Here is a 55,203-nt window from a genome sequence, read left to right as displayed (position 1 = left end):
CATTTTTTTTCATCAACTACTTACTAGTTATTGTATTTAAAAAAATATAATAGTTATTGTTTTTAATTTAAAACATCCTACATGTATAGATGTGAAAAAGAAAGTTGTACCTCAATGTGCTCAATTCCTCAAATTAAAAACATTCAACAATTTAATTTGTCTTCTCCATTATAATTGAATGACTGTTATTTACCTCGCGTACAAACCAGGATAATTCTCCGCTGTGATATTTTCTTAGGAATAGCAAAAATTACTTTATCCCTGCAACAGAAATGTGTCAGAACTATGGAAATTGTTTTAAAGATGTCGATTTTACTCACTCGTGTCTGAAAAACTATCAAAATTGATGTAGATTTCACATAATTTATTGTATAAAGAGGGGGCCCCAGAGAGTAGGTATATACATAATATCATTCTTTTATTTTGTTTGTACAAGTATTTAACATACTCTAATTCATATAGAATTTCTAATGTTCAACTAAAATTTCAGCGTCAATCGTAGAATTAAAAGCCTGATACAGAGCTCACAGTTCGCCTAGGTTTGAGTCATATTTTGTTCACATGAGTTTATACATTCAGCTTAAGATTTTTAACTTGGTATTTCCTATTCAGTATTTAAAATGGGAAAAAAAAGAATGGCCTAAGATTTTCAATTCTTTTATTCACTCAAGACCAGTTCACTGGTATTTGAGGTTCAAAATCAGTTTATACAAATGTACACAATCACAGTCAAGGATCACATGTTCAGTAGGAGGAATAATGACGAAAAAAAGTTAAGTTTACAATAAAATAAGTTGTTAAAGATGGTTTCTGGAAAAACAGACTTTGAAAATTTTCTTTAAAAATATTGACAAATTTTTTTTTTGTTTAATCTTTAGTTTTTAAGATCTGTGTACAAACATAGAATTGTGAGCAAATCTCTGTATCTTGCTTATAATTCGAAGCTTAACACTTAAATATGGTTAGTAAATAGAAATTGTAAACAAATAAACACAAGAAACATGCACTATAACAAATAAAGAACACAATTTATTTTTTCGAAATGAATCATATATATACATGTATATATACCTACATATTTCCGTCAGCGGTATCAAACTCTATTTAAAATGAATAAACTCGAGAAAATGCCGAGCATCTTAACAAAACCTATTGCATTAATCTACCATTACGCAAAAGATAATGCCGAATTACCGATAGAATGAATTGTATTTCAGTATTTTTTTGATACATCATATTTTGCTTAATTTGCGCACGTAAACAGTTAGCTGTTTGATTTACCGAAGTCTCTGTCTGATTTGATACGTAAAAATCACGGAATACAGACGATAGTTCCCAGGTTACAAAGCATAAATAATGAAAACGAAACGAAAATCAGAACAAGCTAACACCAACGTCATTGTGAAAACTGTCAACGCATTGAAATATTTAGCCTCAATTTACTTCACAAAATCGGCACCAATATATTTTGCATGTTTCAAAAGATTCCCTTCATACGCGAACTGTTGCACAACATTCAAATTCATCATAGTCAGATCGACCCTTTTTCGTATAATGTCATGGCTGCTTTAAACAAAGAACCTCGTTTTAGAAGTATGGAATACGAGTCTTGGTAAAATGGGTATGCAAACCCGGGCCGTGGCAAAATAAAAGCCGGGGCAGATCGGCAATAGTCAATTCCAAATACGCATTATTTTGCAGCAATATTTACAGCGAATACAAATATACTGGTCCATCAAATATCCTGAAATTTTAATTAGATTGGCAGATCAATAACTGCCAATCTTTTGTTTTGCCCAGGCCAAGTCTTGCCTACCCATTTTACCGGATGCCGAACCCGAAGCTATTAAACTGATTGAAACACGCCTTTCCTTTAGTATTATTTTAAAAAATCGTAATAACTCAGATTTGAAACAGAATTATCCCTTAATTTTTGCAATTTACATTTTCCTTCCCATAAGGATAATTTATGCTAAACTACGTTGAATTGGACTCAGTAGTTCTTGAGAAGATTTTTAAAAATGACCCCCCCCCTTTCCTACTGTTTCAAGGTTTTCTCCGCTTTAAATACAGATCAAACTTTTATTTCTGGAATTCATAATTGCCCTCCCATAAGGATGCTTTGTGCCAAATTTGGTTGAAATCGGATAAGCGGTTTTAGAAAAGAAGTTCAAAATGTAAAAAGTTTACAGACGGACAGACAGACTGACTGACAGACAGACGGACAGACGGACAGACGGACGACGGACAAAATGTTATCAGAAAAACTCACTTGAGGTTTCAGTTCAGGTGAGCTAAAAAGTCAAATGTATCTTTTTCGACACAGTTCGGATCGCTAAGTTACTGAAGTGAAGATCCCTTAATCAGCGGTCTACGTATTTTTCTAATCACTATTTCTAATACAAGAGAAAAAACAACAACCAATTACATGTTTCCATGTTGCGTCCAACATATTCACTTTTCCGATCAAATGCATGTATCTGGATCGCAATAAGCGGCAGATATTGACTTATTTCTAGATCCAGATCCTGCCATGGTCACCTTCCGCATATCAGATTACATTTGCATCTAATCACATTGCTACCGAATTCATCAGAGCAAGTAGTTAATTCCACAGAGCTTAAACTGTGAGTACTAAACATTTCGATATACATGCTCAAATCCGGCTGGTAATAGTAAACTTCTTACATTAAATCAAACATTCTAAGTTTTATTTGGGGGAAATGGTCATATGCAGTCATAATACATGCTAATGAACTATCATACAGTCAGTTCAAGCATATCTTTTACAACATACACCATAGCATTGCATAGCATTGGAATCTCATAGCATAAAATTGGAATCTCATAGATTCTCATTCGTTATAGTATACCATAGCACAGCATACAACATGATTTTAACTCGGTTTTAATTTTTTTATTTGAAACAATAAATGTTCATATTGCAGATCAGTAGTTAAATTTGGCTTCTTATAATTTTACATCAAAATATGTGGAACTCTTCTGTGTATGGAGGCGTTTTTGTTAAAATATCATAGCAAACCATAGCATAGCATAGAATACTACATCATTAAGCCCTTTATTTCCATTTCACATATATCTCCCATTAGAATGCATTGAAATCTCATAGCATATCATCAAAATTGCATGCCATAGCATTGCATGAAATTATAAAAGATATGCATGAAATGACTATATTAATGAAGTGCAGAACCAGGATCTCACCTAATTTTATCATATTTGACATAATATCAAGCTCCTCATATGAATTTGTTGTTCAAGGTAAAATTTAACGGAAGGAACCTACATGTTTCTGGGGTTTTTTCATGATGCTAAACAACAATAGACTCGTTACAGAGACTAATTAAGGCATACAATTTAAGTAAACTTTCTTTTAATGACAAACGGTAAGAGATTTTACCCTTTGTGTTTTAATTAACTAAAAAAAATACCAGTACACAGACCTGAAATTGTTAATCTGCTTTCTTTTTATTACATTATTTTTTTTTAATTCTATACAAAAACTTGTTTTAATAACCATTGACCTTTGAATTTTCCCATGAGAACAGTTGGAGTAATGAATTTAGAAAAAAAAGTACCACATTTGAATTTGTTATCATCGAAACTGCGACGATTTATTAAGGCAAAGTGAAAAATAAGCTTACGTGTATAACATTTAAAATGTATGTGTGTATGATTACCACTTGTAATAACGTTTCGCCGTTTAATCTGCTCAATTCTTTTCAAATCACTAAAGATTTCCTGTAATAAACATAAAATGTTAGATACCGTGATTATTTATTTTAATGACTTTAAATGTGTATATTAAAGGGGGTAATTTGGTTGATGTAAGGGCATGGAACAAATGATTAAAAACAATAAGAATAAAATACAAGCTAGGAAAAACTTTTGGTCGTTGACCTAATAAATATGTTAAAAGGACAAACTAAATTAAAAAATATACACATTTTTGAAATCATTATTTTCATAATGTTGTTTCCTTCTTTATAACATCATAGCAAAGCAAATCATTACAAAATTGTTTGGAAAACCATATTGGGACAGAGTTGTTGTCAGAAAAACATAAATTAATGTCGATAAAGAACATTGTCCACTCTGGTTTCATCGATAAAAAAACAAAGGCAATGTCGATAATGGTATGAAAAAATGTTGGAATAAACGTACATATGCAAACTCGTTTGATATGTTCTACTTGAACATACAAAAACCAACAAGAAGTTATACTCATGTTTTCTGTACACAACTTTTAGTTCTCCCTCTAAAAACGCCTCCATGTGGAAATGGTACAGTGGTAGGTGCATGTTCAATCCACATACATGTACTAGTTTTGTACTTGACAATCGGTAAATTGTCTAAACTGAGATTAGAAAAAAATTCAGTTTTTTTTGGATGGTTATGCCTACATATGTATTTAAAACGAATCATATGATTAAGGTTAACAAAGCACAAAGAGAGTAATTCAGTTAAAACCTTTAATAAAATAAATTTATAAAAACAAAGAAACTGGATAAACAAAATAAAAAAACATAGCATACTTTTAGATTACATTAGTATGGTCGTAAAATAACTTGTTTACTGGTTTATAATGAAACGGATGTGTGCTATTGACTTGGATTGTAATAAATTATTCAATAATTGTTTATTTGAAATAAGAACGATATTTTACCTCCTGGATTCTATTGTTATATTTTTTTTTGATTTTTCAAATGTTTACCATTTGTAAATCATTTATCTTTAAATGTATTTATATGAACCTATATTTCTTTAAATGACTTTAGATTAATCAATAATATTTGAATATAATATCATCTAATAGTACATCTACGTAATTATACATATTCAATAATCATATAGCCAACATTTCAAATATTCATCATGCATAGTTTATTCAGATAATAAATTCATTGATAAAGAATTGAACAATATAATATTATAATAGATATCTAAATTATAGCTACATGTACAATGATACAGCACTTTTTTCTCTGACTCATAAAATATTTGTAAGGGCCATTATTTAAAACAAAATACGAAATGAAATATTACACAATAGACAAAGTCATCATCATTATCATCATCATCATCATCATCATCATCATTATCCTCTTCCTCCTCATCATATAATTTTCCTTCTGCGACCAAACAAGTACTATTGATTAAAGTAAACATTCTCTGACGTGGCTTGCAGATGATCGTAAACAGTCTGGTAGATTAAACCATATTCATCCTATAAAAACATAAAAACAAAACAATCATTTTGTCTAGACACTTAAAACATAATCAGGAGATCAGAAAAGAAAGGACAAGCTCTTGTTTCATTATCATTCGCAAAACACCATTTTTGTAGGTTTTCTTGATATCCAGAAAATTAAATGGTAATCAAGGTGGATGACCTGACACCAATGTGTGGCGAGGATACCATTATCAACATATCTTAAGTCTCCTCAAATTATTACTTTTTCCAAAAGCACAAACAATTATTTGATTGAAATTTTTTTTAATTTTTTTTTTACAAAATCACAGCTTTAATGACAATCTCGTGTATTTCAGTTGACACACAGAACCGACTAGAGCCATCCTAACAGAAAACAGATCCAAACAAAATCAGGGTCTGCTTTCTGATCTCAAGCAAGCCCAAGATTGACACGAAACAGACCGAAAGCTGTTTAAGACAACAGTATACTTCTGTATCGCTACTGAAAAAAGAATAAATATCTTTACATGTTCAATTTGAATGTTCACGGGACAGCCCTGTGATATATACATGTATGAATCTATCACTTCTTTTAAGACCTTTTTGGCATCACAGAGATTTGACCAGTACTGATGTATTTATACATGCATTTTTTCTCACTTCTGTTTCAGAAATTTTCAATACCACCCAAAGCAGCCTCTTTCTAGATAAGAAAACAAACCAACAACAATTTTATCTCTATTTATTTGACATTTAGAATTCACGATAATATTGATTTAATTAAAAACGGAAAATTATGAAATCCTAGCTTTCACAATATACTAAGCACCCACAAGTACTTTGAAGGATATAACTGGAAAATAAACGTCATCGCATTGTTTATTGGTGATATTGTAATTTCTTTTAAAAAAATAATGCATATATTTTTTTAAATGTATGAACGTAGCTTTTACGTACCTGTGTGAAACATATATTTCAGTTTTCTGAAATATTACTATTTTTCTGTCTTTATATGAAGCTTTTTTTTTTTAAGGAAATTAATTTCTTAAAAAATGGCCACGCCCATCTAGTCCTCTTAACTTTTTATTATTTCATGATTGTTTGATATAATACCTGTGTAGAACAGAACTCTGGTCTCCTTGTCTGTAATTGTCGGACTGTTGTAAACACGTCAATGTTGTCGTCCATAGTAATTTGTTGTACGGAGTTAAACACAGCACAGAAGACACCGCACAATGATGCACCATCCCTGTTTCGATTGTTAAAATGAATTAAAATGAACACTTTTAAACAATATTTATATTTTCAGCTGTCATTGTTTGTGATAACGAATCAATTTTGAACCCTAAAACCAGATAACTTCATAAACACGAGTGACACAAAATGGGCGTATCTTACAGCATAACCGAGACACTGTATTGGCTGCGCCGCGTAGTAATACATTGTATGTACTTCGTGAAAAAATATTGGTTATGAAAATGTTGTTTTAAAGTATAGAAATTGGAAATAAAAAAAATATAAGTAATAAAGAATTATTCTTTGAATACTATGAGGTGATAATTTCGGTCGAGCGTGGTTAAAATTATCATAAAGCCTTTCGGGCTTTATTGGATTTGACCACGCCCCGATCGAATTTATCACCTCAGTCATTATACTCAAAGAATCATTCTTTGATTATAAAAGTGTCTGACATGACGTATAGCTAATTAAATACAAGAATTTTAAGTATTAGTTCTTTGATTTCAAACTGAAAATGTGTCCTGATGGGCTGATTAAGCTCATTAATTTATTTATTTTTCTTAAAACGTCTTAAAGTTCCTGCACACGACAATGTGGATGTACCATGTATTAACGTTTGTTACCGTTAAGCGACTAGACACATTAATACCACCTAAATGCACAATTTTAAATAACTTTGTTTGAGCTTTTTACAGTGATGAAACAGTTTATATATTAGGCATTTTTCATTTTGTAGGTAAACATAAAGCTTCATCCATCCGAAGATAAAAATATTCTTCATAACATTCGAGTTTGCTTAAAATTATTCTTATAACATGTAACAATTATCGTTACACCGAAATTTATACATTTATATCACCATGTGCTTATGAAATGGAGACGTTACTGAACCAATCTTAATATAAATCATTCAATCAATCAACCAATCGCAACTTATAACTACCTATGATAAAGTAAAATACTAACTTGCTGACAACAGTTATTGGGCTATCATTGGGACAACTCAGTGCGAACGAGATTAGGCTCCGAAGGAATGACGTGTCATGAACGTTCTGGGTTTTCAGCTCTGCTTTGGGTTCAGCTACCGTCACTTTGTGTAGTTTTTCCTAATACATTCAAAGATTATAATTGAATAGTCATCAATCTTTACATTTGAAATGACTTTTCCTCCATACTACGGAAAATCTTCTAACTTCTTTCAGATGTTTCTAGATAATAAGACTAAAACAAATAATATCACAGCCAAATACATTACTTCAAATTGAATTGTTATCTCACCCCGTCCTTATGAATGGAAATAACTGATAGCTTGACGTTATTGTCTTTGCTGGAGCTATGGACCACTTTGAACGGAGAAACAATCTTCTCAGATGAAGGCAAAGGCAACCAAGATTTAATCTAAATTTTGAACGATTGGAGTACATGACAATAACTTGGAAACATATCTTTGATTTAAAAAGTTCAGCATTTTTATTCAATGTTTTAAAATATTTAAAACATGAAATTTAAAGAGAAATCTGCTATGAGAAAAACTTAAAGTTGTTTATTACTATTCACTCAAAAAGCTAGTCCAAGAACGGATTATATAAATTACACTGTAAATGTTGAAAAAATACTAGTTGTGATATAATATCCTGATTTTTTTAAAGGAATATTTAAACAATAATTAAGTCAAATTATTTGAAAAACATATTTTGGAATATCTAAGACACTCACTTGGTCAATATTATGGAGAGGATCCATACAAATAACAGTGCTACTTTCGTGGTCAATGAGCAGGCGCAGAAAATCAACAGCGTCCTCTGGGGTCGGATAGTGTGTAACAATAAATCCATTATTCGTGCTGTGTGACTGAAAAAAAAATCATGTCATACTTAGTTTATGATTATATAACTTTATTTTGAAACATTAGAAAAAAATAGTGATATATTTATTTGTATTTTGAAATTTTAATCCTAATATTGTAGTCATACATGAGAAATATAGGACGTAGAAAAGATATGTTATATTTAGATAAAGTGTGTCAATTTGTATCAATAAAAACTACATTTAAATCAATGCTTATACATGTACATCTATTGCAATATTTTTGTTTTCATTGTATTGCCTGATTCTTTTCATACTTACATGTATGTAACATAAGTAAATTCAGAGTGTTTAGGTATGGCCTAATTTGTTGTTTTTTATTATTATTACTATTTTTATTCACGCTTATTTTGAATGCAAACACTGTTCAACTTACATCTGTGTTTTTTAACATGTGTTATCTTGTAGATAGTGTAAAGTTATATGTTCTTTTATGTGTAGTTATCTGAACAGAATTATATAAATACAAGAGTTTATAAGAGATCGAATTCATATAATATTAACATGTACTTTATTGAGATGATAAAGACTTGTTAGGTTCCATTGAAATGTATTGTATGAAATCTTTATTTCAATGTACATTCCTACTGCGTTCGTTTGATCAAGTTCAAATTATATCATGAAGGCGTTCATGTAAATTTTACTGAAGCAACAATAGCGTTGATAAAGCCTCCCCTTGTTGGCACGTTTGATGTCAGGTAGAGTCCATATTTGTCAACTGTTGAATGTGAAAAAAAATTAGAAACATTTATTATATTGATATTACAAACTAGTAATAAAAGTAAATAAATCATTGTTTAACTACATATGTAACTTTTTAATAAACAATGAGACATTAAATATTGTTTAAAATTCATTAATTGATGTTGATAATTTCATAAAGTATAATGAGAAAATGATTTGATTTATTACATATTGTCGGTTTTATTTTTGTTTCTCTTCAGTGTTATGTATCATCTGTGATTAACATGTAATGAAATCTGAAAACATGAGATAAATACATTCAAATAAATGAGTATACTAACGAGGTAAAATAACATCTTTTCTCTGCTTTGGCATGTTTTGTTTAGCGAGTTTGTAATCATCGTTAGTAAACACTGGGCAAACCTTCCTTAAAAGCTTTAAAAGAAAAGATTAAATAAGAGATAACACACACAAAAATAAACTAGATTTTCCACAAAATGTTCACGCAAACAAAATATTCTTAAAAAAATAAACATTCTTAAACAATAAAATATCAAAAATATAATTTGTTAATATTGGCAGCTAATTCTTGCCCATGAGTAAACACATTATTCCATGTATACTTTTTCTTTCAATGTATATATAATTTTCAAACGTTTATAACAGTTTTTTTTATTTCCAACATGAAATTAATTAATGTGATATATTTAGATTTCCAATCTACATGAAAAAGACATCTGAAAATATTATATGTAAAACCTACACGATATTTATAAAATTTAAATTATAGAAATATAACATGTTTAAATTAAAAAAAAAATATTTTTAATCTCAATAAATGTTAACACTCGTATTAAAATATACAAGCTCAATCGTGTCTTAAAAGTTTTAATCTGAAATTCCTAACCTCATATTCCTTTCTTAGTCCAGAATAATTAGCAGGAGCATCCTTAAGCATTTGTGAAATTCTTTGACAAAACTTGACAGTGCCTTGAGGATCCGGCACAGCCTTGAAAGCTTCTTGTAAAGCCAGGAAAACCGTCATGTATTGTTCCTAAATACACAAAAAAAGAAATCGATAAACCTGTTTTGCATCTCATCGAATAGCTTCGTAATACTCTTTTTTAGTTACAAAAACATGTTTAGCTTAAATCTTTGTGTTTATTTGAGAGATATGCTAATGATATGCCACCTATTTGTGATTCATACGAATTTTGCTTTATGTGTATGCATTTCACTGTTTTAAAATAAATGAACTATTACCCAAAACATCACAAAAAAAGATTTATCAATCAGATGATCAATCGATTCGTAAGTCAGTCCATCAGTCATTTTTTTTTTAATTTACTTACATAAGTTTGTATCATATTCATTCTGTTGGCCCTCATTGTCTTCACATACTCTGTGACGTTAACTCTGCCAGATTTTCTTCCGGCATGATAGAGAGAATCTAAAGCGATATATGTACCAGTTCGCCCAATTCCTGCACTGTAATGTCAAACCAATTGAAAATCAAGATTGTATAGAAATTCGATTTGATTTTCCCACTGATGTAAAATGCCAAACCCTACTTTTGCGATACATAAGATATAATCAGTACTGAAGTAAAAAAAAATAAATGGTTGACCTATCATGAAACTCTACGTTTCTTGAAAACAACCGTAATTATAAAAGATAATACAATACTTTACTTACTAGTCAACATGAATATAATGGCATTAATTTAATCAATTTTTGACATCCCTTTTGATGCCGTTTTTTTTTGCACAGCCGTTTGTACGTGGAATAGTATTGTGAATATAAAAGTACTAAGATTATGAAATTATCGTCTTTAGAAGATGTTCTGTGTAATTCATTCAATTAATATTCACTCACCTGCAATGAACTAAAGTAGGTGCAACGTCCTGATTGGAGTTTTCATGGGTCACGTGACTGTGAAATATGACCAAGCACAGTGGATCCGGGGTCCCGTGATCAGGCCACGTGGTATAATGAAACTGTGTTACCACGTATGAATTCATCTTTTAAAAAAAGTTATATCTTTATATCAATATTTTAAATATTTTTATTAGCTGGAATATAACATCAAAACACATTGTTTTAAATACCAGAAAATGCATGTTTTTTAATATATTTTATTCAAATAATTTATAAATAAGTAAAACATTTGTATTTCATAGCACCCTCTGCGTTTTGCAATTAATTCATTTTGAACATTAAAAGCACAGATTTTTCGCTCAAACTGGATAGCTAGACAGAATAGAAACTCAACAAACTCTCAAAATAACTAGCTCCATGTACTCTAATGCAAAACAATTCAAAATTAAACGAAAACCGAATAAAACTTACCGATTTTTGAGAAACTTGGAATTTTCGCAAAGTATAAAACGCATACTGCTTTTCCTCCATCGACTTGACAGAAATCGTGCCATATATTTCTTTATTACCAAGGTCTGGCCAGTACTGATGACATTTTATCTAAATAACGTGCAATCAATTTTTAACATTTCAGTTGAATTATTGCTGAAATGAATTTAATCAAACAATCTTACGTATTAGTGTACATGTAATATCAATATAGATATATTAAGTTTGCTCGATATTCTGATAAAGTAGATGCTTTTGTATTCATTTAAAAAAGATAAGGTAGATTCTTCTCGATAATGTAAAGAGTAATGAATGTTTTAGCTATTTTTTTTTAATTCAAATGTAATGGACTAAATTAAGTTCAAAGAAAAAATCATTATTTGAGTTTTAAAAAAGGCATATGTTTCTATTTCTATAAATTTAATATAGCACCTTTCTTCCCTCCCTTAGATTTGTTAACATGATTATCTGTTTGACTTGATCTTGGCAAACCATCTCCCAGAAATCACCCAAAGTACTCTCCTTAGGGCCTGTAATCGAAATCATATTGCTCTGTTATATCGAGAGGAAATTATTCATTAAGGCATTATTTTTCCTAAAGAGTTTAGAGGTTTTACAAAATTCCGAAAAATGTTATATGTTCCTTTATATAAATACAGTAAAACATCCTTATAGAAATTATCATACTCTTCAATTCCTCTATGGAAAATCAAGAGAGTTAGAATAATCACTTAATCAATGTCCATTACAGACATTGTCATTGGTTCTCTGTACTAAGTTTGACTTTACAGTGTGTGATACATGTACATGTATGTATATCATCTTGTTTGCATTTCGTTTAAAAAGATGACTGTGTTAGAAAGGTGCTTAACAAAAAACTCATGTTAGTCTTAAATATAAGATACTTTTTTATTGTTTATTGGTAATGTTGTTTTTATTGTTTATTGGTAATGTTGTTGAAAAATAAAAGTGCGGTAGAGAAATACAATCAATACAATCAAGTAATGATATTACCTTGTGATGCTATGTACTCATTTTTCCGTTCTTGACCCTACAATAAATTCATGCCATCAATTTTTTTTTAATTCAATACTTTTTTTTCAAAATTATTTCCTTATACACGTTACATAATTTATTGATACATCCTTGCAATTGATGTCCAAAAAGAATGTAGAAGACTTACATCAATGTAATTAGCATTTATATAATCCCTATCTGACCCTGCATTCTTTCTCAGGATCACTCTTGAATGGTCATCTGTTAAGAATAAAACCAAACAGTTACGTTGATGGTTGGATGGTCAAAGTATAAAAGCTGTTTACCTATTCAATTTAAATCAATCGATTGACAAAACTACGTTATTAATGAACTAGGAGATTGCAAAAATTGAATCAAATTTGATCACAGGTACATTCTAACTAAGTATTATCAATAGATTTCCAAGATAACTTTTTTCATTATCAAACATTGTTTTAATTTTGTGTTAATTAAACTGAAAATAAATTGTATATACTAATACTCACAGGGGAATGTTGTTTTAAATCTGTTCTTGGGAATGTTAACTTGAAGTCTTCCGGTGTCACAGGGATATCTTTCACCGTATGGTAGAGACTAGAAAGAAAAGCAACTGTTATGTCAGGTAAAGAACGATCACAAAACTAAATTATCTTCAATGGTATCTGTTCTGCTACGTAGAACAATTTTTTTTCTAAATGTAACCCGGAAGTAAAAGGTTTTTTATAATATCAAATATAACTCATGACAAATTAAAGATACCCTCTTTATTTGCGCTTTGCAGTCAAGGAAACACAATTAAATAACCCACAATCATTAATTTGTAAGAAAGAGTACTACCTGTACTTAAATACTCCGAGTTATTTAGATGATGATTTTTTGAAGATTTTGACAATTAGTGTTCAAGCCAGTTTTGATGACCTGTGTTTTTGCGATATCATCTCAACTCAATTACAGTATATATTTATATAACATTTAAAGATAAGTCACTATTTCAGAAATCGGAAAAAACCAAATCTGCATTGTATTTTGGTAAACAATCATTAAAACATTTGTACTTTTAAGAAAAAGTTATTACAAATGCATAATGAGTGTATATTATTATAATTGAATATGTTTGGGAATTATTATAATTGAATATGTTTGGGATGAAAGTTTCAATATAATGTACACATTAATGTAGAGGTACCATTAAACTGAATCCCTAACACTTGGATAATGCTATTGCGGACAGATGTAAGAACTAATAAAGTATTTGGTGACATTTTCCGTTGTATTTTACCCTTTTTGTAATGCGTAATATAGTATTTTCCACATTTTGAACAGATTGATAACAGATAAAGAGATAAGCAGACTTACAGCATACTCTCTCTTAAACCCGTCGTAATCATCCTTTCTCTTTTTCATGATGGCAGAACCAATATCTTTTATCAAGATGTCGGGACAGAATTGTTCATTGGCATACATATTTCCATAAGGATTCTCCTCATGGATTTTCTCATCGATGTCAACATCCGGAGGCAAGTCAATGTAGGCTTTTTTTATTCACACGCACACAAAATATAACAATTACGTTAATGCGATCGTTAAAATGCTATTTTAAGTTTTGAAAATTAAAGGTATATAATTATTTGGATTACAGGAAGAGCTTGGCTTGCTTTGCTTAATTTTGTTACCTTTGACTAACGCTTCTATTGGGATGAAAATCGTATCTTAAAAATACATACTTGTTTTTGGTTGATGTTGAGAATGCTGATTCGTTTGTTGTCCTCTCCTATGTAAAATTAGAAACTCGATAATTTATACAGATTGTTTAAAGCGTGTATGCAATAATACATGAAAATGTAATAACACTACGGATAGAAAAGAAATAAACGTTGTCGAGTAAACTTTTACAATGCTATTCAATCATTGGTCTAATGAATTACATGTATACTAATCGTTGGTGCTATCATTCAAAAGATGTCTTCAAATAAAATAAAACGAATTACTATGATAAATGTAGATAGGCGTATCACAAAATGTAATGGCTGCAATGGAATGAAATGACTATTGAAAATTTGTGAAAGACTTTGAGTGACAATACGAAGTGTCAAAATCACATCAATCATACTTAAAGGAGTAATGTTTTCCGTAGTTTTACTTTGCTAAAATCAATCTTTGATTAAAAACTTTATATACACATATCTCGAAAAAAAAAGAGCTCTCCCAAATAGAATCAATTTAAAAAGTACACCTACTTTCTACACACAACGACAACAACAGCTACTATAACAACAAACAAAACTCCAATGGATCCTCCTATGGCGACAGGCGTAATGCTGTTTCCGTTTTCTCCATTGTCCTGTGCCGATCCCTTTAACGTTGGAAAAAATACCTTTCTTTAATGTTCAATACTTAAAGAAAATCAACGGACTATGTGCGATATGGTAACATATCTGTCCCTCTACCTAGTATTTTAATAGTATTGTTTAAAAAACAAATTTTCATAAAACGTTATTCAGGGGATGTCTATTACTTTAATCTTGACATTAGTCATCATTGTCCAAAAGCTGTTTATCTATTAGGTCACATACATGGGCTTATTACCGCAATTTTGCTAAAAATGAATATATTGTAATTTTGTCATTTTTCATTCTTTTTATTTTGCTTCTGGAAGTATAGAGCGCAGGTCTGCTCAAGTACGATTTTAACACATGTTTTTGTTCATAGAATTTTGCAAATCATACTTTAAAATGGTGCTTGAACAATTATGCTCTTGATAATTCCCAGTCAAAAAACCATTAAAAACACCCCGTAATTTGCTCCAAATATCTATCTTCATGACGACATTTCTACATTATGACAATTGGTAATAACCTTTTATACACCAACTTTCAAAATCATTTCAACTATCTTAAACGTAATTCATAAAAATCATATAGTCCGTTAATAATCAATTTCATTACATGTAGCACGTTCAGTACAAATTTCAACATGATGTTTTACGATTATTATTGATACATTCAAAAAAATGGTAAAACTGATTCACCATTTCATTGTTGATCTTTTCATTCATGTTTTGGTAAATACTCAACAAAAAAGAGTAAGTATTACATTACAGTTGTATTATTATATGTATGTTATGCAGTTTGAAGACCAATTTGTTCTTGTTTTTTACTGATCATGTCATGCAGATGGTCCATTGATTTTAACATTTTTAAATAAATATGCGAAGGAAACACACCAAACGTTATAACTTCGGTAGGCAACCTTAAATACTCAAACAAATTGAATGGTATATGAATTAAGATTTCCAGTTTAAAAGTCATTAAAAAACTAAAATCACTAACTTCAAGAATATTACCTTAAGACACTCTCCACTCTTCGCATCACATGTTTGGTTGAAGCAAGAAATACTGCAATTCAAGTTGCAATCCGGTCCATAGTACGAATGTGCGCATGCTACAAGTAAATAAATAACAAATGTTTTTAAATGTGTGCATGCGTTCGGGTAAAACATGTTAAAACACACATATTTTTTATTTTAAATTTTCGTAATTTTTTTTTCTTCATCGAATTACTGCGGTTGAAAATTCAGATATTAAATGTAAACAATACCATTTTGCTTAAATTAAATAATTAATGATTAGATTCTAAGAACTTTGGCTGATTGTTATATACATTATCTAAACCACAAAAAAATGTGTTTACTTTTGTTACAGTAGATTCCTTCATAGCCTGAGGCACATCCCGAGGGACACCGTCCATTTTTCTTGTTACAAGGAACGCCTTTATTACATTGACCACACGAATAGCTGCAATTTCTTCCGTAACTTAAGTCATCACATTCTACAATAAACAAAAGTGAAATTCCGTTCTGAAGGTATACTTTTTATTAAATCGGTAAAACAAAGCGTAGTGTAGTTTAGTTGCAAAAAATGGATTCAATAATGAAGATGAGAGTTTTTTTTAACTGTTTTACTTTTTAAAAAACTACGTTTGACAGACAGTATTGAACTGTGTAGAAAAAAATTGACGCTTTTTATATGATCGATTTATTTTATAATCAACATTTCAAAGGACATTTTACAACTAACTATATCTTTTTCTCCCCTGAACTTCTTTATAACTTCGGAAAAGAAATATTCTTTAATTTCCTACATTAATTGCAATTTCTATGAACTAACAATTGTAAACGGAACTTGAAAAAATGCTCGTTCTGTACTAAACGCATCCAGGATTTAAATTAGTTTTACAAGTTATCTCACTATTGGAAATGAAGCTCATTTTGTCCGCCATAAGTTTACGGTTACTTTAACTATTTTGTACAGTCTAAACACATACATGTACTATATACATAAAGATAAAGTGTAATAAATTCATGAATAAATAAATAAAATTTAAAATAGATAAATTGAGATGTATGAATTTACACCTGCTTTATATCATATCCTGTATCAATGTAGTATGATATTCACAAGTTAGCTCACTTATGGAAGTGAAGCTCATTTTGTCAGCTATAAGTTTACGGTTACATTAACTATTTTGTACAGTCTAAACACATACATGTAATATATACATAAAGATAAAGTGTAATAGATTCATGAATAGATAAATAAAATTTAAAATAGATAAATTGACATATATGAATTTACACCTGCTTTATATCATATCCTGTATCAATGAAGTATTATATTTTGGTTTATTTATTTAGTGAATATGCATCATATAGTCCGGCCAAAACACTATCCATATCTAAAACAGTAACCTAAACACCCGAGGTCATAAAGGTATATACTTCAATTGCAAATATACTTCGTGGATATCAAAATATACAAATATACATATACGGAGGTTGTACCAAAATAGCAAAGTTAGTCGAGGACATAGGAAGATGACACTTGTGCCACAAAGGGTTCAAGTAATTTGCATTAAATAAATGTTTTGAAATCAAATATGATATTGTGTTAGTAAAATAAAAGCATATTCGGTCATAAATTAGACGTCCACCAATCGTAAAGCGCAATGCCATAAACGTAAAATTAAAATCAACATAAAGAAATGAAAAAAAGAGAAGAAGCGAGTTTGAGTACTTTTAGAATAAAAAAAACAAAGCAAACAAATCATTTTATAATTTGATTATTCTATTATTTACCAAAGAAATAATTGAACTTAAACGAAATTATAAAGGTTTTTAGTGCATTTGAATAGAAGATGACGTGAAATTGTAGAGTTTGACACGGTGCGCCGTTTTTTTTTTATTTTTTAAGACCTTCAAACAAATCGGTTTTAAAGTAGATTATATGAAAATATTGCCAATAAATGAATATTTCAAAATGAGTTGTTTAGCAACATCAAAAATATTTTGACGAGTGTGGTAAAATCAAGTGAATATCGAGACCCCGGCAGATAAAAATTGACGACAAAATGATGAACAGCATTGAGAAGAGAGACGTTAAAAAACAACTAATACACGGGATTTATAGAGTATGCAAACATTTGTTCTTAAAAGAAACTTTGAAGAAAAAAATAGGATGCACGGTGACTGGCATTAATTGTATGCGATGGAGGAAAATAGCCCCCTTTAAATACATTTTTGGAAATTAAATGGGAATGTTGTAATGGTATTGTTATAGGTTTAATAAAGCAATGACGTAAAGGCTGGCTTTTTTCGACGTCCCACAGTGCGCTGCCTAGCAAATCCCGATGATGTAAATAATTATTATTTTGTTTCTAAAAATTATAAAAAGCACGCTTTTGAATTCGGGATATTGTTTTATTGTTTTGGTCAATGACCAAAATACAATTGTCTGACAAAATTACCAAAAACAGGATTGCAGTATTGCTAGTGCTTACGCAATTTAATGACAACACTCGTAAAGAAGATAACATTGATTATCATTATGGCTACAACATCTGTCTATTTCACCGAAATCAATGCTTCAGTGATTGTTAACAAACAAATAATTGTATTACAAATACCTTCATTACACAGAGGAGGTTTCGATCCCTCTGCACAACCACCAACACACACACCGGTCTTTCTGTCACATGTTTTTGACACGGAACAATTCCCACTGCAGCTCTGCGAACAATTTCTTCCATAGAACATTGGAGGACATTCTTTAATGAAATATAATTAAAAAACATTCAAACAAATATTCATTTAAAGGATTGATTTTGAAGGAAAAGTACTTTTCATTTATTTTAATTAAATATTATCCTTATTTTGGAAAGTACTAAATGTAGTTAGTTCTATAAAAATGAATTTTTTTTGACATCATTCTTTAAATTTTATTATATAAAGATACATATTAATCTGGATTTCAAGCGAAACTATAACCGGAAGCTGATAGGTTTTTCTTCCTACTGAGCATTAAGCGTGAACATTATTCAATAAATAAATGAATTGTTAAGACACAACAGTGTGTATTGTGTTGTTTAATCTACCTATTTTACACCAAGATCCATAATAGCCAGCCTCACACCCACTGGGACAGGTTCCGTTGACATGGTCACACCCTTTTTCATTCAGACAATGTCCGCACCTCTCTGAACATCCAGCTCCATACGTGTTGTTTTGACATTCTGAAAAGCAAGCGTGTTCCATTTGATGTTTTCTGATGTGTTGCTCAGGTATGCCAGTTTGTTTACTTATCTGCTTTTACAATCAAATATATCTAAACCACCTCATACCAACTAAAATCATTCTTCTGTATTAGAAATCTCATAGCATTTGATTTCTCGATGGGCAACAAATTCTATTATAAATATGAATTTACATGGTTATGTATTGTTTTGGGATCAACAACATACTAATTTTCATCACAATATCTCTATTTTTTAATTTTTTTAAACAATGATTTTGTTTCCCTGATTTTTTTTTCCAAACAGGAATAACCTCTGCCATATGGATAACTTAAAAAAAGTGGTTGAGAGGTAACTCAAGTGTTACTAGAGGCATAGCTCTAACATACGTTCAGCATTTCAGACATTTTAGTTATTATAATGAATCGCATTGTTTCACACCGTGTCAACACTGATGTTAGTAATAATTAATGGTTGCCTATTTTGTTTATTATGCTCAAATACATTCATTTATCTATGTTTATCAAAATCGTCAAATTCATTATCTTTAAATCACGCAGGTACAGTACCGATCAGACCCAACATATTACCAGAATAAACCCCAACTAAACCCCGGGTTTACTTTCTGGGTTTACTTTGGGTTTGCTTTTTGAAAATGTGGGTCCACTCGGAGTTCACTTTGGGTTTACTCGATAATTGCTTTAGGAGTCAACTATACGTTTTGAGCAGACCTGTATTTTATCTTATCATCCTACTGCCTGTTATTCCTGCCCCTTGTATATTCCGAATACACATGTAGCGTCTGCTTTCAGGGTATTCTTCTGATCGGGGTTTACTCTGTGTTCACTCTGGATTTACTTGGGGTTTACTCTGGTTCCACTCTAGTAAACCCAGAGTAGATCCAGAAAGTAAACCCAGGGTTAAGTTGGGGTTTATTTCCTGTTAGGTTGGGTCTGATCGGTACTGTATCAAACGACGTCACTTTAAAAAAAAAGATCACTTTACAATTAAAGGGGACAGATCTTAATTTGGTAAAATTTTAATTTTCTATTTTTTTTTCCAATTTTGTTATTTATGATGCTGGAGTAAGGAATTTAAAATTATCAACTTAAATTTAAAGGTCAACCTTGAAATAATAAGCAATATATATGACGCACTAATTTTGGTTGACTATTAGAATTGCTTTACTGAAACATTGGGTACAGTATAAACGAAACAAAAATAACCCATAAAATTTGACTTTGTAGGTCCTCCACACACCTGGTAAAGTTCTGTCTACAAGCCCATTCTTCTAAATTACATGAAGATGTGGATTTGTAGCGTTGTCGACTTGAAAATGACCAAACAATTCTCACTTTTGGGGGAAAAAATCAACTTTTTAAATTGTACCCATGTTCATGCAAAAAAAAAAATCATTGAGTATTCGAATTTAGGACCTGCGAGTTGGTAGACTGAAGGAACACCCACTGCGCCACAGAGATAGACAACAACGAATGGTGGTATAAACTGTATAACAATGCGCGAAAAATCGCCTTTTTGTGACTTACTGTCATAAAAAAGAAGAGGTTATGGATTGTCGAGGATCCTTAACTATCTGATTGCTAAACAGATCGACCAAGGATCAACATTTGAGCTCAATTTACAATTAAGTTTATATTCTTATCGTTTTCAGTAGTCTATAAGTGTTTTATCATGTTATGAATGACATTTAAGTTTATTTTTGAAATTGATAAAAGAAACTTTCAATCTGATTTAAAAAAAAGAGTCTTATAGGGCCACATTGCTCACCTGAGCAACAATTACTTTATATTGGCATTCAAAGAATATGTTCCATATGGCCCAACGGTAAAATAACAAACAAATACCGTAAAATGTCCAAATTTTACACTTATTTTTGCAAACACATAATCTTTGACATTGTACCTTTATGAAATACCATTTTTACCGAAATCAAGATCCCATGCAAGATGTTTAACTATTTTTGGTAGGAGTTCACCGTTAACACCCTGTTCTCTTTATTTTAGCCCCCCCCCCCCACTACAAAAAATCAAATAATATGAGAGCATATAGGTACATCTTCTCCCTAAGCTACTTACTTGTTATTGTATATATATATTTTTTAATTCCTATATGTGAAAGAAGAAAATTGTACCTCAATGCGCTCAATTCTCGCATCAAAAACATTCAAAAATTGAATTGGTCTTCTCCATTATAAATGATTGTCGTTTACCTGGCGAGTATTCATTTCGTACGTCGTTTCATAGCCTTACTCACTTGACTGGTGAATAAACTATAAAATGAACAATGTTGTCACATGATATTTCTAATCAAGGTATTGACAGGCATATCGCTCTATTGTACTGAAGCCCGTCCATTTTTGTCATCTTCATTAGAAAAGAACAAATGGCTACAAACAAAGATGCTTTTCCGCTGCAATATTTTTTAAGAACAACGATAATGCTTTTATCCTAATAATATTAATAATTTGTCGGAACTATGGCAACTGTTTAAAAAGCTTTGTTTTTATATATTTGTGTTAAAAAAATAATCTAAATTGGTGTAGATTATATATATATATATATAATTCATATAAGAAGGGGCACCAGAAAGTAGTTACTGCATACATGTATCATCTTTTTAGCAAGACATTTCTAATGAATAACCAACATTTTAGCGTTAATCGTAGAATTATAAGGAAGATACAGACCTTGGTTTGAGTTATGTCATGAATTTATTACATTCAACTTAAGATTCTTAAAATTAGTATTTCCTATTCAGCATTTAAAATATAAACGAATTAAAGCATGACCTCAGCTCTTCGTACAAATATAGCATTGTGCACAAAGCTCTGTACCTTGCTTATAACTTGAAACTTGACACTTAGATACATCAGTAAATTATAGAAAACTGAAAACACTTTAAACAAGAAAAAATACACTAAAACAATGAAAGAGCACAATTTATTCTTCATCATAAATATACCTATATATTTCTAGCAAAGAAATAGCAAAGAAAATAATCTCCGTTTAGACCGAAAAACCTGAGCATCTTAACAAATCACGTTGCATTCTTCAACCTTTACATGGAGATCGTACCGAATCAAAATAAAATTAAAAATAAAATGAATAGTACAAATGAAGTAAATTTTATATTATGTTGTTAGTGGATCAGATTTTGCTCATTTTGCACGGGTAAACAATCAGCTGTCTGATTTACCGAAGTCTATGTTTGATTTAATTCGTAAATATTCCAAAATAAAGGCGATAGTTCACCTCAAGTTTAAAGGCATAATTAACGAAAATGAAACTAAAATCAAAACAAGCTAAAACCAACGTCACTAGTAAACATGTCAACGCATTAAAACATTGTAAACCTCAATTTACTTCACAAAATCGGCACAAAAGCATTATGCAAGTTTCATATGTTCTCTTCGCACGTAAAGTGTTGCACAACAAACAAATCCATCTTTGTCAGTTTGACACGTTTTTATGCGTCGAGCATGGCTGCCTGGTTTTCGATGGGATATTGATATATATCTGTGACATATGTCGAATCTACACTTTTGGCGAAGGAAAATAGGCTATTCTAAACTTATTTGTGTTTTATATGAAGCAGAAATGATACAATCGACTAAAATTAAGATGCTTTTTGATATTTGATTAATTGTAGTGGAAAAATTATAACTGCAAAATAAGTTAGACGCGATATAGGAAATTGGGACAGCGCGGGTCATTTGGCCCGGACTACCTTTACACCGTCCAGTTTTCGATATACGAAATACCAAACCCGAAAGTAAAAACTGATGGATTCTCATTCCTTCGTTATTATTATTTTCGTAAATTACTCAAATTTGACACAGAATTAGCACAATATTTTTGTAATTTCTATTTTCCTTTCCATAAGGATTATTTAGGCTATATTCATTGAATTTGACTCAAGTAGTTTTTGAGATTTTTTTTTTATGAACCACCCTTTTTCTACAGTTTCGAGGTTTCTGCTTTAAATAAAGATCGGTCTTTCATTTTTGCAATTCTTTCCTAAAGGATGCTTTGTGCCCAAATTGGTTTAAATTGGCCAAGCCGTTTTAGAAAAGAAGTTCAAAATGTAAAAAGTTTACTGACGGTCAGACGGACGACGGACAAAATGTGATCAGAATAGGTCTCTTGAGCTTTCAGCTCAGGTGAGCTAAAAACCAATTAATTTATAGCAGATATAACAAATGCATATCTTCAACAATTGTAATCCAATTTACCACATAATCTGTGTGAAAGGCTTTGTTTATGCAAAACGCTTGGAGTAAGCAAACTTTTAAAACTGTTTCTCGTTGCACTGAGTTTCGAATTTCTTCACCCTAGGATTTAGACTAATAAGAGTTAAAATTTTAATATAACAAAATAGAAAGCTATGTTTAAATTGTCTAAACATCATGCAAGCTATAAATCAGAAAAAAAGTTGTTTAAAGAATTTAACAAAAAATCAATACGGGGATGTTTTGTTACCTTCCACATTATTTATTCATGGTTATTATTCTTCTCAGTCCTCTTTTTTTTTTTTATAAAACTTTTATCGTGATAAAGTTTGGAAGGTACCTCTTATTTCTGAACCAAATGTAAGGCCAGAGATGCTTACCGTTAAACTTACCAAATCAAATACAAATGGCAAAATTAATGATATTCATTTTTGGATGATTATTTGTGAAATGTCCTGAACATTTTGATAATTTAAAAAGTGCATTGATTCACCATATACAATATCTTAAAAGTAACGCATATATTCCGACGACTCTTTGGAAGTATACAGCGCATGCTTGCAAAAACACTTTTTAAAATATGACAAAATCATATCAACAAAAACAATGTTATAATTATAGTTGAGTGGACCAGCTCTATATACTTCCGAATTAAACAAATTAAAGAAAACATGACAATGTTTTTATTTTTTTGCAAAATTGTGCGGATAAGCTCTTATTCAAGATTATTGGCATTTTCTGTTAAATGTTTTATGAAGATATGATTTTGATACGTTATTATTTTAACAATGGTTAACATACGAAACATAGGAAGGGGCTATTTAATCATGTCAAATGTAATTCTTTTCCTTACAAACTGGCTTTTAGAATTGCTATAATACTGATAATGTAAATTGATGGTACTAGAAAGGGTTTAACTCTTATTTGAATAAGGATATCAATAAGCAGCACTTACCAAGTTGGCATGTCGAACCCAGATATCCATCTTCACATCCAAAACATTTACCCGTTTCTATGTGACAACGGCGGTTTTTACAAAGACGTGGGCATGACAAGTCACAGTTCTCACCGTAATATATAGGGGACGGACATCCTATGGAATAAACAACTCTTTACAGTATGAATCTCTGCCATTCAGACAACCGAACGGTAGCCAAATGGTCTAGAAAGGTGATTGAATGGCATAGCTATGTCATTCAGTCACCTTTCAGTTACTATTCAGTTACATATCAATTGGCTGAATGGCAGGGATTCATCCTGTGCATTATCAAACATTGCTGTACTTTGATTCCGATCCACTATATACAAAATAAACTGCATCATGGCGATAATTGACAGTCAAAATATGTAGTTTTAAAGCCAATAATGTCTTGTGTTTTCCACAGTTCAAACAAGAAGTTTCAGCAGGCATATATAAAGACCGGCAGTTGAAATAGGATATAGAAATCCATTTTTTTTATTTTTCATAACAGTTTTTCCATCGATTGGGTTTTCAAGTTTCGGATACTTTCTTGTAAGTCATAATGCAGCCGTTACATTAATATGTTTAATAATTCTAATTCTGTCAAAAGGCAGACTGCATGCAACAACTATTTATAGAAAGGGATAAAAAAAAACCGTGTTTTTGCACAATAATACTTGTTTTATTGTTTGTAGTCTGCAGAGAAAAACCCTAGAAAGGAACTCACCATATACTTCAAATTCACACAGTTCGTTGTAAGCATACTGCGAGTAGTAGGGTGGTAAATTAGTTGATGTCCTGTTGTTGTAGTAGATGACGTATCTACCGTGGTGAGTACAGTTCAATGTTATCACAGCTGGGATGGTTTCATTGGTAAAATAGTCGTCTTTAAAACAGAGAACCCAGTCTTCTGTTTTCGTCGTGTTTGATATGTACACAGAAAATCCCAGAAATCTAGGGACATATCCATTACGGGGACCTTTTAAAAATTATGTAAATGCAAATCACAACCTGACTTATTTGAAACAGAGAACTCCGTCTGATCTTTTCGGTGTGTTCGAAATGTACACGGAAAAACCTAGGAATCTTCTGACATATCCATTAAGAGGACCTTTAAAATTGTTTAAAATGGATATTTTATATCACATCTATTAAAAAGTTGGCAATACAAACATATCCAAAGAACTAGCTAACAACAGTCTATACTTGTTGTACTTTGTAAGAAAATAGTTTTGTCTGCGAATATTTTTTTTGCTGGCAGTAAAGAGAGATCATTCTTACCCCACTGTAAATTGTCTGTTCTATAATATACAGTGATGTGATGAATGCCCAGAATGGTAGCAAGGTCAACATATAAAAGAGCTTCTTTTTTATGGTTTGCTGATAATGTACATTGACCTCCAAATGCAGAAAGGTTGCTTTTAAGTCCATCGAAAGCCCTTGATGCCTGGCCAAGTTCTGAAAGCCCAGATGTCTCGTAAGGGTTTTCTTGCTTAGCACTCTTGTTCTTTGCAATGTTTTCTGTATGAAAAATATTTTTAAAAATTTGCATCAATGCATCTTTATTGTAATTTTCAGACATATTCCTCATTTTTATTGCTTATTTACCGTATTTGATTATTATGTTACACTTTTTTGTAGCTACTCATCTGTTACTTTTAGTCTACAATTTTGTTTAAAAAAATAAAAGTAGAAAGATAAGAATGTGAAAATGTTGAACACTTTTTTGTTGGTAACATTATTTTACCTGTGTTGAAGCTTCATTTTAATACTATTCAATGAAATATTTGAGATGCGTAGTATTTTGTAGCATATTGTTCTAAAGTTACCACCATTACATCATTGTCGTTCTCTATATTTGTTATACCATCAAGAGAGAGAGAGAGAGAGAGAGAGAGAGAGAGAGAGAGAGAGAGAGAGAGAGAGAGAGAGAGAGAGATACCGTAGGCAAATGCCATCCATGGTAAAATTAACCAAAACATTTCATGACGAAACATGGCTTATGGTAATATCTTTGATTTCCAAGAATATCTGCGAAAATAAAAAAAAAATATTTACAGAGTTAACAAGATAACATTAACTATCAGTATCTATAGCTACAATTTCATTACAAACAATATTTTCAAAATGAAATTCAAGAGAAGGACGAAAGACAAGTTATCTCATCCTAGTGTAGTACCTGATTTAGATTGAAATGTCAAATACGCAGCACTTTTTAGGTTTACTTTGTGGTCGCACTGACCAGAAAGTATGGGAAATGTTAACTATGAGATTACACAAAACAACAAGTCATCAAAAATGCTAATAAATAATATATATTCCGATTGTCATGGGTACAAAAACATTACACTGCATTAAAAAAAACTTTGTAGTCATAATATCCAACAACGATAATTATAAACAACAGACTGATCTCGGTGCACTTGTCGACCTGAAGTCATATTGTAAATTTTGACACATATGATGTCTAGACAGAGGCGGATCAATCAAGTTTTTAACATGAGAAAATTCATTTTATAAATGAACGGAGAATAATCATAAAACAATTATTATACCATCAAATCCTATCTACTATGCTTTTTTTAAATTCGGCATGTGATTATGTTTTGGAGCGTGTGTTATTTTTTTTCAAGAGTGCACAAGTTCGATGTGTTTGACATCGGGAAGCCTATCTAAATCCGCTTTTTACAAGGGCATACACTTGCACAAACAGATGTTTTGGATATAAATTATGTGGATGTTTAATTTATCAAAACGTGCTACTGCTTCAATGAAATCTACAGAATGAAATAATAAATACGTAAAATATTAAGGAAAGGTCATATAAAATCCAAACTTAGCCCAGATAGCAGCACATTATCGGCCCAACCTCACAATATGTTTGTATTGTCGCTGTTGGGTTACCATTACAAATGTAGTGGGCCAACGGTGGCCCAACACCAAATATTGATAGTTTGTTATGTATTATTTGGCCAATGTTGGGCTAATTGTTGGCATATTATCATAAAACTCTTGTAGTTAGAAAAGAGTATTTGATGTCGGATTGAAATCGGCGCTGCGTTGGCCCAATGTCATGAATCTGGCTAAGCATTATGGGCTACATCCGGGATACTTTTCGTTATATCCTACCTGCACCATTTTTAATTTGACATGAGAGTAATAAGACCGGTACTTGGCATATCTGCGTCCAATTTGTAAGGATTTATATATGTTCACTTTGACAAAGCTTAATTACCATTAAGGTTAAACGATGCTGTGTACAAATGTTTAAAAAAGATAATGGGGAGTGCAGAAGCCAAGTATGTAGAGTAAACACTGGTCAAACCATAGACATAAACTAGAACCGAGCTCGTTGCAAGCAACGAGGAGGTCTTCCGAAACAGCCTCAAGTCAACAAAGGATTGTCAATCAGTCTTAATAAAACCACCCCTTCCTCTCACATTTGTCAGGGTCTTACAGATATTGATAGGAGGTCATGTTCACACTACCTTAACTTCTGACCAATTATGGCCTTCGAAAATCAATTTGAACTCTTGAAAATTAGTTCATGCCTATTTAGGTATTTCCACCTTTCAGGTGAAAGACCTTTTGTATTTCTTATGTTTTTTGGTCTTTTCACCTTTCAGGGGGAAGACCTCTTGTTTTCTTTATGGTTCTTCTTCTTCTTCATCTTCTTTACTATTTACCTCGGGGTCACTTTTTCGTTATTAGGGTTATTCAACCAATTTTACCTTTATGTAATTGCTCATTACAAGTTATGGTACCAATTGACCCTGTGTCAAAAAATTCCCAGAACTTACAGAGTTATTGCTCCTTGAGAAGGAAATGCTTGTTATCGCTACTCCTCTGAAACCATAAGAGCTAGAGACTTAGAACGTTTACTAATGTCCTTAGTACAATTAAAGTGTTGTTCAATTTATTCATACCGAAAGGAACTGAGGCCCCCTTCTAGGAGTTATTGCCCCTGAAAGTATTTGAATTTCTATAAAATCACTTCCAACATTTTTTTATTATTTGTCATACAGACTTCGGACCACTTTGCGTCTACCTTGGCAAAACAAAATGACATTAAGGTCAAAGGTCAAGGTCATTTGGAAACCTGTTAATTAATGATTTTTTAGAATTCTTTGTTAAGGATGCTAGAAAAAAAAACATTTTCATTGACGTAGTAGGACACCTTAAGTCATTTAAAAATATAACCCCTTGGCTCACACCTTTGAATATTTACAGAGTTATTGCCTCTATTATACTAAATACTTGTTATCGTTACTTCTCTGAAACCATTATCGAGAGACTTGACACTTTTACCACTGCCTTCAGTACACTGGTTCTTCAATCTACTCATACCGAAAGGATCTGAGCCCCCCTTTTAGTAGTTATTGCCCCTGAAAGTATTGACAATTCGATAAAATAACTTCCAACTTTTTTACTATCTATCATAGAGAGTTTGGACCACTTGGAATAAAAGCGTCTACCTTGGCCAAAGAAAATGACATAAAGGTCAAAGGTCAATGTCATTTGAAAGTCTGTTAATAAATAAATTGTTATATCATTTGCAATACAGAATTATAGTAAGGGTTTCAATAGTTTGCTAGATTGCGCAATAAGGTATTCACTTTGGTCAGCCAGGTATCACATCAAGTCCTGTGGTTACTCAAATAGAACTTGTTTTTACAGTCAACCCATTCATTTTGTACAAAGACAGCTAGCCTCTAGAACACTCTCCTCTATTGATAGGTTTACTGTTTATATGAGTGTGTAAAGACTATTCACCTGACTCAGTTTTGTTCATAGCAGGTGGCAAATAAATTCAGAAAAGTAATTTAATAAATATTTACAATACATACAACATGGAATTCTTAAAGAAATTGCTTGAAAATAAAAAAAAAATCTCTTTAAAAATCATTTTTCATTTTATGGCTTTGTGATTTTCCCATTTTAATAAAAACATTTGCAACCATCACATATAAAAGTATATATTAAATTTTTGGATTGACATGACATGTCCGAATTTATGCGGAATATATATTATATTTCAAACATAAAACACAAAGAGGTGGAAATACCTCTAATTGTTCGAGAACAATTAGTCTACTAGTTTCCATCTAATAATGTAACCCCCAGACTGCAGAGTATTCAAGAGGTAGATCTCTCTAGAAAAAAAAGGCATGTCTGTGATAATTTAAGTTGCGGATATATTTAGACATGAAAAGTATTGACTTCTACTTTAAAACAATATTATGCACGGGGAGCTTTTCCCTAGAAGCAAAATGAAAGCGGGTATGCATGTCTTAATGTGACGCTTTTAACTCTCATATTACGCAATATCCAAACAATACTATATTGCAATTAGATTGATAAGATAATAAAGAACAACTTTTACAGCGACATCAATATCGTAGCATGTATCGTTTTTTTAGTTATACAGCAAGGACTTTTCGGGCACCTAGATCCCTTATCTAACGGGCTAACCCCCTTTTCTGGTCTCAAATCAGACACTTTAATGTATGCACAACTTTTGTTCTATATGCATTTAGAAAATATTTCAAACTAAAAAGTTACGAAGCAAAAACATTAGTAAAAATTAGCAACTTTTAAAACATAGAATTCAATTATATAGTTCATGTGGTACAATTGGAAAAAGAAACTAAAATACAAAAATCAGAGGACTACATTTAAAGTGTCAATTGTAAAGATTTCTAACTTTGGATTATTTACTACGGATCATTTCGGAGCCTTTTTTCCGGAAACGAATCCCCCTAAAGCAATTTTAAAAAGAAGAATAACTCGAACCCGAAAGTTATGATTTCTCATCTTTTTGTGACTTAAAATCTTAATCTAATTTACAATACACCCTTCGGATGACAAAACGGTTATTAAGGTTTAAAAAACGTCTAGACACAAAAAGGGCAAGCTAAGATGCACATAAATATGTGAGACATGTACATGTACAAATAAATTGATACATTACAACTACTTGTCACAGCAGAACAAAGCTGTATACTCTTTCCAAATATCCCCCCCTCTTGTTGTCCTCAACTAAAAAAAACACGATTACCAAAAAAAAAAAAAGAAAACCCTTTTCTCAGACACAACGTAATGTTTAAAAAGAGAATATCCTGTCGTATTGGGATTTTACAAACATTTATAGGGTTTCACAGAAAAAAAATAATGGCTTTGTTTAGTAGCACTAATAATGACGATGTTTTTTAGAGTGAATAATATTATTAGGCCACTGGGATTCACTGATGTTATTAGTAAAAGATATATAAACCACTATAGCTGAAGGAGCTATTTGCTACTCCTAAATGACATTCTAAAAACAATATCAATCTTAAGTTTTTCTGATTTCATATCCGAAAACAAGTAATTTTTTATGATATCGTGTATCATATTGTTTTCAAATATTATCTGAAAAAAAATATTATATTCATAGCAAGGTGCTTTGGAAAAAAAAAATACGGGTACAACAAGTACACGTATTTTATCAAAACAAATCAAAATAGAATATTTGTTTTCAAATGTAATTGAAATATTTTTAAATAACAAGCCAACTAACTTTTTTTGAATAAACAAACGTCGCAGCATCAATTATTGCTGCAGTAACATATGTCGATAAGCATAATAAAATTACATACTATCATTGTCGTTACTGCCAAGCTCCTCCATGCGTAGTCAAAATGAATTGATGTCAACATAAAATGACAATAAATAAAGTGTGAACTAACCAAGTCAATCGGTGCTTCGCAATCCCCAGTGTATGAATTTAATTCTGAAGAATAAAAAAAACACCTAATAATAACCCATGACCAGGAAGTGAATTTCTCTCTGCTAACGCTCTAACATTTGATACAAGTAACACAATAGCTTATACAGAAACATGATATATCTGACATAACCGCACAAAAGAACTCTTCAGTAAATGTTTATAACAACAGCAAATAGAGCGATGATGATATGAAAAAAAGTCTGCCTTTAGTTGAAAAGTAAAAATTATCCTTGATATATTGAATTTCTACTCTCATTAACATATTTTCTTTAAAATGAATTTTAACTGTTCCTATTTCATAGTTTTTATCAGGTGTGTTTTTTTTATTATTAAAAAAATAAAATGTGTATCAGAACACATGCTGTACGAAATCCTTAACTTGTCGTAATTCCTTTGAGTAAACACAAAGAAACATTTTTTTCCACATTCCAAAAAAAAAAGATGATCGTTTTTGATTTCAACTCCCTGCTGAAAGAAGTGATAAAGAGGGATAGAGTAGCGTTATATACTGTGTTTCACCATTGTTAAACGAAACAAGTACAGGTATATAGCTTATATGTTTGGACATTTAAACACTAATTGGATTATTTTTCTAATTGCACCTAAGTGCCTTTGATATACATGTAGTGCCCTTTTAACGTGCCTTAGTTATTTATAACAATGATAGATGTTAGAATTGCTCAATGTCAGTGTTATAAAATTTACTCCTTGCATTTAATTTCAAACTCTATTCAACATTTTCGGAATATCATTTGTTTTGATTCACTGGCTTAGTATATGTTAATTAATCTTTATAACAGGGTACTTTTACCTCTTGTACTCGCTCACAGACGTGATACATGTTAACGTACATTTTATTCTTTAATAGAATGAGTACTCAATTAAATAATGTAATGGGGCAACTGACTGACTGTAATCTGTAAAGGCAATAGCTTAAATTGTTGTTTCAGTGAAAAATGATACAGAAACATATTATCACTACATACAGAGAACACTAATTATCTGCCGATATCACGTTTTTTAAATTAGCTATATAGCAAGACAAGGAAACAACTTTCTCACGACAAGAGCATTGAAATCTAATCCATGAAATACCAAAGCATGTACAGAAACATGTTCTATCATACACAGACTTAGAAATGAATTAAATATTTTTTCTACTGATCGACGTATCAAAGGAAAATTGACCGGAAAACTTTTTCATCAATGCGCGGAGAATTTCTTATTATTTAATAAAACACTTTCAAATTATAAAATGTGAAGTGTCATTGATCAAAAAATTGAAATAATGTAAATATAAAACAACAACAGCAACAATTTACAAAATGAATGCGCTTTCAGCTACAGTGGTAGCAACGTTATTGTTGACAAGCCAATCGTGTTCAATAGTTCGTGTAACGTGGGTGATCGTTCGTGTAACGTGTAGGATCGTGCGTGTACCAGGAAAATTGGTTTGCGTTTTTTACCGTGCGTGTTCGTGCGTGATCGTGCGGTTTTTTCGTTTTGTACCTTTTTTAACGGAATGCCAGGATTTATTCTTAAATCAAAGACAAGTAGTTTTTGTAAAACAATGTGAATTTAAAACTTTCTCTATATAAGAACATTGACAGTTGTTAACACTTATTCTCTTTTTCGTCGTTAAATACATTTTTTTTTTATTTCCATAGCTCATTCAATCCTTTGTTCGGTCGAGTTAGTTTTGCTTAATTTTATAATCAGCCTATATCAAGCATCAATTGTGTCTTGACAAATAATTTCAATCATATTAGCAAAAGCGACACGTTGAATGAAAGCGGCCAAGCTTACCCATTCCCCGTTTTAAATAAACGATTATTCTCAACGTTTTTCTTTCAAATGAGAATACGATACGCATTATTATCTAGTAGATTGTATACACATTTGTTTAAATTAAAATTTATTTAGACGCTTTAAATTTTAGAATAAATAGAAATAAATCAATTATGTACTGTAAATTATGAAAATATTGGATGTGAAAAATCGAAATTCTGTGGAACACGGTAACAAATTTACCTGTATCACGCATAATTAAATCGTACGTAAGAGAATTAAATTACATAAACAGTCAACTCGTATGTAAATAATTTCGTGTAGTTTATGGTAATGTATTTTCATTTCTATTACACGTAATTTTCTTTAACTTATGATAGAAGTTAATATAATGGAGACAAAAAAAATTAATTTGTGTGTGAATCCTTTATATTTGTGTATGGATGTTTAAAAGTGTTAAATCGTAAAATACAAAACAGCGCATGACTAAAGTACATGCCGCTTTTCAATAACACACAAACATAAATAAATACAAATTAAAGTAATACGTTTCCTCAATTCTAATCTTAAAAATTAATTTTGATTGTGCGTGTTTAATGGTGTAGAATCGTTCGGTTGCGTGTTTTATCGTTTTTGTTCGTGTATCGTGAAGATTCAGTAAGTTAGTGATCGTCAGTGTATCGTGCGTGATCGTTCGTGTATCGTGCGTGATCGTTCGTGTATCAGAATCGTGCGTGTCGTTTGTCAACAATGACGTTGCTACCACTGTAATACAGAGCTATTACGTTTAATTTAATGGATTAAACACATACATACTGTTAAAATCTGAATTGGTTGAATTGAAAACGAAAGGGAAATACCTGCGATGGCCTGTAATATTATTGACTGTGCAGCAGGTGACCTTAAAACTGGTTTTAGTATGAGTTAAATCGCTGGAAATAACTATGCAAGAGGACGCAATACTATCCATGTAAGGAGGCACGATTGTGGACGAAAAAAGTTGATATGTCGACAAATAATAGTATGAATGTGCAACTTTTGTAAATGATGTGGTAACTAGATAGCCAGTGAGGTACTTAAATGATAAATCTGTCGCTTGGGATACGCCGAAGGAGTTCATGCACTACTTAAATCTTTGCTTTACGATGCTTATTCTAATGACCGATCATGTACGTGTCTTAATTTAAATAATCATTAAATGATTCAAACCACTTGGACCATATAAATAAAGACAAGAGCTAGTAAATATTCAAAAGTGATGATATATTCCGTTTCCAAATTCACTTAACTATAAGTCACATCAATGGCCTCTATATGCTGGCTATTCAAAAAACTTTCAAATGCTTCCCTTCTCTTTCTTTTTCTCTCGATCAAACAAAGACGATAATGTTTCGAAGAAAATATACCGACGCATTTGAATGTTGGGAACTTATTTACGTTTGTTCAAAATGTGATTATTTTTAGTCGAGCTACAAATTGCTTGACTAATTTTACACTGCATAGACTTACGGAGTTATTTGACGTTATCGTTAAGTCGCAATAAGTTGCTTTAGCTCAAGAAGGCATTTGTTGTGGCAACATAGCAACTTGAAAATAAATTCAGTCTTAAAAAATCTTTTTAATTTCCAGAAGTAAATCAATATTTATCTTTATAAAATCATTTACTATTATGATATATAGAATTTTTATTTGATATCAATTAAAACATGAACATGTACGTTAAATAAAATGAATTTAAATGAAATATTTAAAGACCTATTTATAGCTTTAATATTTGTCTCAGTTACCGTTGCCAGCTGGCATGTATCAAACACCTTGAATACAACCACTATTGCCTCTTTACGTCATTTATATGAATCGATGTCAATATAAACAAAATTAAAATAAATAAAGTATATACTAACCAACCAGACTCTCGTGACCGTCAGTGTTTGTAACAAAGTCAGACTTTAGAAAAAAAAACCTTGCTGATATTGTTTGGTAGAGAAGCTATATAGCTAGACCCGGAAGGAAATCTGCTTTAAATGCTCGAAAATTAAAATTTAAGTGGCACAGAGCCATGTATGAAACGTATAATATATGACACAGACAGACAAAAGTAACCTTTAGTGAAAGTTTAAAATGATAACAGGTAACGCAATAATAAGATAAGAAAAGTTTTCTTTAATCCAAATATGGAGGATATCCACGACATATGATTGAATTTCTGCTCTCACCGATCTATATTTTGACTTTTGAAATTAAATGTTGGTTTATAGAAGGAAACTTTAATATTGATATAAAAAAACAATTTTTCAAAAGCACATGCTATAAAATATTTGATACGTTATCTTAATGTTATTGATTTAACATGTTTAGCATACTAAGAAATGTATCCTTGTAACACAGCTTTGAAATAAATAATCTTATAACTCTTTCTGAAAAAATCGACATCTTCTTATAATGAAGAACTTATGAGATGGGGGTCGGAGTGAGGTGGGGGTATGAATAATGTTTTGTGTTAAAATGTTAAAGATTTCATGGTTGTAAAACGATGTAACATAGTAGATATAAGTTGACATGTTTGGATGCATTTACATTTATACAAAAGATGATCCTTCTAATTCCATCAAATTAAACTTGAATGATATTAGTACCCTGCATATTTCCTATGGAAAGAGAGACCTTAAATAATTATGCGCAACGATTGTATTGGTTATCATTGCTCATGAAAGTTATATTAAGAATTTTAACTTTACTAACATTTCTAAAACACATTGAAAGGAGTTTATGTTGTTTCATGAATTTCTCGTCCCCAAAATTAAAGCTTTGTAAGCCTTAATGATAAAGTGAAAGATAATAGATATCATGTTGAAAAATAAGTGTATTTAAGGTTATCACTGCAGTCAAAATGTAGAAATAAAATCATGAAGATTATATTCATAAATACTGTATTCTATTGCGGTGAAAATATGCGCGTTTACATTTCGCGGATTTATTAGACTCGTGAAAATTAATTTTTGTTTTTTATAAATACAATAAAAACCAAAAAGGAACATATTTGCATTTGTAATATATCATGCAAAGACAAACAGAATCTTCAGTTGTCGTGAAAACGATTATGTCACTCGATACAAAACATTTCAAACACCAAAATCATTTTTACTTCACCTTGGTCATTTTCCATTTTTTCTGTACAGTTTTTTTTAAACAGAAGTTTAATTTTATTGATAAACGTTCAATTCTGTTTCTATGAAATAAAATGTGAACCTAAGAAATTATAATTTGCAAATCGTATTTAATAAAAAAAATAATAACCTACCGAATGTAGACCTATGTATTTTCGATGTTGATAAGAGGAAATTACTACTTCAGATTAAAAACAAAATCTTTTTTTTTCTTTCCTTTTATTCGCAGTAAACTAAAGCATATGTCAAAATTTGACACATCAAAAATGAGAGTGTGCGCACGAGAGAGAGAGAGAGAGAGAGAGAGAGAGAGAGAGACAGACAGACAGACAGACAGACAGACAGACAGACAGACAGAGGCGTTGGTTTACTTTTAATTAAGAGCCTGAAGTTAATTTTCTTATCCGTTTTCATATTTGGTTTAAAAAAAATGTACTTTTAAAATCTATAAAGGTCAATTTCATTACACATACGGTTTACAAACCTGTTAATGAGTGCATTGGTCATATGCGTTTGAAGCTTGTATTATTATTTTGTCCATAATTTTTGTAATGAAAAAATAGATTTAGGCTCTTAAAGGGGCATGGTCACGATCTTGATCAAAAGTTATTTTTTCGACTTTTACGTTTACAATGCTTCAGTGAGGCATTTGTAATAGGCAACCAAAATTTGAGTGTCATTTGTTGACTTATAAGCGAGTTACGGAGTTTATAATTCTTCGCTATGTAAACAAAGCTTTTCTTTACATTTCGAATGTTGAAGTGAAAATTCCAGTTTTAGACCTCAACCAAATGTTTTAACCGTAAGGAACTGTTTATTCATGCTTAAAATGAATAAGAAGGTAGACAAATCAGCTTGAACAAGTTTTCCTTTTAAAAGAATGATCGGCAATAATTAAATATTGATAACTAGAAGCAATCAACATGATCAGTTTGATGTAAAATGATTTAAAAAAGTACTGTGTTTTCACAAAATATTGAATAGTTTGAATCTGTATTCAATAATTTCATCATTATAAACCGTCAACAAATTTAATTTTGAAATAAATTTGGGGAAAGCCGTTCGTAAACCCCTTGTCTAGTTTTATATTTTTATCGTAATTATTAAATGTTAATGTATCTTCTTCTTCAGAATACTGAGTAGGGCTCTTAAAAGTGCATTAACACGTATACAAAGAAAGGGTTGTATTAAAATAATTTAATGCGACTGAAAAACATTGAATGCCATCATAACTTGCTGTTGGGGTCGCATTATAGCGTAACCTTGTTTATAAATCAAGCCGTCTTCCTAGCTACTATTTTGCAACATCAATAGATCGAGGTCAGTTCATGGAGCATCTTCTTATGATTGAGGTCAGTTCATCGAGGTCCACTGCATTACTGAATGAACCTTTCGATCGAAATTCTTACGCGTGAGACAAAATGTGCATTCTTGAATTAACAGATCGAACTGTATCCTATGTATGTGTGCATCTCTTAAGGTAAATGCATTGAAATAAAACCGAGTAAAATGTAACATAAATACTTAACCAAACTTCAAGTTTTTATAAGAACTACTTTTGCAAGCGGAATGTGTGCGCACGTGGAAATATTTGCCGGATGCCTCATACGGACACAACAGTAATCGGCCGAAGCCGATCACAAAAAGCTTTTTTACTGGTATATTGAACCTATGTTAACAAAAACAGGGCACGGCCTTGTTTACATGACGAAGAATTGTATGCCCTGTATCTTGCTTAAAACTCATCGACTGGCACTCAAATTTAATTTGATAATAAGAAATGCATTTTTAAAGCATTATAGAAAATAAAAACAGAAAAATAAAATTTGACCAAAATCGTGACCATGCATCTTTAAAAGAAGACTGTAAGGTCATAATAACATGGATTGTAATTATTTTACAAACCAAGAGATACCGAATGGCTCTCTTTCTTCAAATATAATGTGAAGTTGATTGTAAAATAAACACTTCTAAAGAAGCATGTTTTACTAGGTCAAAAAGTGAACGTGGTCTGGATTAGGTTAGCACACTTGTTTCCATACGTTATTTGTAAAAAGCTACGAAAGACAAATGAATTCAATAACATGTAATTGTATATATTTACATATATAATAACAATACTACATACATTTACGTATATATATGTATTGTTAACCCACACTGCTCTCCATATATCTAAATTTCATCAGCAAACATGTGTTTTTCCAAAACGACCGATTTTAAAACAGAAAAAATTACTTACACATCGTTTATCTGCAAAGAAACTATACATCATGATAAAAGTTTGATTTATGTTGTATGCTTATACAAAGAAGCAATTGCATGCAATGCAAAAGAATGTGTGCAATATGCAGAAAGTAGGTCATGCCAGCCAATAAACATTAAAGAAAACTACAGAATGAGCACAACATGGCAAGCTGTGCATTTCAAAATTAAGCTCAAAACTCTGGAAAGAAACCTATACAACGCGTAAAACCATTACACTACACTATACTTACATACTTACACTATGGCACTGCACAATTCACACAGAATAAAATTATACTTTGTAGCAAAACATCTCGGCTCCGGCATGTGAAACGCAAATTGTTTACTCAGTAAGTCTCACATAGAATGTTTCTTAACTAAACATCACATAACGTGTAATATGCAAATGGCGAAAACCCAAAAAATACAGATACCCTTTATAAAATTTCCAGGTCATTTCTTTCTTGTTTCAATATTATTGTAACGGCGATCACAGCCCTTGTCTTTAGATCTGCTCATGATATTATATCAAAGTATGTTTGTTTTACCTATTATAAACTATTCGTTGAATTTTGTTCTCTTATTCTCCTCTCTCTCTCTCTCTCTCTCTCTCTCTCTCTCTCTCTCTCTCAGTAGTTATCAATATTTGATATTTGACTAAATAATACATAGTCAAACACAACCAATTCTTCAAATGTTGGCACATGATATTTAATTCATATATTTTTTTTGAGCCGAATTCAGAATTCATAAATACAAATTAACATATATTCGTTTGTATTCGAATTTGTTTTCGTAAAAAAACACTCACTGAACAAAAAAAACAAAAAAAACAAACTAACAGCGACAATGGTTTTCTTTCTTTTCTTCTTTGGGGTATATCTGGTTATCAACAGAATAAAACATTAATAAATAAAAATAATGATAAAGATATCGATTTTTAAGCCTTGTACTTATGAATATGCAGTTTTTAGCATAAGTTTTATGACGTATACGTTTAAGTTCCATTTTTAAGTTTTATACCATAAGATTTGATAAATTCAAGTTTAAAAAAAAAATGTTTTGTACTCTGAATATTTGAATCACGGCTTATTTCGGCAAATTACTTCCCTTGTTCTTTATTTGCCTAGTACTAGCAAGCATAACAGTTTTTTTAATCAGGTATAATACAATTTTATATTTTTTAGACCTTATACCGAAGACGAGTACTGCAATTCATTCTAAATACATTCATGAATGTAACAAGGTATTATTGTTACAAACTGAATGAAAGCCAGAAACATTTTATTATAATTAAAACTATCGGACAAGTCATATTAATCCAAAAGCCAACTATTTATAGGACTATAAGAATTTATCAGACATGACCTCTAGTTGCGCACAGAAAGTGAGATAATGCTAGTGGTAAAATGTAAAAAAAAAATTAAAAAGCTGATGGTGGTAAACTAAGGGTCCTTGGTTTGATACTGTAGATTCCTAAATAAACGCGAGGAATTAATATCCGCGTAAGATCGCGAGGAGCAGCCATCGCGAATTTTTAAATCTCGCCATTATTTTTGAGAGTTGAGAACTTTGAGAAATAAGGATAAAAGTTCCGCGTTCGCAATTTTATATTTTTGCGATTTGATGCAAAACAGCGAGATCGCGGAATTAAGTACTTGCGTAATAAAAGGAATTTACAGTATCCGTCTTTGAGGTTTCTATTTTTTTTTACCTTTTTGTTTACAACCAAAACCGTTTTAAATACTGTTTTTTGACGTAGAATCATTGGTACTAGAGACAGAATATACATTATTTCCTTACCTACCATACATGTCCGTGTAAAATCAATTTCACCCGTGAAATTGCTGCGTTGTGTGTCTAGACATGTTTTCATTTTTTGTGTATATTTAATTAAAATATATTGTTTGTTCAACCTAAGATAAACCATGACACTAACACGGAATATACAATATATACACAACAGGTGTGTCCGTTGTCCAAACGCACGGCTATGCTTCTTCTAAATACAAACTTCCGGTTTTATATGTTATCCACTGATCTCAATTGATTAAATTGTCATAAAGTTAATACCTTTTGTTGGTAAAGTGAGCAGCACAATACTGAAAAAAAAACCTGTTTTCATTTTTTTAAAAAGGCTTAAAAGTTGCTTAAAGAAGTTTGAACATTAAGGACTAATAAGTTGTCCTTACAGGTGACTTACATTGTAAAGACCGCCTAACGATAATCTTTAAGTCGTCTTTAAGTGCCTGCAAGCTATTTTTATGCTTTGTATGCCCCCTTAAGCACCTTTAAGCTACATATAAGCAGCAAATATAGCTTTAAGATGGCCTTAAGATAGTCTTTAAGCAACCTTTAAGCATCTTTAAGATATCTTAAAGGATACAGATTACTTAAAGATGGTCATTCATTCTGTGTTAACATGACACAATTATTTCACTTTTAAAATTATGACAGGGGTTTATGACACCTAATTGTTGCTTTCTTTAGTTCATGTGATTTATTTATGTTAATGTCCACAAAAAGACATGTATGAAGCGTACAGGTCAGCCTATGTTTGAAATGACGCTAAAATATACTCAATTCCGCATTCCATAGAAAGATTTCAATGAAACTTGAGATTTATTATGACATGCTTAGTGATAAGTTAATCACAACATTAAAAACATCCAATGAATATTTAAAGGCGATGATTTATACCTTTTAAATTAATTTTTTAAACAAAAGTATGATTCACATCGTAGGTCGCTATATGCTGGTTAAGTAAAAAACATACAAATGTTTTCCTATATTTTTATCAATTTGAGTATGATGATATTTTGAAGAAAATATACAAACGTATTTTAGTGTTTCAAACTTGTTCATGGTTTTTATGTGTCATTTTGTTAAAATCCAGCTACCTGATTTGTTTAACACTGCATAACTCTATCCAACCTGTGGGGTATAAAACGTTATCAGTAAATGACAAACCGCAATAGATGAACAAGTTATTTGCTGCTGCATAATGCTACTAAGAAACAATCAGAATGCTTTAGTTGATGTTTATTTTGGTGAAATGAATTTTTGGTCAATTGAATTTTATTTACCAAAATGAACATCAACTAAAGCATTCTGAATTTAGTTAGTATTATAATTTACAACATATTTTATTGAGTAATCAAATGGATTAGGCAACAGGCAAAGCCTATATAAACCCTCTCCAAAATACAAAGTCAAGAAGTGGTGTTATAAAATAATCATAGAATATAGTATATAGTATGTAGTATAATTTACCAGTTTACAGAGTGATATATTATTGATATATTTGTATACAAGACAAAGGATAATTGGATAATAAATAATAAGCTTGACTTTTGTCATATGATGATAAATTAACTTGTTGTTTTACATATACACAACTGTACATGAACACATTCATTCCTACATTTATAAACCCATCACCTCATTCATTCATACCGACAGACATACATAGAATATTGGTGTCATGATCCAGCCCCCCCCCCCCCCAAAAAAAAATAAAAAATAAAAAATCAAAAACGCTTAGAAGCTATAATATAACTATGAACATAAGAAACAATTTTACAATTAAAGTTGTATGAAAATTCAGAATTTATCACCATCATTATCTTTTGGATTCATGCACTTACTATCATTTACTATAACCAATTCAACGTATTAACCCGTTCCTTAATCGGTTTAATTTACAGGGGTCCTTTTGAGTTTTCTTTTAATTTAGATATTTTTGTTTGTTTGTTTAATTCATTTCTATTTTATTGGTTGTTACACTTTGTGAATATTATGTTGGTTATTGGCAGAGTCTGTCTCCCTTTCAAACCTTCATTACGGATTCTCCTTCAAACACACCTTAAACAAGCATTCTGAGAGAACTGCATAAGCAATACACGTCCCCTACCGGTTTGCAGAAATTTGTGAAAACAATGCACTGTTATGCAGAACATCATTTCTTACCGTCTTCTGTACCCCCCAAAAAACAGACCAACCCGATAACGAATCCGATTGTAATAATACAAAAAAACCTGTCGATTGAATTAACAACACAATTCTTGACACTATTTTACAGAACGTATTTGTTTGTTAGAAATAAAAAAGGAATGGTACAAATAATGTACGATACTATTACTGACTTATTACTCTCCTCGTTTATTCAATACAAACCAAACCCGATAATGACCCCGAACATTAAAAAATGGAACCTAGAAAATTAATTTTCTCGAAAATATGACAACCAGACGCTACAAAAGTGTAAACTTGATCTGTAGTTTGACATGTTGAAGTGTTCAGCAAATTTCATATTATTCCTCAAACGCATAAAGAAAAAAACGTGTGGAAAACTGAAGTGGGACAGACAGACGGACGGACAGATGGACGGACAGACGGACGGACAGACGGACAGACGGACGCAGAGTAAAACTATAGTCCCCTCCGGTGACACCGGTAGGGGACTAATAACAGCAACTAACAAATCAGCTACTTAATTTGTTCCTGTTATCTTTCAGCACTTCCACGCAGTCCGTTCCCTGCAGTGCACTCTAGCTGTGTATATTTATCGCGATCTTTATCGTTAAATCTCGCGTATTTTTTATTTAGATTTTAGTTTAGTGTTAGTTTATTATTTTTGTTCTCCCTTCATGTTTAGAGTTTAGTTTTTTTGGGGTTTTTTTTGCCCCGAAGAAGGAACGTGTCATTCCAAAAACTTGACAATATTTAACTCTAGTGTATGTGCCAGTGGTTATTTTAAGAGCATTTTTATATCTCATGTTATAACCGCCTATCTTTCAGATCCGACACTTCTTGATGTCAAGTGTTGTTGGTTTTTCCAGTGCTTCTTGATTTTACATGTTCATTTCTACTCAAAAAGTTATTTTAATCGTTATTTAATACGCTGAAAGAACTATTACACAAAAAGGAAGTTATATGTTGCATGGGTGATTAGATGAGTATTTCCTTTAATGCTAACGTTTTTATAAGTTCCCATGCTTCTAGTATCAGTGTTAGAATGACATAATACACTTTAAACTATTAATACTGTAATTAAAACAATTGCTCATGACATACGATAGAATGTCATATAGTATAATCGTTTTGTCTAGCTTTTATACGTCTTAGGTTTTGCTAAATATATATCATATCATTATCTCCCTCTAAAAATTAACTCCAAGGGTAGATTGTCATATGCGTTGAACATAGGCAAGTGTAAAACCTACGATTACATAATGACCCAGTTATAGTTGACGAATCTTTTTCTTAATAATCAGTCTGCATAAAAGATACAAATCAAGTGATATTTCACACAATATTATCTTAATTTTTTGAAACAATACATATTGACTCGCTGGGAATTTTGTAATTCTATGCAGTGAAATTGTCAAACGTTTTAACATTTCACACGTCTCATGTAAACAGTTCTGTGTTCATTACTTATTGTAAGTAAAATCATTTCCCTATATATTAAAGCAACAGTACAGCAATTCGTTTGCAAACTAATGTAACATGACTTCAATAAATACATGTAAATGAGAGGTAAAGCTAAATGTTCAAATTCAATTAAGATTCGCTTGAATTTTAAGTTAAAATACACTTGCATGTTTCAGCGAACAAATCACTATATTCAAAACTTGAATTCACTAGGAGTTGATAGCATGTTATATAAAATTATGCTTGTTTTTTTGCTTTGTTTGATTTAGTGAAATAACAGAATCATACGTTAGGAAAGTAACGACATTAAAATTGAACGCAATCACTTTATACGTGTCCTTTAAAAAGATTTCATCATACAAATCATAAAACTATTTTGTGCTGGTGGCTTTCGTTGTTTGAATCTAATAGAATTTAAAAAAAAAAAAGGGAAACTTCATGTTAGTTTTAGTATATAATTTTACATGAGGAAATTAAGTTTCTGTAAAAAAAAACCCTTGCTTTAATTGCGTTTTGCCTTGACAAAGAAAGAAAGTAGATTTCTAATTAATCTCTAAATTAGTATCATGGTACGCAAATGCGATACATCATTCACAGACTAACAATAAAGTCTTAAGTAGTCGTTTTCAACTGTTTTTAACATCCAATCGTTTTCTGTTTACTTAAGGTCTTTTATTAATTTTTTTCCTTTATTTCTTTATAAATGTTAATGCTTTTTTTAACAAATGGGTTTTACAAACAGACGATGATTGTGCATGTAGCATTTATAGGGAGTTGAACAAACAATCTCTGAGAAATCGCCTGTACAAAAATATTATTTATTAACCTCTTAAACTTAATAAGTCTTTTTGTTTGAATCTTAGACAACGTTTAAAAAACCCTATTGATAACCAGCTTTTCATAGATCGATTGACAAGGAAGGTAATTTACACCCTAACTTGAATTTTTTTTTTATCACCATTCTAATGTTGACTGGGGTTAAGGACATAATATCAACATCCAAAGATGTGTCTAACGTAATGGACTTAATAGTAAGGGAAAAACACATCGTATGTCTTATTCTAATCAACCAGTATTCAAAATTTCATATGCATAACAATAAGCTTTGTTTTTTTCTTCTTTTTTCGTAAACAAATCAAATAAAATAAATCGCAAAAAAGCACACGTAACCGACATTTCATATACATAGCTATTGATCTAAATGTTTTCTATTCTTTTCTCTTGAAAAACAAAAAAAAACACTAAATACAACTACATTATATTTAAAAAAGATAATTTAAATGAAACATTCTCGAATAAAATCTCAACTCACTTTTAAAAATTCAAACACGTCGTCGCATTGAATATTGTTTCAGTTGCAAATGTCAGACAAGACCGATAATATCATATTGGTCAAAACAAGACTATTAAATGCGTTGCGGCACAGCCCCTTCCTGTGTTTTAAATTGACACCAACATTACGTGATAGTAAAGAAAAAATGTGTACTTACCAACCAACTGGACCTTTGTATATACCCAGCGTTTACATCCACGTAAGGACTCTGGAGGAAATAAAACAAGAATCCTTATGATAGCCTTAGTTATACAAAGCTATAAACCCAGACCAGGAAGCATATTCTTCTCTACTAACGCTCAAATACAAGTTACACAATAGCATGAACAGAAACATGATATATTGGACACAACAAAACAAAAGACATCGACATTTCCTTAGTTGGAAAGTTAAATAAATCAATGACATATTGAATGTCTACTCTCACAAACCCGTTTCCTTTCAATTTTTATCATTGACTTTGAGTTTTACATTTTTGATATTTTAACAGTAGGGTCTTTTTTAAAAATAATTTTCGATAAAATGCATTGTTTATCAAAACACATGCTTTAAAAATTCTAATTGCTTGTCGTAATGCTATCGATTGAACACATTAAATAAAAAAATCACTTTTTAAAAAACAAATTTTTAAACTCCTGCTGAAAAATTGACATCTTTTAATAAAGTAGAAAGAGTTGAGAGATTAGGGCAGAGAACTTTAAAGTTGTGTTGTGTAGGTTTACTGAATTGTAAAACGAAGCAATAGCAAGTATACAGTTGAACTGTTTGGATGGATTAACTAGATGGATTTTCTAATTGCACTTTTAGTTCAATGTGTAGTGCCCTGCTTTGAGAAGAAGAACCTACTTTGTATGCAGTTTTGCGTAATGTTTATGCATGTTAGAATTGGTGATTGATAGTTTTAACTGTACAAATTTAACGTTATCAATAAAGCTTTAAGAAAAAATGAAGACAAAGGAAATATGTCATTACAGATTAAGTAAGTACAACCTTAAGTACTTGTGTTTTCATAAGTTATAAGCCTCTATAGATGGTAGCTAATTACGATAACTACGGAGAGAGAGAGAGAGAGAGAGAGAGAGAGAGAGAGAGAGAGAGAGAGAGAGAGTTTTGACACACTTTTGACCGACAATTATAATTTAAAAACGTAATTCATGTGTTCGGAATTTATGTACATGTAAAACTGTAACATTGGCGTTTTCAGTAACCATTTGTTTGTTACATTTTGGAACAAGACTAATGTTATACAATGCCAGTTTTAGGAAATTAACTTTACGTTTATTTCCGAATATAAGTTATTATTATATTCAGCAAAATATTTTCATTCTTTATAGACAAGCAGTCAATAAATGTATAATTAGCTTGTCTGAAAAAATATTGATTGCTCAATTTTTTTTATGTTGAACGGTTAAAAATAATATCAAGAGGATAATCCCTCGGTTTTTTTTTAATTAATCGCATCTGATTATTTGGTTTGTAAACGGTGACGTAAAAAGGTTTTCGTGACTCTAAAACAAGGTGATGTCATGAAAAAGCAGTCAGTCAAGGCACGGACGCGCAATGCGACGTTTTGCTATCATATAGGATATAAAGGTTTGCGAGTATTATGAAGTAAAACTAGATACATATAATGTATAACAAAACAAATATTTGCTGTACTTTCTGGCAACATTAATCACATTAGCCTCCTTGGGGCGAGCCTATTTTGTTCTTCGTGAGCCAATAAAATCATTGTTGCCCTCAGCCTCAATAAATATATGTATGTGTTCAGAATATAATTTGTCCTAATTAACTGAATAACTATCCGTAAATTCAATGACAATGTAAGTTGCTTTTTTAATTTTAGTCTCTGCTTATCTTGTAAAGAAATGAAAAGAATAGATAATATATATACACACGTAAACGCACACAGTATTTCATTTTAAAATTCACACATTTTTAAAGTCCATAAAGTAAGAAAACAAGGTTTGGAATATGTGTTAGCAGTGGCTTTAATTATTATTTGCAAACACCAACACTATTGTGGTTTCCTTGTACAATCTATATTGATAAGCTGAATTTAAAAATAAATGGAAATAAAACATGTACGAACCCACTAGACCGTCGTCATTGAAAAAAATATAGGAAAAACCAAGCGGATACCCCTATTCTAAAAGCAATATAGCAGACCAGGAAGCAACTTTCTCACGAATAGAGCTTTAAAATCTAATCCACATAATACAAAATCATGTAGAGAAACACGATATATGTTAAGAACAGATACACAAATAAACTTTTCAGAAAAGTATTAATGATATCAGGTAACGCAAAAAATGAGAAGAAATAATAATTTCAAAATAAAAGGTTAACACTCCCCCCAAGAAAATATTATCTAATGTCTAATATCGACTGCTGATTTTCTTTTCAAGGGATTCTGTTTTTCAGGCGTGCCTTTGCAAACTTAAATCAATATAACAGAATGTGAGTCAAAAACGCTTGTTGTGTAAACACATGTGTTATGTAGTATCTTTGTTTTAATAAAAATAGGAGAGCAAGAGAGAGAGAGAGAGAGAGAGAGAGAGAGAGAGAGAGAGAGAGAGAGAGAGAAAGAGATAACATGAACGTTGTGAGTGCTAACAGTATGTTACGAACGAAACATAGGATATATACTAGTAGAGAATATCTATATTGTGTGGTTTTATATTTGCTTTATTCAACGATTTTAAATGGTATATTTTTCACAGGGTGGAAAGATGCTCTATTTATCTCATACATTTTTTAGACAGTAATTTTAAAAAGCGTTGGAGACAGTTCCTAAAATGACACAAATTGATTCTTTTAGCCTTAACAGTGTTGAAACGTGGTTTTATGCAGTTTTTGTTACCTTGCGCAACATAATTAAAAACTTCAACTTGCAGATAAATGTATCTGTTTTTGCAAAATTTTACTGAAATAAACCGTGAATTGATTTATTTAATCAGCTGTATATTTTTTTTTTCCATTTCATTTAGTAACCATAAATCTTCATCAAAATCTATTGCAAATTAATGTTTGGTAATAGAAATAGTGATGCGGAATACACATGTAAGCATAATCCATTGATAAAGCAATTTATTTTAAACATGAGTAATATTCACCCCACATATGCGATGTATTATGAGATACTATGGTCATGTTTAATTTCAGTCAAACGTAGAATTATAAATAACTTTCTCTCTATGACTATATAATATGGGCAGTATTCAAAAAATAACAGAAGCATTCATATTTTCCAGCTTATAACATTTTTATTTGAAAATTCTAACAGAAACATGCATAATTTAAAAAATATATTTTATAAAAAAAAAACCACAAAAAACCCCCACAAAAAAACCAAAGAAATAAATAATCATTTATGATGGGGAAATAAATGTGCAACATATGCATTGATTTGAAACCCCAAATTGGGTTGTTTGTTTGGACTTGTTTTTTGTTATATTTTTATGCAGAGAAAATGATCAACTGAGAAAAGGATGAACAGATATTTGTCTTACTGATATCCATGTTTAAATTTAGCAAATGATCTTCAAATAATCATTGCTGATATCAAATATCTTTTACAAGGAAGGAAACGTTCTTTTTACACGAAACCCTCTGATCATTATTACGCAATGGTTGGTAAACCTTTAGCTACAGATAAAAAAAAACTTAAGAATCGAGTCGGTCACTAATTTAAAAAAAAGTTAAATAAGTAGTGCTATTTAAACGTGCATTAACAAAACATACCCGTTTAATTAACCAGTAGTTAATCATACATTCTCGCTTGTTGATACCCGTTTTAGGGGACTGCACAGAAATATTTGAGTGAATAGATATGTTGGTCATAATTTCGATAAAACGTATACAATTATGGAATGAGATATATTACCAAATTTTAATTGTAATATATACATTGTATATTACTAATATGCATGCATATCCATATACATGTACAGTGAGCTTCAAATATTCGGACATCAGATACCTTCATTTTACAAACATTTTTATTCGGCAACAATTTTTGCAAATGTCGTTTTGTTTAAATTCACATTTCGGCCAGGGCAGTTTGATTTTAGCCCCAAAAAATAAATTTTGCCTCATTTCACTGGACGGTAAAATTTAATGAAACTCCACTTAATGCAATAGAATGATTGCATGTACGCCTCTCAGTTGAGTTTTACGATTTTTCACCTTTCAGACATCCATGAGTAGCTTGTTAAGCACTCCGACTTCTCAAATCACTTTTAAATATCATCGGCAAAACTGGTTAGACAGGATAAGTCACGCCTCACTGCACTTCGCACTTTGTTTACCTTGTTTATCTTTACAGTGTGCACCTCTCAATTGCTTTCCCTTTTTAAAATATTCCTCTCTTTCAAAGGATACATGTGCTTAATCTGGGACGAGTTACATAGTTTTGTGCTTTTTATAAACAAAAATTATTTTGAATGAAGTGTCTCGCGATTGTTATGTAAGATTAAGTCGAACAGGAAGTATAGGAAAAACTGATTACATAATGTAGAGAAGGGTTTTTTTTTTGTTTCAAAACAGACGGATATTAAAGGACAAGTCTAATTTGTTGCTGTTTAGTATAAAAGGTAAATAAAACAGCATCGAAACCCAATAAATGAGTTATCATTTATTAATACAATATACACGTCACCTATCAGGACGACTGAATTTTGAAACGAAAGCGTCCGCTTATCTGAGGCTCCACTGTATATTGCATCTGACAAATAATGGAATGCGAAATACACTTGTTTCTGAACTCCATCAGATATATTATTGACTAGCTTGAACATGCAAGTTAAATATTCCTACTGAGGTCTATGATAGCAATGCTAACTAGTTGATGTTACTAGCATTTATGAAACTGTGCTGTTTTATACTTTTCAGTGGAAGGGGGGGGGGTGATAAATACTCCAAAGAAAATAAAATATGAAAAATCTGAAAAGCTGAAAAGGGTGAAACGGGGACAATAATATAAAGTATCATACTATTACTTCCGAATTCGAAATTATAATAAGTAATTTGAGTGGTAAGAAGGTCAATGTAAAAATTAATGTTAATAGAGATTTTGTCAGCGAATTATTGTAACTCCCTTTTTGTGATCCCATGTGTTTGTTTTAAGTAAAAAATACTAGTACTAATCATACTGTGTGCAGGTTGGAATGGACATGATTTAAGAACAAAAAGTAAGTTGGCTGTTTTTTTACCATATTGTACAAATGTACGAAGTATTTTGGGAAACAAGCCACTGGTTAAACAATAGTAAGCAGTGGTTTGATAGCCACCGGCTAACCGGCTAAATACATTTGGTGCAACACTACTTTGACCACTGGTTATCATACCATTTGATACTGAAATTGATCAAGGGTTAAATTAACCAGCGGTTAAAGTTCACCAGAGTTCTAAGCAACCCTGCCCATATTGAAATCTAATTTTATATCTGGGAGACGGCAGTCTTAGCTAATGGTTTAAATAGTCAATTTCATAATAAAGTGATTCTAGGAAATATTTTCAAAACCCTGTTTAAGGAGGCTGGGGGTCAAAATATAATATAATATAAAACCATCAGATTTATTTGAAAATTTTATATGCGATTTCTGAAGCTATCAACTATTCTATTTCTATTTGATATAGAAAAAATTCATATATTTTGATATAAAATTCCATCACGTCCCATTATCTTTATATTGAGCTCTTCGTTTAAAGGAGATCAATATTGTCTAAAATGGCAGCCACCCCAGCCCCCTTAATACGTCAACTAACAGATGAGTGTATTTTAATTTTTTTAAAGACTTTAGCACTTTTCTTTGTTCCATGAATAAAACATCATTTTTTTTATTCATTGTTTTAAGTTTAAAATTTTGTTTGCCAGAAATGTCCTTAATAATGTCTATCATTTCATTTACCAGTGCTGATAATGAGCAAATACAATTCATTACACGTCTGTGCTTTATTTAATGTTGCATCTAGACAAATAAACGCGAGGTTTTTTTTTATCAATACACTGTTTACAGTGAAATAGTATATGTACTTTTTGCTCATTTAATAGTATAGAAACTATTCATATACAACATTCAATTTATTCGCCCTTTAATCTGGGAGCTCTGCTGGTGTCACATTAGTCGCTTCGTTATATTCAAAGTCCCATAACTCGGTCTTGTTTTCCATCAACAAACTCAGCATTGGCGAGAATTACATTTTCTGTGGTAAAACCTATAACTAATGAGACGACGATAACTTGTAATTAACCAGAAAACAAATGAGCCAAAATTTCCACAAGAATTTGCTTAATTGGGTGTATAATATCCATCACATTATGCAGATTACCTTTTTACCCTATTGGAAATAAATAAGAAGGTAAATTTAACTAAAGTTTTGTTTATTGATGACTAATAAGTGAAAATGGTTTTGTAAATTAGCAACATAAAATCTTTTGTATAATACGCTAAAATATAAACACTCAAGTCAATCAAACATGCAAAATAGTTGTATAATCAAAGTTTAACTGGTCCAAAAAATCATGCATATAAGTTTGAGGTCATAAAACTGAACAAAAAAATAAAAAAAAAATGAAATAAAAACATGACTTAAAGATAGTTATTGTATAAAAAACATATATAAGAATTTAATGTAATTGCACCTTATTAACATCTTTTCATCCTTATTTCAATCGTGATAACACCACTATTGGCAAAGAAAAACGACAAATAAACAATATTGGAACTAATAACAGTTAAAAAATAATAGATAAATTAAATGCGAAACATTAAAATGTTAATGCATATCACCATCATCATCATCATCATCATCATATCTATTCCTTTGCTAAATATGGTCACTGGTTATAGTAAACATTATCTGACGCAGCTATCAGATGGTCGTAAACAGTCTGGTAGATCAAACCATATTCATCCTGAAAAAAAGAAGAGAATTGGAAGTTTCATTAAATCTTTCAAAAATAAATATTACTCAAAACACGTGAAGACGTTTTTATCTGTGCTCATGGCCAATGAATAGGTAAGTGTATACATAGAAAATGAACGTCGCAGATTTCCAATGCACACATAAGGAAAAATATACACTGAATATAAACATCAGGGAGATAATACATCTTGTAAATATTTGGAAAGTGTAAGTTTTATAACAGGTGTAATAAATACGATCAAGAAAGCAATAGACAATTCTTTTTTTAAATACAATCCACATATTTTTCTTGTATCTTAAGCCATAAGTGGTAGTTATATTTCCTATGATGTGCAACGTACATGCGCATGTTCGATTTAGAACTCTTTCCTATTACTGATTTTACCACAAACACTTACAATGACCATTCATATTGTGGAAAAAAACCAACTTTAAATCAAACACTTTTTAAAAGGGTGTTTTGATGTTAGTGTATTGTTTTATTAACTTGTATTTTGTAGAAAATGAATGTAAAATTTTACATTATAACAACAACGTACTTGTGTGGAACAGAACTCTGGTCTCCTTGTCTGTAGTTGTCGGACTGTTGTAAACACGTCAATGTTGTCGTCCATAGTGATTTGTTGTATAGAGTTAAACACAGAAACAAATACACCACACATTGAAGCACCGTCCCTGATACGATATTAACACAAACAGTACATAAAGTTCCGTAACTTTTATAGCAATTTACATAAAATTGGTTTTAATTTTCCCTCTTTTTAAAAATCAAACTATGAAATAAATTTAAAGCGTTTCAGTTGCAAAAACTATTTATCATTTGTGCCCTGAATGGCTGCTGCATTTTTTCTTTTCTTTTCTTTCTATTTTCAACATAGCTCTTTTAGTTGCCTGCACACAACAGGGTCGATTAACCTTTTACGGGCGTTCGAAAGAGACTAGACCCTCAAATTTACTTGGACTTGCTGCTTAACGAGTTTGTTTTTGGGTTTGTTACTTTTTGACATTGTTTAGACAGAGTGCAAATATCGATATTAAAAAACCCAGCTAGTCCCTTTTCGGTGATTACAACAGTTCAGAACTAATCTACAGATTGCATCAATATGATATTTTTCAACATAAAGTTCATAGTATAAACTATATAAATCATTTTTATCTAGATAGTTCAGACAATCAGCCAGACAGCACACTGATAGTTATTAAATCAAAGTGAAGTACAAACTTGCTGACGACAGTAATTGGGCCCTCATCAGGACAACTCAGTGCAAACGAGACCAAGCTCCAAAGGGAGAAAGTGTCATTTACGTTTTGAGTCTTCAGGTCAGATTTGGGCTCAGCTATCGTAACATCGCGTGTTTTTTCCTAAAGAAAAATAAATATTTGTAAAAAAAATTATAGTAAACTATCTTCGAATTTCAGAACGAATTCATCTTGCTTCGTCGGTATGTTTTTTTTTTTTTAATTATTTTTGATAATTCTTCTGCATGAATGATTAAATGATAAAAAAAAATCAACATAAGATGTTTGAAATCTCACAGTAACTTGCCTTTCTTCAAATTGCAATTTCTATCTTACCCCCTTTTTATGAATAGAAATAACTGAAGTCTTGATTTTATTGTCTTTGCTGGAATTATTGACCACTTTGTAGGGAGAAACGATCTTTTCTGATGAAGGCAAGGGCAACCAAGACTTACTCTAAAACAATGAAAAAAAGTTTATGTCTTGCAAATTATTAAATTTATATCAGAACAATTTGTTCTGCTATTTTTTTCAATATTAAACAAAATTATGAGTTGGAACTGAATTTTTTTTTTTTTTTTTTTTTTTTTTTTTTTTTTTTACTTTCGGTCACTTACTTTTAAAACCTGAAAGATGGAAATTGTTTTCGTTCATATGTTCATATTTTATTCTATTATACACCTTTATTAATGTCTTATGGAGAAATAAAAAGGTGAAAACATCCAAACGAAATGCTTTAATAACAAGAACACTGTAGCAAAATTGATTATTTTTCTTATGAAACAGTATCTATCGAGAACTTTGTGTGCATTGTAACACAACATAGAAACCCAAGACACGCACCGAATTTATTGTATTCAAAGGATCCATGCAAATCACGATACCACTTTCATGGTCACCAATTAGGCGCAAAAAATCAACAGCGTCCTCTTGTGGCGGATAATGTGTAACAATGAACGCATTATCCTTGATGTATGACTTGAAAAAAATAAATCATATCAATTGAAATTAAACAATAACGAAACTTTTTCAACTTTTTAAGTGTCTAGTAGAAAACGAAAAATAAAAGCTAGTGGGTCAAGTTCACTATTAAGTTGTTGCACACTACTACATTTTTTTTTGATATACGCATTTTTTGAATGCAATTTCTAAGCAAATCTTATTGTGGTGTAATTATATAAAAGAGTAAAAAAAAGGTTGATTGATTTGTAATTCTTGATTAATAAAAGATTCATAACTGCTTCTGTATTGATGTTCTGAGAATGAATGTCTGTTTGTAGAGTACTGATTTAATGCATACTAGTAATTTTAATTTTTATATGCATCGGGTCATAAATACTCAAGACTAATCGAAACTTATGCTTTCGACGAAACTTACCGAAGCAACAATAGCGTTGATGAAGCCTCCCCTTGTTGGAACGTTCGATGAAAGATAGAGTCCATACTTATCAACTTGTACATACAAATGAGAAACACATATGTTATTAGCATTAAGCAATACAGTTTAAATCTTCTCTGCAACAAGACGAGGTTTATTCAAATTCAATCATTTGTCGCCATTTACATAATAAAAGATAAGTAAGCAAAATATTTTGAATCTACTCATGATTTCTATTTAAACTTTATATCTCTTCCGAATTAAAAAAAATGATTTACATGTAATAGTCACATTGTATGCACATTGAATATTACAAGCTTATACCGTGAGGAAACTACTTTAAATTAAAAAAAGTAAACTTACGCGGTAAAATAGCATCTTTCCTAAACTTCGGCATGCTTTGTTTAGCTAGTTTGTAATCATCATTAGTATAAACCGGGCAAATCTTCCTCAAAAGCTTTCAAAAGTAAATAGTATACATATTACCAAAAAGAAAAAAAACAAGGTAAAACAACACACGAAATAAAGTCAATACAGTATGAATATTGGACTTCTGTACATAATTTTGTAAGTATATAATGAATCTCTTTATTCAGATGTTTAATTTATAAAATTTATGCCAGTCTATGTTTTTTTTATTGAAATTGATTTGTCTTTGATGTGAAATACAGAACTATAATATTTAAATAGCGTAAATATGACTCGTTTATAGTAAACATTTTCTTTTTCAAGATGCACGTTGCACTCGTAT

At 30.9% G+C, this 55,203-nt stretch overlaps 2 protein-coding genes across 2 annotated transcripts in view; both read right to left on the bottom strand.

Moving 5' to 3' along the window:
* Positions 1–4,464: 4,464 nt before the first annotated feature.
* Positions 4,465–30,937, bottom strand: LOC128171059 (receptor-type tyrosine-protein phosphatase alpha-like). The gene is made up of 27 exons (XM_052836821.1): positions 30,804–30,937; positions 26,108–26,196; positions 25,447–25,686; positions 24,893–25,144; positions 24,160–24,297; positions 18,818–18,955; positions 18,350–18,490; positions 16,079–16,216; positions 15,732–15,829; positions 14,626–14,741; positions 14,113–14,159; positions 13,745–13,920; positions 12,895–12,982; positions 12,555–12,628; positions 12,386–12,422; positions 11,804–11,901; positions 11,354–11,482; positions 10,880–11,025; positions 10,357–10,492; positions 9,912–10,058; positions 9,346–9,439; positions 8,965–9,038; positions 8,171–8,305; positions 7,733–7,852; positions 7,421–7,560; positions 6,329–6,464; positions 4,465–5,248 (listed from the first exon to the last, which is right to left on the bottom strand). The coding sequence occupies exons 2-27, from the start codon at positions 26,160–26,162 to the stop codon at positions 5,171–5,173; spliced, it is 3,171 nt and encodes a 1,056-aa protein (XP_052692781.1). The 5' UTR covers positions 26,163–26,196; positions 30,804–30,937; the 3' UTR covers positions 4,465–5,170.
* A 20,491-nt stretch (positions 30,938–51,428) lies between these two features.
* Positions 51,429–55,203, bottom strand: part of LOC128171061 (receptor-type tyrosine-protein phosphatase T-like) — a 14,421-nt gene continuing 10,646 nt past the window's right edge. Inside the window, exons 20-26 of the mRNA XM_052836822.1 lie at positions 54,816–54,909; positions 54,453–54,526; positions 53,918–54,052; positions 53,411–53,530; positions 53,058–53,197; positions 52,375–52,510; positions 51,429–51,824 (exon numbers count right to left, since the gene is read on the bottom strand). Of these exons, the coding sequence (XP_052692782.1) occupies positions 51,747–51,824; positions 52,375–52,510; positions 53,058–53,197; positions 53,411–53,530; positions 53,918–54,052; positions 54,453–54,526; positions 54,816–54,909 (777 nt within the window). The 3' untranslated portion in view covers positions 51,429–51,746. The remainder of the gene's footprint in view (positions 51,825–52,374; positions 52,511–53,057; positions 53,198–53,410; positions 53,531–53,917; positions 54,053–54,452; positions 54,527–54,815; positions 54,910–55,203) is intronic.

The sequence above is a fragment of the Crassostrea angulata genome, chromosome 2 (assembly GCF_025612915.1).
Source record: "Crassostrea angulata isolate pt1a10 chromosome 2, ASM2561291v2, whole genome shotgun sequence".
NCBI lineage: Eukaryota > Metazoa > Mollusca > Bivalvia > Ostreida > Ostreidae > Magallana > Magallana angulata.
The sequence above is the reverse complement of the archived record's forward strand: the minus strand, read 5'-3'. Positions and strand labels throughout refer to the sequence as shown.

What these genes read in the sequence shown, in the direction of transcription:
- LOC128171059 (XM_052836821.1), bottom strand. Translation starts at nt 26,162, where the DNA reads ATGTTTCGTCATGAAATGTTTTGGTTAATTTTACCATGGATGGCATTT. An exon ending in GGGTTCGACATGCCAACTTG is followed by an intron (nt 18,956 to 24,159) that starts GTAAGTGCTGCT and finishes CTTGCTTTTCAG; the next exon opens with AATGTCAAAACAACACGTAT. An exon ending in TCAACGCTATTGTTGCTTCA is followed by an intron (nt 8,306 to 8,964) that starts GTAAAATTTACA and finishes TTTTTTTTTCAG; the next exon opens with TCACACAGCACGAATAATGG.